At 42.3% G+C, this 72089-nt stretch overlaps 2 protein-coding genes across 7 annotated transcripts; one reads left to right on the top strand and one right to left on the bottom strand.

The window, feature by feature from the left end:
- Positions 1-37328: 37328 nt before the first annotated feature.
- klc4 (kinesin light chain 4) lies at positions 37329-57009 on the bottom strand. Its single transcript, XM_042322270.1, is given in 4 exon segments — positions 37329-37866; positions 39946-40217; positions 48214-48278; positions 56643-57009. Coding segments are annotated over 2 exon segments (513 nt in total). The 5' UTR covers positions 40195-40217; positions 48214-48278; positions 56643-57009; the 3' UTR covers positions 37329-37602.
- Positions 57010-57130: 121 nt separating this feature from the next.
- LOC112244995 (AP-3 complex subunit mu-1) lies at positions 57131-70843 on the top strand. Of its 6 annotated transcripts, none has more exons than XM_024412918.2 (10): positions 57131-57255; positions 58469-58652; positions 60415-60505; positions 60651-60822; positions 64198-64335; positions 64472-64557; positions 65023-65156; positions 65281-65488; positions 65698-65842; positions 70044-70843. In XM_024412918.2, exons 2-10 carry the CDS (start codon positions 58471-58473, stop codon positions 70142-70144), a joined length of 1257 nt encoding a protein of 418 aa, XP_024268686.1. In that variant the 5' UTR covers positions 57131-57255; positions 58469-58470; the 3' UTR covers positions 70145-70843. The 6 variants fall into 6 exon arrangements, with proteins under 6 accessions (XP_024268686.1, XP_024268687.1, XP_024268689.1 ...); XM_024412919.2 differs by having other exon boundaries at positions 57142-57255; positions 58466-58652; XM_024412916.1 differs by lacking the exon at positions 57131-57255 and adding an exon at positions 57411-57480.
- The last annotated feature ends 1246 nt before the right edge of the window (positions 70844-72089 follow it).

The following is a 72089-nucleotide window of genomic DNA, read 5'->3' as shown; positions in this document are numbered from 1 at the left end:
ATCCCAACTCATGACGGTACTACCCTGCATGAATCTGCAGGTAACTAACCAACCAGGTTCAATGTTCCTGAAGGCATTTCTGCCAAAATTCGCATTTTGAATACAAAAATAAAAATACTTCAAATGGCTCTCATGTGAAGTAGTGACCTGCGACATATGCCTAGTTTTCTGAAACGGGTCACATATTACTCCAGTGCTAGCCTCTCTACACTGGCTCCCTGTTAAGGCTAGTGCTGACTTCAAGGTTTTACTGCTAACCTACAAAGCATTACATGGACTTGCTCCTACCTATCTCTTCATTGTGGTCCTGCCGTACACACCTACACGTACACTAAAATCACATCTCTTCAGTAGGTCCTATGATTGACTGTAATTTGGCTCAGGGGTGCGAAGGTGAACGTCAAGGCACTGGCGTGACGTAACGCCCTTGCTGTCTCTGCCTGGCCGGCTCCCCTCTCTCCACTAGGATTTTCTGCCTCTGACCCTATTATGGGGGCTGAGTCACTTGCTCTTGCTCTTCCATGCCGTCCTGAGGGGTGCGTCACGTTGTGCCAGGCTTTTTCACTATACTCGACTTGAGCGGGTTGAGTCACTGATGTGATCTTCCTGTCCGGTCTTGCGCCCCATCAGGCTGGTGGAGGAGATATTTGTTGCTATCCTCAGCCTTATCTAAAGGTAGTAAGTTGGTGTATCGCTCAAGTGGCCAGGGATTTTTTATGTGTGTCTTTCAGATGGTTGGGTTAGAAGCAGAAGTCAATTTCAGTTGGACCTTGTGTGCAAATGACCAATAAAGAGATCTTAATCTTATAATGTTGAGCAGTACCAGACCCTGTGAGTTAGGAGCTAGAGAAAAGCCAGTGCGTGAGAATACAGACCAAATATTTAGAGAAAAACAAAACTGCATCCAATTCCCAACCCCCCTCACTCACACTCACTCTTTTTCACAATAACGCTTCCTGTGGATGTGTCTAATTATGTGTATGGCGTACAGAATGGACAATGAGATGGGCATCAGCAGTGTGTGTGGTGTGTGTGTGTGTGTGCGCGCGCGTCTCCTTTCACTGGCTGTCAGCTCCATGAGATTGATGGTATAAAATGTTTCAGAGCCAGAAGGTCTTGGGTGTGTGTGTGTGTGAGCATGATTTTTTTAAATGTTGAGTTTTTGTAAGAGCCCAGGACATCGGGAGATGACGTCAAATCTGCCCACTATGGCCAACATTTAAAAAGTGTTGTGGTGAACCCGGGTCTATAAAAGAGCAGTCAGCTGCTTAGACCACCGGTACATCCATCCATAAGAACTTTGCAAGGCCAGTCTTAATTAATGGCTAAACTAAACAATGGAGTTGTTTTTCTGAACATAAACAATCAGAATGAATGCCTGAATAAAATTAACCCTATCCCAAACCTTAACCCTAACCAAATGGAATTAATGCCTGACTGTTAACCAATCGGAATTAATGCCTTTCTGTTTTACTTAAAGCTGCAATATGGTGACCAGACCAAATTCACATAGAAATGTGAGTTATAGATCTGTCATTGAAAGCAAGTCTAAGAAGCGGTAGATCTGGTCTATGAGCACAATTTCTATGCTGCCCATAATTAAGTTTAATTTTTGCGTCTTTTACTTTCGGTCAGTTTTGTACACCCACTTCAAACAGCTGAAAATACAATATTTTTGGTTATGGAAAATTTATTTCACAGCTGTTAAGATGGTACAATTATTCTCCACACAATGATTGCTTTTTTTGTCACATAAACTGAAAGGAGGCTTCCTGTTAGAATTTTAGCAACCAGGAAATGGCTTAGCAATTTCTGCATGTTTCATCTTTAACCAAGTCAGAATCAATGCCTAAATCATTGGTCACAATGGGACTCCCCTGTTGAAATAAAGATAAAACCAAATAAGTCAAAACCGGCCACTAGGGGCAACGGTGAGCACTACTATCATGAAGTAGGCTTGGCTTTTGCTAGGGTGTTGTGGTTGGCAGATGGGCGGATGCCGGATTCAAAGGTCATGTGTTCAATCCCAGTGATAGGCACTGCGGTATCAATAAACACCTCAAATGTTGATGTTTGGTGCAATTTCGAAATGTGACGTTTGGAGAAATGTCTATTTTGCAGTGAGACTCTGAAAGCTTGTTGTTCTGTGATCGTGTCCGTCCGTACATGTGTGTGTTGGGGAGGTACTCACATCACTTGGAAGGGGCAGTTGGGTGTGTGCAGGAACTTCAGTTCTCGGATGTTGCGCTGGGGGACGGTGTTAACTGTAGAACGACACCAACACCTCTCCACCAGACTGATGGGTTTAGCTGAGGAGGGGGTTGAACAGAGAATATGAATGTAATGTACAGTAACATGAATATAATATCCTTCAACTACACATTTTGCCATGGCGAGTAGAGAAATTGTTGCAGTTTTAAAGCAAACTTTCTGCAATTCTACACATTTTTGTCACAGGACAGAGAGAAGTTAATTAGTTTTAAAGCTAATTTCTTGCAATTCTACTACCCGTTTTGTCAAGACTTATGCCATGTTAATGATATCTGGGTGAGAACAATTAACCAAATCAAGGGGGGCCTCCTGGAGGTCAGGGCCCCTGGGCACATGCCCAGCATGCTCGTTTAGATAACTGGCTAGACTAACTTACGAATCCCAAAAATTATAGCTGGCATGGCTAATTGAGTGACAGTCAGTGACTGACATAACAAGAGACAAACTGCTAATGCCAAACCAAATTTGAAACTTGCACCTTGCGTATTCTACTATTCTAACACGCAACACGCAACCTCGACTCATTTGAGATGGTTTGGGATGAGTTGGACTGCAGAGTAAAGGAAAAGCAGCCAACAAGTGCTCAGCATATGTGAGAACTCCTTCAAGACTGTTGGAAAAGCATTCCATGTGAAGCTGGTTGAGAGAATTCCAAGAGTGTGCAAAGCTGTCATCAAGGTAAATGGTGGCTACTTTAACAAATCTCAAATATGAAATATATTTTGATTTGTTTAACACTTTTTAATTACTACATGATTCCACATATGTTATTTCATAGTTTTAATGTCTTCAATATTATTCTACAATGTAGAAAATAGTAAAAATAAATAAATACCCTGGAAAAAGTAGGTGTCTCCAAACTTTTGACTGGTACTATATATGATGCATGGAACTCGCAAATGAACACTCATGGGGATCCAAAATCTCATTTGCATCTAATCTAAAATAGCGTTCGTAGGAAGCAGATGACCAACGCCCCATGATCTTCAGTGTGGATGCAGGGACAGATAAAGAAGCTGTTGAAGCAGCGCCGATGCGAAATGAATGGGTTGCATAGCTTTATTACGATAACCACCAAAGCAATGCTATTGACTTTGGCCTGAACACCGACATATATATAATGCAAGGAAGTCGCAGATTAACTCACTTTTGGGCATCCAAAATCTCCTTTGCATGTGTTATTTCATAGTTTTGATGTCTTCAATATTATTCTACAATGTAGAAAATAGTAAAAATAAAGAAAAACCCTGGAATGAGCAGGTGTGTCCAAACTTTTGACTGGTACTGTACATATATATATATATTTGTCAGGGGGTCCCTAGCAGCTGGGGGCCCTAAGCAACTGCTTAAGTCAATGAGAAACATCTACAGTAAGAGATAAGTGGAGAATATGAATACAACCACTCATTGTCTCAGACAACAGGAGAGAATAAGTAGTAAATAGTCAATAAATAGTCAAATAATACTGTCAGAAATGAGCAAGGCAACATGACTGTCAAGTTGAACATGGAGAATGTTAATATTACTTAATATTACCACATTAAGCTCAGTGTTTAGGGTGTTCACTGCTCTAGAATGTAGAGAAAAACGGGGTAATTCAATAGGGATATTATGAAAGTAATGTCAAAACATTGTTTTCTTATGCCCTATGTCATTATAAATCACATTGAATTAATCATTAGATTAGTTCTCTACAATATTATAACCATAATATACATGTACTTGACAGTTGTTGATGAAATAAGAATGTTAATTTGCTTTCCATGGCATTGATTTGCTTGAAGTGTATTCTAGAGCGTGCATTATTTCCCTGTAATGAACAGTACATCAGCATGGTAGCAAATGGCTGTAGTTAATTCTTACATGGTTTGTTTGAGCTGCTTTTTAAAGCTAAAGTCGAATTAAAAACATGATTGGCATTGTTGAATTCGATTTTCATAATAGCAAACTAGGACTGCATTCCAACCACTTAAAAGACACACCCTCTCCCGTCAACCCTCAAATTAAATGGACACTTCTGATGACATCATGACATCTGACGGGTTAAAAAACAAATTATAATATTTAAAAAAATTTAAGCAAATTACAAAACATCTTTTTATATTCTTACATCATACAAAACAGAACCCAGGTATTAACGATGTAAATACTGGAAATAAACAAACAAAAAGATACATAAAATAAAAAAACAATTCTAATGCAATTGTAATCATTCTGAAAAAATCTTATTGTAATGATTTAGGAAAATGTTATTCTTTTTGTTATTCACTAGGGTTAATATCATAGAATTACATGGATATATCTTATGTAAAATTTTGCAGTGCACTTCCTTAACTTTTGTTTGGTATACAGTATTTGTAAGGCCTTGACCATGCATTTTTCCAGACTATGTCAGGAATAAGCATGTTCCAGAAAAACTTTCCTCTCGGTGTAAATTTGGTTTGTGAATGAATAATTTGTCTTATATATTTATTACAACAAGATCTCACGCCTTCCAATCTGAGTTCTGGATAAACTTTGTGATCATTCCCAAAATTAAGATGAGTTTTCATAAGTGTAGTTAGACCACTGGGAATGGCTTTGATCACAGAAATAAACTCTCTGAAAGGTATTGGAAACTCTTTCAATGTTATAAATGGTTCATATGTGAGAATATTACCCTTGTTGTCGAAAATATCAAGAACAAAGTCAATATTCCTCTCATGCCAGCTGGGGTAGAACAATGACTTATTCCTTACAGTTATGTCTGAATTATTCCACAAAAGAGCTTTATGTGGGGAAAAAATGTGCAGGAAACATTTTCCAGTCCATTAAAGCTTGTTAGTGAAACCTAGCCAATTTAGCAGGTAATCTTTTGGGAATATAATTACATTTCGGTAAAAATTGAAGACCTCCCAATTTATTAAACACATTATTTGGAATGAAATACCATATTGAATCTCTATTGATAAAACATTTTTCCAACCAGTTTATCTTAAAAGTGTTATTTATGTCAACAACATCCAACACTTCTAGACCACCTTCAGCTCTTTCATTAGAAAGGACAGATTTTTTTAGTTTGTGAGACTTATTTTTCCAGATGAAGTCAAGAAAGGTCTTATTAATCTCTTTACAAGTAGCTGGATTTACACATAACGATAATGAGGGATACACAAAACGAGACAGAAGTACTCTCCCAAGTATAGAAAGATATCTTTGTAGCCAATTATTAAATATATTTTAGTTCTCTTAATTTTAGGAGAGAAATTCAAATGTTGTCTGACTAAGTGGTTTTTTGATAGATGTATTCCTAAATATTTAACACAGTCCTTTACAGGAATATTTTCTATTTCTTTATCATCAGAGTCAAATAAACATAAGATTTCACATTTAGAAACATTCAGCATTAATCCTGATGCAATAGAAAATGCAGTTATAGCATTAAGGGCATGGGCGACCTGGTCTTTGTCTCTTAAGAAAAGAGTAGTATCATCAGCTAGTTGGGAGATTTTGATTTCTTCGTTAAAAATGGTTAAGCCATACATATTTGCATTATTCAGAATATCTATAGATAGAAGTTCCACAACCAAAATGAATAAAAATGAAATGGCGAAATTGGGCATCCCTGTCGTACACTTCTGATGATACTGAATCTTTTGGAAATATTAAGGTTTAGTAGCACAGAACTATTTATATCTTTGTAAAAACATGCAAAATACTTTAATTAAATTTTCACCAAATCCCAAAAGTTTAAGAGACCTAAAGAGAAAGTCATGTTCAATTGTGTCAAAGGCTTTACAGAAGTACAAAAATAAGTACAACCGCATCTGAGTCAATTGCATCTGAATAATCTATAAGGTCCAAGACTAAACAAATGTTAGAGCTTATGGGATGGCCCTTCATAAATCCTGTTTGAGTCTCATTTATAATGGTATCTATTCCTTTCTTTAATATTTTGGTATAAACCAGAGCAATCAATTTGTAATCAACATTTAATAAAGTAATTAGTCTCCAATTGTCAATGAGAGAAGGGTCTTTATCGGGCTTCGGAATCAATGAAATAAGGTCCTGTTTCATAGTGGAGACCATTTCCCCATTTTTAACGCAATCTTGAATCATATTGAAAATCGAGTCTTCTAGTAACTCCCAAAACTGTCTATAGAATTCAACTGACAGGCCATCAGGGCCAGGTGATTTCCCTTTTTTCAGTGAATTCAGAGGCTCTCTAATTTCTTCAATTGGCACAGGTGAATCGCAAACTGAGTGGAAATCATCCTCAATTACAGGGACATAATTCAGAATGTGGCAAATGTAGCTTTCACAACCTTCTTCCTGAAATTGAGAGCTGTAATGAAACAGCAAGTCTCGAACCCTCGACCTTCGAGCCCGAGGTCCGGCGCGCTATCGACTGTGCCAAAAGCAAAAAAGCATGCAAAAGCATGCTCGTGCGGCAGGGACGTTTTCCGCGCTTAAAAACCCAGGGTCGTTACACTACTCCCTCCTTTCAAAGAGCGCGTCCTCGCGCTAGCTTGCGGCTCTACGTCTTACAGGAACGCGCTCACCGGCCAAGCACACGCACTGTCTTGGATGCGAGGTCCGATCACTTCTGACACCAATGTAATGAAACAGCAGGGGAGCGCTATCGATCTTCTAGCCCAAAGGTCCGGCGCCCTATCGACTGTGCCGCAAAAGCATGCTCGTGCATGATTTCCGCGCTTATAAACCCAGGGTCGTTACACTATTACGATGATAATATATGACGTCTGATGAATTTACACTTACAGTGCAAGGGGATGAGAGAGGAAGGAATTAATTTTAAATGGCCCGCCCTTGGCAGGAAATTTGTCACACGTTCATCCTGCAACGATTGTGTTTTCAGCCACTGGTAGCATGTGGTTTCTTTATTTGCGCTACATTCAATTATAATGTCGAATTAAATTAACTATATAATTATTAATATATGCCTACTGTATGATAGCTAGCAAATTAGTTAGCTAACTAACATTAGCCTGCCTAACCGGAACTTCTGAAAAAGGAACATGTTTTATTTTTACAATTTACAAAAGTTAACCGAACAAAAACAGCATTACTTTAATGATAAGTGTTTGAGCCATCATGTGCGTGAGTAGCACAATTTTAAACTTACATTTGTTTTTATATACACTTGTATGTTGACTTCTCCATATTAATGTTAGTTTTAAGTTTTGGCTGACTTTTCTGAGCGGATGTACCATCATCGCTAATTGAAATATGGGGCGTTTCAGGTCTGAAGTGAACATAATTGTATACTCGCAAACTCCATTAAAAATGAGGGCTGGGGGGCTTACGTTGAAAACTTCTCTTACTTGGCTAATCAATTGGACCAACGACAAATATGGCCGCGGGGATTCCCCCAATGGCATAAGGCAAGGTTAAGTGGTTGAGGGTATGTCTTCTATGAATTTGAACGGGCTAAACTAGTATGTCTGTTTGGTTACCATGGCAACTACTGTAGCTATCTACTAAACTTGCTAGCTACTTCAGTGGATGTTCAACACATTTCTACCAGCAAATGAACACATTTCTAGTGGCAAATGTTTTCAATTATAACCATTGTATAAAGAGAATCAACTCGGGGCTCTATGCGTTCTCTGGAAAATAATGCAACTCCGTGGAAGGTCAGTTCCACGTCGTTCATTATTTTCCATAGAACGCATAGCCCCTTGTTGATTATCCCTTACGTGACCAATGCTAGTTTAGACCGTGCCGCTATTTGTTGGATCTCTTCTATATTTGTGGTTGGGAGATGGTACCATTTGGAGGTATTTCCGCAGGATGGACAAATCCAAATTAACTTAATAACCTCATCATTTTGATCTCCAGATCATTGTCTTTCATTGGCTATATTGGCAATCAATATACGCCGAGAGGGGCCATTTCTGTGGCGATTTAAAGGGAAAGACTCAGAAATACACAATGAAAACAGGAACATATCGTCTTTGCGGAGGTTGGATATTGAAATTCAGTCTGTTGCTTTGTAAATAAAGATATTTAGTCCCTATGTTCGTATTCTGCAGATTTCATTTTGAAAACAGGATTTTTCTATCAAAAACCTGCAGCCAATAGCTTGTCTGTTGACATTCGAAGGGCTCCCAAGTGGCGCAGCTGTCTAATTTGCCTACTTAAATAAAGGTTCAATAAAAAAAACATTTTAAAAGTTAGCAGCGTTCTGCCGTGGAGCAGCGCCACAGAGTTCTATAGAGATCATGTCCGTGATGGACATTCCATTCACTCCAAACATGCTAAATTCTCAGAGTATATCGTCTGAAACTTTTGAACCATTCACTGAGTATACCACACATTAGGAACACCTTCCTAATATTAACAAGCACCCCCACCCCCCCCCCCTTCCCATGGAGGACCGAACCTGCCTTAATTAGAATGAAATGAAGAAATGCACACATAAATAGATAACTAAAACAATGCTTCTTTGCAGTATCTAATTATTCAAACTTTTATTCATTTAAGCTTTCTTGCTCCAATATGATAAGGAGGGGGTGTCAATCAAACGTCTGTGGGTGGTATCTAACTCACCATTGGTTGAACAATGTAATGGCGCGTTGCTTCGATCGCTTTTGCACCCGCTATGTGAAGCTAGCCACAATAACGAATAGCCACGATAGTATAATTTGTGGTTCGCCTTCAAATAAAAGTCCCTCATTGACACTGATACAAATAGTGGAATCATGCTACATTTGGACTAGATAATGGGGGTGTATTGCATGCATTGTACAACCTTGCCAATAGATCTTGGATCCATTAAATATTCACAACTGTGAAGAGTTTACACAAATATTAGCATCGTAGTGCTTATTTTAGGACTTTAACTGTGGGAAATCACCTCACTATTCAGCCTATTTACCTATGGATCCATGAAAAGGGTTATCAGCCTACTCAGTGACACCCAGAGAACACAACTGTGAAGAGTACAAATATTACATTGTAGCTCATATTGCAGGACTTTGACTATGGGAAATCACCTCACCTGTCAGTCTTTTGTGCACATTGGACATTGCAATATGAATGTACAGCCTTACCTATGGATCTTGGGACCATGAAATCGGGTATCAGCCAACTCAATTACGCCCACAGAACACAACTGTTAAGATTACAAAATATTAAGTTCATAACTCTTATTGCAGGACTTTGTTGAGTGCATTTGCTGTTTGTGTCGGTTGTGTTTCAGATTATTTTGTGAGTAATATAAATTAATGGTAAATAATGTATTGTCATGAGTCAATTTTATTGTAAATAAGAATATAATATGTTTCTAATGTAGATGCTACCATAATTATGGATAATCCAGACTGCATCGTGAATAATGACTAGTGAGAATGTGCTGTTGGCTAGAGAGCACATGCCAATTCCAGAGTGGTCACACTCATTATGTAACACAACATTTTTTGTGAGAAAACTATCAGTAGAGTTGAAAATGTGATGGAAACTCATTTAACTAGTGTTTTTTTTCCCTCGGCATATGAGAATTTAAACACAATGTATTTTTATGTGCACTACATCATCATGCACAGCCATTTATCTGCAACAAGTCAATTTGATGGAAACATCTCTGGTGGGAAAATGCACATATTGTTTTTATGCAGATTTTAGAATATTTGGATGAAAATGTGTCACCAATTGGATGGAAACCAAGCAAATGACACTAACAAAAGTGTTGAATTGTTCAGCAACATGTGCAGTAAATTCTAAAATGACTTTTGTGTTGAAAGGTATATAATACACTTATTGTCATCTCCCTGTCACTACATGCTGTGACGTGGGCCTGGAGGCCTGTTGTAAGGCAGGTCCTCACCAGACATCACCGGCAACAACATCGCCCATGGATACAAACCCACCGTCGCTGGACCAGACAGGACTGGCAAAAAGTGCTCTTCACTGACGAGTCGCAGTTTTGTCTCATCAGGGGTGATGGTTGGATTCGCGTTTATCGTTGAAGGAATGAGCGTTATGCTGAGGCCTGTACTCTGGAGCGGGACTGGAGGTGGCGGATCCGTCATGGTCTGGGGCGGTGTGTCACAGCATCATCGGACTGAGCTTGTTGTCATTGCAGGCAATCTCAACACTGTGTGTTACAGGGAAGACTCCTACTCCCTCATGTGGTACCCTTCCTGCAGGCTCATCCAGACATGACCCTCCAGCATGACAATGCCACCAGCCATACTGCTCATTCTGTGCGTGACTTCCTGCAAGACAGGAATATATATGACAGTGTTCTGCCTTGGCCAACAAAGAGCCTGGATCCTCAATCCCATTGAGCACGTCTGGGACCTGTTGGATCGGAGGGTGGGGGCTAGGGCCATTCCCCCCAGAAATGTCTGGAACTTGCAGGTGCCTTGGTAGAAGAGTGGGGTAACATCTCACAGCAAGAACTGGCAAATCTGATGCAGTGCATGAGGAGGAGATGCACTGTAGTACTTAATTCAGCTGGTGGCCACACCAGATTCTGACTTATTTTTGATTTTGATCCCCCTTTGTTCAGGGACACACTCGATTTCTGTTCGCCACATGTCTGTGGTACTTGTTCAGTTTCTCTCAGTTGTTGACTCTTATGTTCATACAAATATTTACACATGTTCAGTTTTCTGGTCTGGGGCGGTGTGTCACAGCATCATCGGACTGAGCTTGTTGTCATTGCAGGCAATCTCAACACTGTGTGTTACAGGGAAGTCATCCTACTCCCTCATGTGGTACCCTTCCTGCAGGGTCATCCTGACATGACCCTCCAGCATGACAATGCCACCAGCCATACTGCTCATTCTGTGTGTGACTTCCTGCAAGAAAAAAAAATATTTACACGTTCCATTTTCTGAAAATAAACGCAATTGACAGCGAGAGGACGTTTTCTTTTTTGCTGAGTTTATTATATGTAGCCACTCAAATTCATATGAACTGCTACGGACACAATCACTGACTTCTATTCACTTTGTCTACTTTCCCCATTCTTCAATCTGCGATATATATTTTAGTTGACACACCTGTGTGATGTATCTGATGTGAATTTCGAAAGTATTCAGACTGCTTGAATTTATTCACCTTTTGTTACTTTAGTCTTATTCTAAAATTGATTAGATATTTTTGTCCCTTATCAATCAACACAGTACCAAATAATGGCAAAATGAAAACAGGTTTTTAAAAATGTTTGCAAATGTATTAAAAAATTAAAAAACGAAATACCTTATATTCATAGATATTCGAACCATTTGCTATGAGACTCGAAATTGAGCTCAGGTGCATCCTGTTTCCATTGATCAACCTTGAGATGTTTCTACATCTTGATTGGAGTCCACCTGTGGTAAATGCAATTGATTGGACATGATTTGGAAAGGCACACACATGTCCAACAGTTGACAGTGCTTGTCATAGCAAAAACAAAGCCATGTGGTCAAAAGAATTGTCAGAGCTCGAAGACAGGATTGTATCGAAGTATAGATCTGGGGAAGGGTACCAAAAATGTCTGTAGAATTGAAGGTCCCCCAGAACACAATGGCCTCCATCATATTTAAATGGAAGAAGTTTGGAACCACCAATACTCTTCCTAAAGCTGGCCAAACTGTGCAACCGAGGGAAAGGGTCTTGGTCAAGGAAATTCCTCTATGGAGATGGAAGAACCTTCCAGAAGAACAACCAGCACTCCACCTGCAGCACTCCACCAATCAGACGTTTATGGTAGAGCGGCCAGGCGTAAGCCACTCCTCAGTAAAAGGCACGACTGTCCACTTGGAGTTTGCCAAAAGGCACCTAAAGGACTGAGAAACAAGATTCTCTGGTCTGATGAAACCAATATTGAATGCTTTGGCCTGAATGCCAAGCGTCACGTCTGGATGAAACCTTGCACCATCTTTACAGTGAAGCATGGTGGTGGCAGCATCATGCTGTGGGTATGTTTTTCAGCAGCAGGGACTGGGAGACTAGTCAGGATCGAGGGAAAGATGAACGGCGCAAACTACAGAGAAATCCTTGATGAAAACCTGCCCCAGAGCGTTCAGGACCTCAGACTGGGGCGAAGGTCTTACCTTCCAACAGGACAAGGACCCTAAACACACAGCCAAGACAACACAGAAGTGGCTTCGGGAGTTTCTGTATGCCCTTGAGAGGCCCAGACTTGAACCTGATTGAACATATCTGGAGATTCCTGAAAATAGCTGTGCAGCGACAGTCACCATCCAACCTGACAGAGCTTGAGAGAATCTGCAGAGAAGAATGGGAGAGAAAGTCCCCAAATACAGGTCGTTGTGTCATACCCAAGAAGACAAGACGGTAATCACTGCCAAAAACACAGTACTGAGTAAAGGGTCTGAATGCTTATGTAAACGTGATATTTAAGTTTGTTAGAAATTTGCTTTGTCATTATGGGGTGTTGTTTTGATGATTAAAAAAAATGTAATCAATTTTAGAATAAGGCTGTAACGTAACAAAATGTGGAAAAAGGCAAGGGATCTGATTACCTTCCGAATGCACTGTACATGAATAAAAATGTATTCACCCTGGACTTGCGTTGCATTTACTTTAGACTTTTTGAATCACAAGCTCCAAGTGTCTTTGTGTTTAAGTTACAACAGAAGTTAGTCAAAGGTAGTGTGAAGACCCAACATTACAAACATGTTATAAAAAGTAGTATTGTAATCTAACAACAATAAAATGAGTTTTACAAAACTCATCCCCAAAATGTATCCTTTGAAAGCCTTGATATTGTAGATAGCTGACAACAGGGTGGCAGGTCTTTTGATGTGCTGCTCTAAAGTTCCATAGCCTAGCAGACTCATCTGGGGATAGGGGGATGGACACATGTTAGTTTTGACAAATGTCTGGGAGCTTTTTACAGAGAGGGGAGAGCAAGAGTTTTGGCGTGAGTACAGTAAATCCAATCCAACCAGTGGCCCTTGATAATATGCTATGTTATCACACAGGCAGAACTACCATAGTGAAGTAGGTTTACATAGTGCATCGAGTATACTAATATGAGTGTAGACTACTTCTCTGTGTTCTGGAGAGATCGCAGTTAATTGTTCAGAAGGCTTTGGAGGTCCTTGGACCATTCTGTCTCAGTAGCACCTGGAGAGAGATGGATAAGGGTGAGTGCTAGAAAGGTGAGTGCTAGAAAGAGAGACAGCCCTCAACCCTGACCTCCCACTGGCCCAGGGCCTCCTCCCTAGTTTCATGCAATATAAAGGAAAACAATATCATGACACACTGACACAGAATGCTCCATGTTCCTGCTGGTAGCAAGCCTCAACCTGGATGCAGAGGAATGTCCTGCTGGTAGGTTTGCATCTATCTCCACCAGGGTCCAATAAATCAGTTGACAACCCTGCCATGATTAACAAACTAACATTTTATCTGTATTTAGGATTCATTCATCAGTTTGCCTACTTGACATTCATGTCTCTAAATGACAACATTAGATCTGATTAAAATTATACATGCCGTTTGTGATAACAGCTATGACAAATAACATGGTGTACATGTGAATTTATAGCTAACGTAAACTCACTCACTTTTGTACATCGCCTTGGTCTGTACAATTGACCTTATTTTAGCGCCCCAAAAACGTAATACTTCCAGATCAACTGTAATGTCAATTACCACCGTAAAGCACAATTTCTCCCCTTTCCAACAAAATCAATTACATGACCCCCATCCTGCCCATTTCTGCATAATTCAAGAAGACAATGAGCCCCGTCGGGTCTTTTTAAAAATGGCGGGTGGGGAAGCGAAACGAATGCGTGATAGTGAGAAGGAGAGATGTGTGGGAAAATTGTTTTTTTTTCACTCGATCTGTCCAACTTATCACCTTAATTGCCTCTAAAATGTAAATAAAACACTATAAAGAGTTTATATAATGTGTCATTACATACCTATTTGAAGGTTTGTGTCGAATTTGAATCGTGTTTTTAGGGCGGTGCTAAAGTGATCTTAGAAGTAGACAGTGGCTTTGAGAATGATGATCGCACTCACACTGCATTGGTCTTGGTATAAATGTTCTGACTCTGTATTTTTGAGTAGGGAGAGACTCCATATCAAAAAACTAAAGAACAGATAGACTCTTCACTTTTTCACCATTCACCACACGATTCATCCAGCGTGCATCAATCACTCCAGGAATATTTTTCATCTCTTCAAAATCAACTTCCCTCGAAACGCCAGATATAAGGGGTGCTTTGTTCCGAAGAGACACATGACACTTATCAAATTGGGTGAGACGCAACGTACGTTCCTTCTGATCAGCAGAAGCACCAAAAATCTAAACAAGCCTGATCCTGAAACCCTTGACTTCACCCAGCACTCTCTCCACCAGTTTGGATATCTCAAACGGTTTCTTCAAGATTGGTAATCTGCTCAGCTGCTCCTCATTAACAAACCCTAACTCCCTCTAGATACAAAGGGACATTCTCATCACTGTACACAAATTTGCTCCGTCATCCATTCTTTTGGACAACATTCCAATTCTCCTTGATTCTACCGCCATTGGATTCAGAATCCACTTCAGCCACCTTTTTTTGCCTCCACACGAGTAGGCCACCACTCCCATCTCTTGATCTTCTTCTATGTTTAAAACGATATGGCTGTAGTCCGGTGCCTTGTTGTCAAAAGCAGCCCACTCGTAACACAGCCACCTAGTGCAGGCAGGCAGTCAATGGCTCAGTGTTCCAAAACTGTTGATCTGTTTCTACATCAAGCAAGGACAATGTTCCATTTGTTGTTTTTGTGTGTTTTTATTGTGCACAGCAACATACAGATTTTATCTGCTATCCCCCCCCCAAAAAAGGGATATATCATATTGAGACATAGCTATACGCTACACATTATTGTTTGGCGGGATGGAGAGGGGGTGCTAATGTGAAACATGGCCTTTAAACTTTGAACACCATTCTGTAATACTGAACGCAGCCCAGGCAAATGCAATCGAGTAACGTGCCGTAGCATTGATCAACCAATGGTGTGTTAGATTCCATCCACATACATTTGCTTGACACCCCCTCTTTCAAAGACACTAAAATATTTTGTCTTCCCCATTTACCCTCTGAATGGTACATAAACTCAATCCATAATCTCAATTGTCTCAAGGCTTAAAAAATGCATCTACACTGATTGAAGTGGATTTTAAGAGGTGACATCTGGATTCACCTGGTCTGTCTGTATCATGGAAAGAGCAGGTGCTGTTAATTTGTTGTATTCTCAGTGTATATGGTAGAGACATGGGGTTTGGACCATTGTTTTTCTGACTCTTATTGAATTGACATTTGACATAAATTAAAAAATAATTTTGTGGGTGATCACCTTATGCAGCCCTGGCAAATGACAGCCTTCAGACATTTTTTGAAAAGGGTTTAGTAGGCTATATCCTGTCCCTAAATCTCACACATATTTTCCGTGAAATTGTGCAAAACGCAGCATTTGCAGCATTTCGTGCATGTTGGTTGTTTGAGGCGCATTGTGTCTTCTCGTTTCATTTGTATCTTTGCCATGAATGAGATCTCACAAAAATGCACAATATTATGCATTCTTGCACGATTTTACTCGAAATCGGTGAGATCACGTTGCCTGTCCAGATACAATCTCTGGTTATTTGCATATTTGCAGCCTGTTTAATAGATTATCTTTATTAAAAGAGACGCAACGAATTTTATAGAGCAGCTCCGGGGAAAGATAGCCAAATACAATTAAATAATGTTTTATGTAGTTCTGCTATTGCACAATTTAAAAACGTTTCAAGTTTCAGTTTCAACCCTCTTCATCGGCAAATTCTCACTATAGCCCCGGTGCTTAACGGTCATCAGGTGAGGTGATAACAACCTGGATAACCCTCTCCGTCCACAAAAGAAGTACCCTGAGGTCATTGTAATGACGCGACACCTGAACCAGCCGCATTACCAAGAGAAAGAGGCCGCAGTAGAGAGCCATCTACCCGGCTGAGTGATGTCGCCAGCACCGCTATCGCACTGGCTTTGTGTTGGAGGCTAATTTGAGGGTAATTAAATGGTAACAAAAGGGAGGACAATTACACATATTAATCAGCAATTCGACTGAGGTCTGCTGCGCTACAGACAGCCTATATGCACACACTGCTCTAGTGCCCTGGTGGGGTTGCTTTACGCACGATGGGTAGGCTATACATGCGCTATGCCACTTGTTATTGCTGCTCATGGGGAATATAGCTGGAAATATATGATATTCCGAGGGGAAATTCAAAGAGCCATTCATCGAAGGGTTTAGTTGAAAATACAATTATGTGCATAGGCTATAGCAAAGTGAACATAGGAACTAGACTTTCAATAATCAAATAAAGCATGTTGGTTGTTGGTGATCCCACTCTTTCAATTATTCAAAACAGAAGTAATACATTCTATAAAATAGTTTACACTATATTTAATTGCACCGCGATCAGACAATTGTTTAGGCTAGGGCCAATACAAATCAAACAGCCTAGATTATTTTAATTACGAGTGACTAATGTATATCTGATAGTGGCATAAACAGTAGAATGACAAAAATGATCAGGTGCATCTCACTAGAACAACCTTTTAACATGCAGCGCCTCGGGCAAACACCGAACCACCCCACGGGGGCATAAAACATATCCAGACAATTACATGAATGCTTTATGTTAATAACGAATAACAAATAATAGCTAAACTGATGCACCGTAGCCTACCTTGTGAGAAAGGAGCGTATGTCGCCACAGCGAGCACAGCCATAACCGCCAAGTATTTCAAATCCATGATTAACGATACCGGTCCGATAATCTGTTCAATGTAGAGTCCAGATCGCACTGTGAAAGTGTGTGTCGGAGTGTTGAAGTTATGCACGGTGCATACAAGGCACGCTGCAGAGGAGGAAAGGGAAAGTGGGAGTGTCTGAGGATGAACAAATTACCCCTCCCCCACACACGCGCGAACGCACACACGCACGCGGACTCATACACCCACGTTCTCAAAAGATGGAAGTGTGTGTGTGTGGATTTCATTTATGACTCCCTGGCAAGGCGAGTTTCCTCTATCAGAAATCTCTGGACCTGAATCAAAGTGTTACGAAAATCTTTGCAAACTTCCCATGCTTTACCTCAAATAAAATGTTATTGGTCACATACACGTGATTAGCAGATGTTATTGTGGATGTAGCGAAAAGCTTGTGCTTCTAGCTCTGACCGTGCATGGGGAATATAACTGGAAGTATATAAAAATATAAACAAAAATAAGACTCACAGTTGAATTCGGAAGTTTACATACACTTAGGTTGGAGTCATTTAAAACGCTCCACAAATTTCTTGTGAACAATCTATAGTTTTGGCAAGTCAGTTAGGACATCTACTATGTGTATGACACAAGCAATCTTTCCAACAATTGTTTACAGACAGATTATTTCACTTATAATTCACTGTATCACAATTCCAGTGGGTCAGAAGTTTACATACACTAAATTGACTGTGCCTTTCAAAAGCTTGGAAAATTCCAGAAAATGATGTCATGGCTTTAGAAGCTTCTGATAGGCTAATTGACATCATTTGAATCAATTGGAGGTGTACCTGTGGATGTATTTCAAGGCCTACCTTCAAACTCAGTGCCTATTTGCTTGACATCATGGGAAAATCAAAAGAAATAAGCCAAAATTGTAGACCTCCACAAGTCTGGTTCATCCTTGGGAGCAATTTCCAAACGCCTGAAGGTACCACGTTCATCTGTACAAACAATAGTACGCAAATATAAACACCACGGGACCACGCAGCCGTCATACCACTCAGGAAGGAGACGCGTTCTGTCTCCTAGAGATGAACGTACTTTGGTGCGAAAAGTGCAAATCAATCCCAGAACAACAGAAAAGGACCTTGTGAAGATGCTGGAGGAAACCGGTACAAAGTATCTATATCCATAGTAAAACAAGTCCTATATCGACATAACCTGAAAGGTCGCTCAGCAAGGAAGAAGCCACTGCTCCAAAAATATGAAATAAATCATTCCCTCTACTATTATTCTGACATGTTACATTCTTAAAATAAAGATCCTAACTGACCTAAAACAGGGAATGTTTACCAGGATTAAATGTCAGGAATTGTGAAAAACTGAGTTTAAATGTATTTTGGCTAAGGTGTATGTAAACTTCCGACTTCAACTGTAAATATTAAAAAGAAGTAACAAAGATAAATAGAAACAAATTGTAGTATATAAATACAAATAAAAAAAGAGAATCAAATTATTACCCTATTGCTAACAAAAACATACAAATAAAACTCATTTGCACAACTCCTATATCACACAAATAAGAATAACACACTTATAAAGAAGATAACCTGATTTATTACACTATTGCACTTCAAACAAGAAACACACAAACTAAATTGCACAACTTTTTTCATTACTAATTGCATTAGTACTGTACAAAGTTAAAGGTGCGCTATCTGATAGATTCCCCTGCTCCCCCACCTCAGCCTTCCAGTGGGTAGACCTGAGGTAAAAACCTACCCCCGCTCCCTCCCCATCTCGTACTTGTGGGAGACCTTCCCAGGCAGTAGCCTGGTTAGCTCACAAACTAGAATCAGGGCGCCCACTCTACTCTGTCCCATATGGTGACATGTTATCATTGGCGTGACGTGCAAATGAGCGATAGAAAATAGATTGCACATATGTCACCATTCGGAATATTATTATTTTTATTTTTAAAATGTTTTGTGTGTGGCACCCCCACCCTGGGCGGCTGCCCATGCCGCCTATGCCTAAATCTGCCACTATACCCAATACACATAAACCTAAGTAGGAATGAATTAAGACTATATACATATGGACGAGCGATGTCAGAACGGAATGGACTAAGATACAGTAGAATAGTATAGAAAAACAATGTATACATATGATATGAGTAATGCCAGATATGTAAACATTATTAAAGTGACTAGTGATTCCTAGTCTATGCCTATAGGCAGCAGCTTCTAATGTGCTACTGATGGCTGTTTAACAGTCTATTGGCCTTGATATAGAGGCTGTTTTTCAGTCTCTCTGTCCCAGCTTTGATGCACCTGTACTGACCTCTCCTTCTGGATCATAGTGGGGTGAACAAGCAGTGGCTCTGGTGGTTGACCTCCTTGATCTTTTTGGCCTTCCTTTGACATCGGGTCCTGTAAGTGTCCTGGAGGGCAGGTAGTTTTCCCCCGGAGAGCTTTGCAGTTGAGGGCGGTGCAATTGTCGTACCAGTCGGTGATACAGCCCGACAGGATGCTTTCAATTGTGCATCTGTAAAATTTGTGAGGGTTTTAGGTGACAAGCCAAATTTCTTCAGCCTCCTGAGGTTGAAGAGGCTCTGTTTGCGCCTTCTTCACCACACTGTCTTTGTGGGTGGTCCATTTCAGTTTGTCAGTGAAGTGTACGCCAAGGAACTTGAAGATTTCCACCTTCTCCACTGCGGTCCTGTCGATGTAGATAGTGGTGTGCACCCTCTGCTGTTTCCTGAAGTCACGATCATCTCATTTGTTTTGTTGACCTTGAGTGTGAGATTGTTTTCCAGGCACCACACTCCCAGAGTCGGTGCCATTATGGTGGCATAATGGCACATTTTGTATATTTGGCTTTGGGGAATGGAATTGCCAGTGTTTAATGGGGCTGTGTATTTGATACAGTATGATACAGAGAAGAAAGCACATTACTCATAAATTAGCTATGCATTCTGCTCTGTTTTACAGTATATGGTCTTCATGCTGCATTCAGAGAAATGTCAGGATACATTTAACACATGTTTATATTAAGTTCTGGTGTGTTAATTTTTGCCATTAGCCTGCAACACCCCAAATTAACTATCTAACAGCCAAAACATCGAATTTACATTTGAGTAAAAACACACCAAGCTACAGACTTACTTTATATTACAACACGTATGCTAATGAATATAGGAGAAACAGTAACCACAGGAAGAACATATGGTCCTGTTAGAAAGGAATGATCTGTGCTATTCTCAATTTAAGTGAATCTCTAAACAATTGTCTTTAGCTCAGGCTGGAACTTTCCAGTTTGGGTTGGGGGGAGAATGTGTGTCCAGTGTTGTGTTTGGAGGGGGTTAATAGTGAGTTTAACAGGATGCAGATGTGAAGTCCACTTCCAGACATTTGGCTCTAGCCCATCAGCGCAAATGTGTGTGTGTGTGTGTGTGTAGAGGTTTGTGGGCAGTGAAATTAATTGAACCAGGGAGGCCGATGAGCACTGTTTACACTGAGATCTGAATACAGAGAGAGGAATATCACACAGACACATGTTGACTTATCTCACACAGATGGATACTGGGCGAGAGAGGGAGAGAGAGTGTGTTTAATGTGGGCTGTCTGTGAGTTTTTGGTGGAGAAGAAAAGTAAAGAGCTGAGCAAGAGGGACTGTGATACGCGTGTGAAAGCTGAGTGGGTGCAGTGTGTGAGTGAGGTGTATAGTGTGCAATGACACATTAAAAATGCCGTGTGTGCAGTCATTGTGATGTCTGTGAGGTCTTTGTGCCTTGACCGCTTTTTGCTTTTCATGTTTGACTAATGATGAAACAGTCATTGAAGGAGCAATAGAGAGCTTCTAACTACACCTGAACACTTCTGTGATGTGTCAGATAGGGGCCAGCCATTATCTGTATTGAGTCCATGGGCTGTTGTTGTGTCTCTTTGGGGTGATGGTGGTGTTTTAACATATAACGACTAGTGTCTGTAAGTGACCTAACAGCCCTGAATCAACAAGCTCTTACAGTCTCACTGCAGAGTTAGACGTTTTTGCACTTTTCTCGAAACATCACATTTCAAAGTGTTTTTGACACCCTGGGTTGCTCCTTCTACCACTGGGATTGAACACATGACCTTCGGAGCTGGAGTCATGGGATTATGTTATGCCAATCCACCACCCCTGTTCACAGTGCCCTAGCGAAAATCCAAGCCTACTTGATGCTAATAGCGCTCACTGTTGCCCCTTGTGGCCGGTTTCCAAGGCATTTCATGGAAGTCCTCATGACATGGACATCTGGCTGCTCTGAATATATGAACATGTCTTGTCTAAGCAAACACACACAATCTAAGCTAACACTTGCCACTCAAACCAATGCAGCTGGTTCTAAACTCTAAAACATAGACACATTAATTAAATTATGAAGAGAATACATTTCAACATCTCTCTCTCTCTCTCTCTCTCTCTCTCTTTCTCAAAGAGAGTGCTGAAAGCTTGAATAGTCTAAAGGTACAATGAAGCCATTTTTATCTCAATATTAAATATTTGATGGGTAATAAAGTACTACTGTGATTGTTTTCAATTCAAATGGTCAAAAAGAAACAAAAATAGCTTCTTAACAAAAAGCAATTTCACAAGCAATAATTTTGCTGTGTGGTTTGAGTGGTTTGATTGGGCAGGGGAAAACCAGCTGTTATTGGAAGAGTTTTAAAAAATGTAACTAGGCAAATTCACATTTACAATGAAGGCCTACCCCGGCAAAACCCAACTCGGGCGATGCTGGGCCAATTGTGCGCCGCTCAATGGGACTCCCAATCACGGCCAGTTGTGATACAGCCTGGAATTGAACCAGGGTCTGTAGTGATGCCTTTAGCACTGAGATGCAGTGCCTTAGGCTCCAGAGTGACGCAGCGGTCTATCTTTTTGGTCTGTAAACTAATTTAGCACCTGGTGATGTCACCAGGCAGGCCAAAACTCCACCCCACCATGACTTGCTGATATTTCAGGTGGTCTTTTCAAACAGGTCTTACACTAGAAGAACATTATCATAATTTTCACAATTTCGCAGTATTATTCCAACCTCATAGTGTGGAAATACATATAAAACACAGGATAATCTAGGGTTTGACTGCGCTGGACCTTTAAAATAACGTTCCAGGTTTTCCATATTGTTTAAAAGCAGCTTTTCTATGTTTGAATAGTGTAATCAATGATTTTCTGAATGCCTATTCCCTATAACGTTTTTACTGAATCGTAGACTTAGTTGTGAAAGTCGTCATAAAACTTGATGAAACACACAGAGTGTTTGGTTCAACCGGTGGTGTGGGCACATGCCAGTCATTAAAAATATTCATGACAAGTGAAACAGCTGACTGGCTTTTTATAGGGGACAGAATGAGGTCGGACCATCAAATAATTGGCATATACATTACTCTTACAGAATTTCCATGTCGGTGAGGATATTGGAAATGTAATCGAAGCTTATTGGATGATAACTTGTTTTTAACTAGGACAGAATAATTCATTATTGACATTTTCCGACATAACATAGGAACAGCAGATCCCATTATTGTATAGGACACTTTTAAATGTGCCTTTACAGGCCATGCAATTCACGACTCATCTTTAAATATAGAGGCACAGAATAAGTTATGGAAAAAACTAAAATAAATGGAAACTTATCCAATATGATCAGGTCTAATGGGGCGGCAGGGTAGCCTAGTGGTTAGAGCGTTGGATTAGTAACCGAAAGGTTGCAAGTTAAAATCCCTGAGCTGACAAGGTATAAATCTGTCATTCTGCCCCTGAACAGGCAGTTAACCCACTGTTCCTAGGCTATCATTTAAAATAAGAATTAGTTCTTAACTGACTTGCCTAGTTAAATAAAGGTAAAACATTAATTATAAAATACACTGAACTGGATTGAATATGGGGGGAAATGCAGCAAATTATTTTTTTAATCTTCAACATAGAAATGCTACCAAAAATAATTTACTGAAACTTGTTACAAATGACATTCCCCCATGATTCACCCAAAAATATTTTGAAAGAGAAAGCACAGTACTTTAAGTGTATGTTTTCATTTCAGTCTCCTCCATCTCCACTAACCAAAGTTAATTGTATGAATTTTTTCCAATTAATAATCTAAACTTAACAGCTAAGCAGACTCATGTGAAGGCCAAATTACAGAGGGGGGACTTCTTGATGCAATTAAAGCCTTTAAAAGCCTCTAACTCTAGGGTTAGATGGCATACCAGTTGAGGTACAGTACCTTGCAAAAGTATTCATCTCCCTGGGCGTTTTTCCTATTTTGTTGCATTACAACCTGTAATTTAAATTAATTTTTATTTGGATTTCATGTAATGGACAAACACAAAATAGTCAAAATTGGTGAAGTGAAATAAAAAAAACTTGTTTCAAACAATAAAAAACAGAAAAGTGGTGCGTGCATATGTATTCACCCCCCTTTCTATGAAGCCCCTAAATAAGATCTGGTGCAACCAATTACCTTCAGAAGTCACATAATTAGTTAAATAAAGTCCTCCTGTGTGCAATCTAAGTGTCACATGATCTCAGTATATATACACCTGTTCTGAAAGGCATGCAATACAACTAAACAAGGGCCACCACCAAGCAAGCGGCACCATGATGTCCAAGGACCTCTCCAAACAGGCCAGGGACAAAGTTGTGGAGAAGTACAGATCAGAGTTGGGTTATAAAAAATATCAGAAACTTTGAACATCCCACGGAGCACCATTAAATCTTTTATACATTTTTTAAAGAATATGGCATCACAACAAATCTGCCAAGAGAGGGCCGCCCACCAAACTCACAGAACAGGCAAGGAGGGCATTAATCAGAGAGGCAACTGCAAATCTCCACGTCGGAGATTGGAGTATCTGTCCATAGGACCACTTTAAGCCGTACACTCCACAGAGCTGGGCTTTACAGAAGAGTGTCCAGAAAAAATAAGCAAACATGATTAGTGTTTGCCAAAAGGCCTGTGGGAGACTCACCAAAAATATGGAAGGAGGTAATCTGGTCAGATGAGACTAAAATGGAGCTTTTTGGCCATCAAGGTAAATGCTATATCTGGCGCAAACCCAACACCTCCCATCACCATGAGAACACCATCCCCACAGTAAAGCATGGTGGTGGCAGTATCATGCTGTGTGGATGTTTTCCATCGGCAGGGACTGGGAAACGGATCAAAATTGAAGTAATGATGGATGGCGCTAAATACAGGGAAATTCTTGAGGGAAATCTGTTTCAGTCTTCCAGAAATGTGAGACTGGGACAGAGGTTCACCTTCAAGCAGGACAATGATCCTAAGCATACTGCTAAAGCAACACTCAAGTGGTTTAATGGGAATCATTTAAATGTCTTGGAATGGCCTAGTCAAAGCCCAGACCTCAGTCCAATTGAGAATCTGTAGTATGACTTAAATATTGCTGTACACCAGCAGAACCCATTCAACTTGAAGAAGTTGGAGCAGTTTTGCCTTGAAGAAGGTGCAAAAATCCCAGTGGCTAGATGTGCCAAGCTTATGTGCCCCAAGAGACTAGCAGCTGTAATTGCTGTGAAAGGTGGCTCTACAAAGTATTGACTTTATTTTGCATCTTCAAAGTGGTGGGCATGTTGTGTAAGTCAAGAGATACAACCCCCCCCAAAATCCATTTTAATTCCAGATTGTAAGGCAACAAAATAGGAAAAATTCCAAGGGTGGTGAATACTTTCGCAAGCCACTGTATTCCAAACCTTTTTTGATATACTCAGAGGACCGTTATTAGCATGTTTTAACCACTCCTATAAAATTGTAGATAATTAGATACTCAACAAGTATACAGGTTTTCTACATGGATGATACATTGGAGATAATATAAGACAAACACTGTAAACAATAGAACACTATTACAAATCTGGGATTTAATAGCTGACATTGAAAAGGCTTTTGATAAAGTACGACTGGAATTCATATACAGTGTGGCAAAAAAGTATTTAGTCAGCCACCAATTGTGCAAGTTCTCCCACTTAAAAATATGAGAGAGGCCTGTAATTTTCATCATAGGTACACTTCAACTATGACAGACAAAATGAGATTTTTTCCCCCAGAAAATCACATTGTAGGACTTTTAATGAATTTATTAGCAAAATATGGTGGAAAATAAGCATTTGGTCAATAACAAAAGTTTATCTCAATACTTTGTTATATACCCTTTGTTGGCAATGACAGAGGTCAAACGTTTTCTGTAAGTCTTCACAAGGTTTTCACACACTGTTGCTGGTATTTTGGCCGATTCCTCTATGCAGATCTCCTCTAGAGCAGTGATGTTTTGGGGCTGTTGCTGGGCAACACAGACTTTCAACTCCCTCTAAAGATTTTCTATGGGGTTGAGATCTGGAGACTGGCTAGGCCACTCCAGGACCTTGAAATGCTTCTTACGAAGCCACTCCTTCATTGCCCGGGCGGTGTGTTTGGGATCATTGTCATGCTGAAAGACCCAGCCACGTTTCATCTTCAATGCCCTTGCTGATGGAAGGAGGTTTTCACTCAAAATCTCACGATACATGGCCCCATTCATTCTTTCCTTTACACGGATCAGTAGTCCTGGTCCCTTTGCAGAAAAACAGCCCCAAAGCATGATGTTTCCACCCCCTTGCTTCCCAGTAGGTATGGTGTTCTTTGGACGCAACTCAGCATTCTTTGTCCTCCAAATACGACGAGTTGAATTTTTACCAAAAAGTTATATTTTGGTTTCATCTGACCACATGACATTCTTCCAATCTCCTTCTGGATCATCCAAATGCTCTCTAGCAAACTTCAGACGGGCCTGGACATGTACTGGCTTAAGCAGGGGGACACGTCTGGCACTGCAGGATTTGAGTCCCTGGCGACGTAGTGTGTTACTGATGGTAGGCTTTGTTACTTTGGTCCCAGCTCTCTGCAGGTCATTCAGCAGGTCCCCCCGTGTGGTTCTGGGATTTTTGCTCTCCGTCCTTGTGATCATTTTGACCCCACGGGGTGAGATCTTACGTGGAGCCCCAGATCGAGGGAGATTATCAGTGTCTTCCATTTCCTAATATTTGCTCCCACAGTTGATTTCTTCAAACCAAGCTGCTTACCTATTGCAGATTCAGTCTTCCCAGCCTGGTGCAGGTACCTCTCACCTACCTCTACCTCAACCTCTCTCCCTCCTACCTCTACCTCTCTCTCTCTCCTACCTCTACCTCTCTCTCTCTACTACCTCTACCTCTCTCTACCTCTATCCTACCTCTACCTCTCTCCTACCTCTCCCTCTCCTACCTCTCCCTCTCTTACCTCTCCCTCTCCTACCTCTACCTCTACCTCTCCTACCTCTACCTCTCCTACCTCTCCCTCTCTCTCTCCTACCTCTACCTCTCACCTACCTCTCTCTCTCACCTACCTCTACCTCTCTCTCTCTCCTACCTCTACCTCTCTCTCTCCTCTACCTCTCTCTCTCCTACCTCTACCTCTCTCTCCTACCTCTACACCTCTCTCTCCTCTCTACCTCTCCTACCTCTACCTCTACACCTCTCCTACCTCTACCTCTCTCCTACCTCTACCTCTCCTAACTCCACCTCTCTCCCTCCTAACTCGACCTAACTCTACCTCTCTCCCACCTAACTCTACCTCTCTCCCTCCTAACTCTACCTCTCTCTCTCTTAACTCTACCTCTCTCTCTCCTACCTCTCTCTCTCTCTCTCCTACCTCTCTCTCTCCTACCTCTACCTCTCTCTCTCTCCTACCTCTACCTCTCTCTCTCCTACCTCTACCTCTCTCTCTCCTACCTCTCTCTCTCTCCTACCTCTACCTCTCTCCTACCTCGACCTCTCTCCTACCTCGACCTCTCTCTCTTTCCTACCTCTACCTCTCTCGCTCCTACCTCTACCTCTCCTAGCTCTACCTCTCTCTCCTACCTCTACCTCTCTCTCCTACCTCTACCTCTCTCCTACCTCTACCTCTCTCCTACCTCTACCTCTCTCCTACCTCTCCCTCTCTTACCTCTACCTCTCCTACCTCTACCTCTACCTCTCCTACCTCTACCTCTCCTACCTCTCCCTCTCCTACCTCTCCTCTCTCTCTCCTACCTCTACCTCTCACCTACCTCTACCTCTCACCTACCTCTACCTCTCTCTCTCTCCTACCTCTACCTCTCTCTCTCTCCTACCTCTACCTCTCTCTCTCCTACCTCTACCTCTCTCTCCTACCTCTACCTCTCTCTCCTACCTCTACACCTCTCCTACCTCTACACCTCTCCTACCTCTACACCTCTCCTACCTCTACACCTCTCCTACCTCTACCTCTCTCCTACCTCTACCTCTCCTAACTCCACCTCTCTCCCTCCTAACTCTACCTAACTCTACCTCTCTCCCTCCTAACTCTACCTCTCTCCCTCCTAACTCTACCTAACTCTACCTCTCTCTCTCCTAACTCTACCTCTCTCTCTCCTAACTCTACCTCTCTCCCTCCTAACTCTACCTCTCTCTCTCCTAACTCTACCTCTCTCCCTCCTAACTCTACCTCTCTCTCTCTTAACTCTACCTCTCTCTCCCTAACTCTACCTCTCTCTCTCTCTCTACCTCTCTCTCTCCTACCTCTACCTCTCTCTCTCCTCTACCTCTCCTCTCTCTCCTACCTCTACCTCTCTCTCCTACCTCTACCTCTACCTCTCTCTCTCCTACTCTCTCTACCTAACCTACCTCTACCTCTCTCCTACCTCGACCTCTCTCCTACTCTCGACCTCTCTCTCTTTCCTACCTCTACCTCTCTCGCTCCTACCTCTACCTCTCCTAGCTCTACCTCTCTCTCTCCTACCTCTACCTCTCTCTCCTACCTCTACCTCTCTCCTACCTCTACCTCTCTCCTACCTCTACCTCTCTCCTACCTCTACCTCTCTCCTACCTCTCCCTCTCTTACCTCTCCCTCTCCTACCTCTACCTCTACCTCTCCTACCTCTACCTCTCCTACCTCTCCCTCTCCTACCTCTCCCTCTCTCTCTCCTACCTCTACCTCTCACCTACCTCTACCTCTCACCTACCTCTACCTCTCTCTCTCCTACCTCTACCTCTCTCTCTCTACCTCTACCTCTCTCTCCTACCTCTACCTCTCTCTCCTACCTCTACACCTCCCTACCTCTACACCTCTCCTACCTCTACACCTCTCCTACCTCTACACCTCTCCTACCTCACCTCTCCTACCTCTACCTCTCCTAACTCCACCTCTCTCCCTCCTAACTCTACCTAACTCTACCTCTCTCCCTCCTAACTCTACCTCTCTCCCTCCTAACTCTACCTAACTCTACCTCTCTCTCTCTCCTAACTCTACCTCTCTCTCTCCTAACTCTACCTCTCTCCCTCCTAACTCTACCTCTCTCTCTCTTAACTCTACCTCTCTCTCTCCTACCTCTACCTCTCACCTACCTCTACCTCTCACCTACCTCTACCTCCTCTCTCCCTACCTCTACCTCTCTCTCTCTCCTACCTCTACCTCTCTCTCTCCTACCTCTACTCTACCTCTCTCTCCTACCTCTACCTCTCTCTCTCCTACCTCTACCTCTCTCTCCTACCTCTACCTCTCTCTCCTACCTCTACACCTCTCCTACCTCTACACCTCTCCTACCTCTACACCTCTCCTACCTCTACCTCTCTAACTCCCTCTCTCCCTCCTAACTCTACCTAACTCTACCTCTCTCCCTCCTAACTCTACCTCTCTCCCTCTAACTCTACCTAACTCTACTCTCTCTCTCCTAACTCTACCTCTCTCCCTCCTAACTCTACCTCTCTCTCTCTTAACTCTACCTCTCTCCTCCCTACCTCCTCTCTCTCTCCTACCTCTACCTCTCTCTCTCTCCTACCTCTACCTCTCTCTCCTACCTCTACCTCTCTCTCTCCCTACCTCTACCTCTCTCTCTCCTACCTCGACCTCTCTCCTACCTCGACCTCTCTCCTACCTCGACCTCTCTCCTACCTCTACCTCTCTCTCCTCCTACCTCTACCTCTCTCTCTCTCCTACCTCTACCTCTCTCTCTCCTACCTCTACCTCTCCTAGCTCTACCTCTCTCTCCTACCTCTACCTCTCTCTCTCCTACCCCTCTCTCTCTCCTACCTCTACCTCTCTCCTACCTCTACCTCTCTCTCCTACCTCTACCTCTCTCCTACCTCTACCTCTCTCTCCTACCTCTACCTCTCCTCCTGACTTTCTCCTACCCCTACCCCTCTCTCTCCTACCTCGCTCTCTCTCCTACCTCTACTACCTCTACCTCTCCTACCTCTCTCCTCCTAACTCCACCTCTCTCCCTCCTAACTCTACCTAACTCTACCTCTCTCTCTCCTAACTCTACCTCTCTCTCTCTCCTAACTCTACCTCTCTCCCTCCTAACTCTACCTCTCTCCCTCCTAACTCTACCTCTCTCTCTCCTAACTCTACCTCTCTCTCTCCTAACTCTACCTCTCTCTCTCCTAACTCTACCTCTCTCTCTCCTCTCTCTCCTAACTCTACCTCTCTCCCTCTCCTCTCTCTCTCCTCTCCCTAACTCTACCTCTCTCCTCCTCCTCCTGACTCTACCTCTCTCCCTCCTAACTCTACCTCTCTCTCTACCTCGCTCTCTCTCCTACCTCGCTCTCTCTCCTACCTCTCCTACCTCTCTCCCTCCTAACTCTACCTCTGTCCCTCCTAACTCTACCTCTCTCCCTCCTAACTCTACCTCTCTCCCTCCTAACTCGCTCTCTCTCCCTCCTAACTCGCTCTCTCTCCTACCTCGCTCTCTCTCCTACCTCTCCTACCTCTCTCCCTCCTAACTCTACGTCTGTCCCTCCTAACTCTACCTCTCTCTCTCCTAACTCTACCTCTCTCTCTCCTAACTCTACCTCTCTCTCTCCTGACTCTACCTCTCTCTCTCCTGACTCTACCTCTCTCCCTCCTGACTCTACCTCTCTCCCTCCTAACTCGCTCTCTCTCCTACCTCGCTCTCTCTCCTACCTCGCTCTCTCTCCTACCTCTCCTACCTCTCTCCCTCCTAACTCTACGTCTGTCCCTCCTAACTCTACCTCTCTCCCTCCTAACTCTACCTCTCTCCCTCCTAACTCTACCTCTCTCCCTCCTAACTCTCCCTCTCTCTCTCCTAACTCTACCTCTCTCTCTCCTAACTCTACCTCTCTCTCTCCTAACTCTACCTCTCTCCCTCCTAACTCCACCTCTCTCCCTCCTAACTCTACCTCTCTCCCTCCTAACTCTACCTCTCTCCCTCCTAACTCTCCCTCTCTCTCTCCTAACTCTACCTCTCTCTCTCCTAACTCTACCTCTCTCTCTCCTAACTCTACCTCTCTCCCTCCTAACTCCACCTCTCTCCCTCCTAACTCTACCTCTCTCTCTCCTAACTCTACCTCTCTCCCTCCTAACTCCACCTCTCTCCCTCCTAACTCTACCTCTCTCTCTCCTAACTCTACCTCTCTCTCTCCTCTCTCTCCTAACTCTACCTCTCTCCCTCCTGACTACCTTTCTCCCTCATAACTCGCTCTCTCTCCTACCTCGCTCTCTCTCCTACCTCGCTCTCTCTCCTACCTCTACTACCTCTACCGCTCCTACCTCTCTCCCTCCTGACTCTACCTCTCTCCCTCCTGACTCGCTCTCTCTCCTACCTCGCTCTCTCTCCTACCTCTCCTACCTCTCTCCCTCCTAACTCTACCTCTGTCCCTCCTAACTCTACCTCTCTCCCTCCTAACTCTACCTCTCTCCCTCCTAACTCTACCTCTCTCCTTCCTAACTCTACCTCTCTCCCTCCGAACTCTACCTCTCTCTCTCCTAACTCTACCTCTCTCCTCCTAACTCTTCCTCTCTCTCTCCTAACTCTACCTCTCTCCCTCCTAACTCTACCTCTCTCCCTCCTAACTCTACCTCTCTCCTCCTAACTCTACCTCTCTCCCTCCTAACTCTACCTCTCTCCCTCCTAACTCTACCTCTCTCCCTCCTAACTCTACCTCCTCTCTCTCCTAACTCTACCTCTCTCTCTCCTAACTCTTCCTCTCTCTCTCCTAACTCTTCCTCCCTCTCTCTACCTCTAACTCTACCTCTCTCTCTCCTAACTCTACCTCTCTCTCTCCTAACTCTACCTCTCTCTCTCCTAACTCTTCCTCTCTCTCTCTAACTCTACCTCTCTCCCTCCTAACTCTACCTCTCTTCCTCCTAACTCTACCTCTCTCCCTCCTAACTCTACCTCTCTCCCTCCTAACTCTACCTCTCTCCCTCCTAACTCTACCTCTCTCCTCCTAACTCTACCTCTCTATCCTAACTCTACCTCTCTCTCTCCTAACTCTACCTCTCTCCTCCCTAACTCTACCTCTCTCTCTCCTAACTCTACCTCTCTCTCTCCTAACTCTACCTCTCTCTCCCTAACTCTACCTCTCTCTCCTAACTCTACCTCTCTCCCTCCTAACTCCACCTCTCTCCCTCCTAACTCTACCTCTCTCCCTCCTAACTCTACCTCTCTCCCTCCTAACTCTACCTCTCTCCTAACTCTACCTCTCTCCCTCCTAACTCTACCTCTCTCTCTCCTAACTCTACCTCTCTCTCTCCTAACTCTACCTCTCTCTCTCCTAACTCTTCCTCTCTCCCTCCTAACTCTACCTCTCTCTCTCCTAACTCTACCTCTCTCTCTCCTAACTCTACCTCTCTCCCTCCTGACTCTACCTTTCTCCCTCATAACTCGCTCTCTCTCCTACCTCGCTCTCTCTCCTACCTCTACTACCTCTACCGCTCCTACCTCTCTCCCTCCTGACTCTACCTCTCTCCCTCCTAACTCGCTCTCTCTCCTACCTCGCTCTCTCTCCTACCTCTCTCCCTCCTAACTCTACCTCTGTCCCTCCTAACTCTACCTCTCTCCCTCCTAACTCTACCTCTCTCCCTCCTAACTCTACCTCTCTCCTAACTCTACCTCTCTCCCTCCTAACTCTACCTCTCTCTCCTAACTCTACCTCTCTCTCTCTAACTCTACCTCTCTCTCTCTAACTCTTCCTCTCTCCCTCCTAACTCTACCTCTCTCCCTCCTAACTCTACCTCTCTCCCTCCTAACTCTACCTCTCTCCCTCCTAACTCTACCTCTCTCCCTCCTAACTCTACCTCTCTCCCTCCTAACTCTACCTCTCTCCCTCCTAACTCTACCTCTCTCTCTCCTAACTCTTCCTCTCTCTCTTCTAACTCTACCTCTCTCTCTCCTAACTCTACCTCTCTCTCTCCTAACTCTTCCTCTCTCTCTTCTAACTCTACCTCTCTCTCTCCTAACTCTACCTCTCTCTCTCCTAACTCTACCTCTCTCCCTCCTAACTCTACCTAACTCTACCTCTCTCTCTCCTAACTCTACCTCTCTGTCTCCTAACTCTACCTCTCTCTCTCCTAACTCTACCTCTCTCCCTCCTGACTCTACCTTTCTCCCTCATAACTCGCTCTCTCCTACCTCGCTCTCTCTCCTACCTCTACTACCTCTACCGCTCCTACCTCTCTCCCTCCTAACTCTCCCTCTCTCTCTCCTAACTCTACCTCTCACTCTCCTAACTCTACCTCTCACTCTCCTAACTCTACCTCTCTCCCTCCTAACTCTACCTCTCTCCCTCCTAACTCTACCTCTCTCCTACCTCTACTACCTCTACCTCTCTCCCTCCTTCCTCGCACTCTCCTACCTCGCACTGTCCTACCTCGCACTCTCCTACCTCGCATTCTCCTACCTCGCACTCTCCTACCTCGCACTCTCCTACCTCGCACTCTCCTACCTCGCACTCTCCTACCTCGCACTCTCTCCTACCTCGCACTCTCTCCTACCTCTACCTTACCTCTACCTCTCTCTCTCCTAACTCTACCTCTCTCTCTCAACCTCTCTCTCTCCTACCCCTCTCTCTCTCCTACCTCTAACTCAATCTCTTTCCTATCTCTCGCTCATTCTCCTACCTCTCTCCTACCTCGACCTCTCCTTCCTCTACCTCTCTCTTCTACCTCGACCTCTCTTTCTCCTACCTCGACCTCTCTCTCTCCTACCTCTCTCCTAACTACCTCCTACCTACCTCACTCCTACCTACCTCACTCCTACCTCCCTCTCCTCTCTCTCTTCCCTCCCGCTCCTCTCTCCTCCCTCCCGCTCGATCTCTCTCCTACCTCTCTCGCTCGCTCTCTCTCTCCTCTCTCGCTCGCTCTCTCTCTCTCCTCTCTCGCTCGCTCTCTCTCTCCTACCTGTCTCGCTCACTCTCTCTCACCGAAGTCAAGGGGCAGCAGGTAACCTAGTAGTTAGAGCATTGGACTAGTAACCGAAAGGTTGCTGGATTGAATCCCCGAGCTGACAAGGTGAAAATCTATTATTCTACTCCTGAGCAAGGCACTGTTCCCCAGGCGCCGACGACTTAGATGTTGATTAAAGAGGGGTTGGTTAAATGCAGAAGACATTTCAGTTGAAGGTATTCAGTTGTACAACTGACTAGGTATCCCCCAATGCACCCAGAGGAGGACGGAAGCTAGCTGTTTGGCCCTACCCTACAGAGTGCTACAGTAGACCTTCTTTGCAAAATAGTGTATTTTTAAAGATTATTTGGTCACATGATTATATTTAGTATAGTTTTATTGAAACAGGTTAACTTTTAAAATGTTTTACCATTTTAAATTATGAAATACATTGAGGATGGTCCTCCCCTTCCTCCTCTGAAGAGCCTCCACCGGTGAACACACATTTCGTATTCGCATTACTAAACAATTCCAACCCTAATGACTATATTGTATTTTTATTGGGCATTTGGGAATCTACTACTTAATAGCTACGTAAAAGTGTCATGCTTCCGACTGGCAGCTTTAATGTCACCGGTCAGGAGAAGGTAGAGCAGGCTGTGTGAGGAAAACGGCACGTGAACGGCAGGAGCACGGCTGCCGCTTGATAAAGCAGAATATCGAGGGCGCCCTTTGAATGGGGCAAAAAAGCTCTGTAAAGAAAAAGCTTTTTAATGTAGAACTGGTGCAAGCTGAGGATGCAGCGTTGTCTTTCCCCCTTCAGGGCCGATTCACCCATTAAAATCTGATGCATCTTTTACACCTTACGCTGTATGGGTTGGTTGAGCCCAGTGATGTAGTGGTAAAAAAAATAAAAGTGAGTAAAGTACACTGAACAAAAATATAAAAACAACATGTAAAGTGTTGGTCCCAAGTTTCATGAGTTGAAGTAAAAGATCACAGAAATTTTCCAGATGCACAAAAGGCAGGTTTGAATATACATTTGCTCTGCATTTTAGCTATTGATGTGATGTTTGGCGGTGCCTAATTAGTCAGTTCTGTACCTGCTTGGCTGAGTGGCAGTGTGGGTGGAATGAGCGGGCTCACCTGGCAACCAGAGCGTGAAACACGTGAGGAATTAAAACTCAGCAGTCTGACTGGAAATTAAATCGTAAGACCAATACATTATTTATACTAATATTTTTCAGAGTAACATATTTGATCATTTTCTGTTCCTCGCATTTCAAATTCAAGTACTTTTTATTGTACCAACTTGAGAAAATGTCTTATTTTCAAATTATTCCAGTACATCAGAGTGCCAAATTCAAGTACTTCAAGCACCTCATTCCAACCCTGTCTGAGGAACGTAGTAATGATGTCAGTGGTATCAGTCTTACTACCTTGGCCTTGCTACTCTTCATCGTTGGGGAAGAGATAATCCAGAGAGTCCTTGGGGGGCTCGCCATCCTTCTCCTCCTGTTGATAGACCTCATCACATCACCCATCATTTACCAAATCAACACAAAAACAGGATGTCAGTTGTGAAGCGTGTGTGAGCAGCTGTTGGGGGCAGTTTCATTAAATCGGCCATGTTGGAGAATTCAAAGCTTTGAGAATGCATAACTCTTCAACATATACTGAAACGTTACAATGAATGTGGCAGATATTATGAAAAACAGAGCAATTTTTATTCTAATCGTCTCAAGATGGGTGGACAAAAACCTAAACCATTGTTATTTTTCAGTTACGTTTTCAACTAATAACAAGAACACTTGGGGATAATGTAACACCCATATACAGTTGAAGTCGGAAGTTTACATACACCTTAACCAAATACATTTAAACTCAGTTTCACAATTTCTCACATTTAATCCTGGTAAAAATTCCCTGTCTTAGGTCAGTTAGGATCACCACTTTATTTTAAGAATGTGAAATGTCAGAATAATTAGAGAGAATGACTTACTTCAGCAAAAATTGTAATTGTTTAGGGTCAAACATTTTGGGTAGCCTTCAACAAGCTTCCCACAACAAGTTGGGTGAATTTTGGCCCATTCCTACTGACAGAGCTGGTATAACCGAGTCAGGTTTGTTGGCCTCCTTGCTTACACTTGCTTTTTCAGTTCTGCCCACAAATTTTCTATGGGATTGAGGTAAAGACTTTGTGATGGCCACTCAAATACATTGACATTGTTGTCCTTCAGCAATTTTGCCACAACTTCAGAAGTATGCTTGGGGTCATTGTCCATTTAGAAGACCCATTTGAGACCCAAGCTTTAACTTCTTGACTAACGTCTTGAGATGTTGCTTCAATATATCCACATAATTTTCCTACCTTATGATGACATCTATATGTGAAGTGCACCAGTCCCTCCTGCAGCAAAGCACCCCACAACATGATGCTGCCACCCCGTGCTTCACGGTTGGGATGGTGTTCTTCAGCTTGCAAGCCTCCCCCTTTATCCTCCAAACATAACAATGGTCATTATGACCAAACAGTTCCATTGCTGTTTCATCAGACCAGAGGACATTTCTCCAAAAAGTACAATCTTTGTCCCAATGTGCAGTTGCAAACCGTAGTCTGGCTTTTTTTATGGCAGTTTTGGAGCAGTGGCTTCTTCCTTGCTGAGTGGCCTTTCAGGTTATGTTGATATAGGACTCGTTTTACTGTGGATATCGATACCTTTGTACCCGTTTCCTCCAGCATCTTCACAAGGTCTTTTGCTGTTGATCTGGGATTGATTTGCACTTTTCGCACCAAAGTTCGTTCATCTCTAGGAGACAGAACGCATCTCCTTCCTGAGCGGTCTGACGGCTGCATGGTCCCATGGTGTTTATACTTGCGTGCTATTGTTTGTACAGATGAACGTGGTACCTTCAGGCATTTGGAAATTGCTCCCAAGGATGAACCAGACTTGTGGAGGTCTGCAATTTTTTTTCTGAGGTCTTGGCTTTCTTTTGATTTTCCCATGATGTCAAGCAAAGAGGCACTGAGTTTGAAGGTAAGCCTTGACATACATCCACAGGTACACTCCAATTGACTCGAATTATGTCAATTAGCCTATCAGAAGCCTCTAAAGCCATGACATAATTTTCTGGAATTGTCCAAGCTGTTTAAAGGCATAGTCAACTTATTGTATGTAAACTTCTGACGCACTGGAATTGTGATTCAGTGAATTATAAGTGAGAATCATTCTGTAAACAATTGTTGGAAATATTACTTATGTCATACTCAAAGTAGATGTCCTAACCGACTTGCCAAAACTATAGTTTGTTAAGAAGAAATGTGTGGAGTGGTTGAAAAACAAGTTTTAATGACTCCAACCTAAGTGTATGTAAACTTCCAACTTCAACTCTATATTAAAAATATATATTTGCCAGGTAACCTCTTCATAGACCTTAAAATGGAAAAGATGATAGCCGGGCGAAGGCTGTGGTCCCAGAAAGGTATAATCTGGAAAGGTTCCTGCCGAGTTAAGCAGCAGCCTTGCGTGGGCTTTTACAGCTTCAGTGAGTGACTCAGGAGAAAGTCAATGATTAATTTAATGTGATGAAATGTTCAGAATCTTGCAGATATACATTACGGCCTATTCTATAGATTTAAATATATATCGGTTCTGGAAAATGCACTTCTATCTGGACGTTTTAACAGAATGCATAAATGCAGGGTTGTTTTCATTTGGCATCGAATGGAAGAAAACGGACTGAAACGGGGAGGGACTACAGCTCATTTTCCCTTGCAAAGCGTTTTAAAATGCTTTAAAAATGTTCTGTGACCTAATGAACGTGACCCAGGGGGATTCATTCCAACCACTGGATCAATGAGGCCCTGACCAGTCCCTTTCCAGGGGACTGACGTGACAGCTGAGTTAATCTCACTAATTTCAGATTTCCTCTCTGGTCAGTACGCTGCTCTTCAGAGAAAAGCTATTGCATACAGAATCAGATTTAAAAAAGTTGCGTGTGTTCTATTATTCATGATAATCTAATTTGAAACTGATCTGATGTTATAGATAAAATGCAGACAAAAGTCACAAGAAAATCACAGAGACCAAATCAATGAGTGACCCATTTGGCCCTAAAGCATTGCTTTACTGTAGGCAGGGTGAGAAAAATTACATTTTAAAGCACCCCGTTACAGTGGAGATCTGCGATATAGGCATTTAGAAAAGCAGTACATGCTTGCTTAAACAAAAAATACCCAATCTTTATGGTGAAAAGATTCATAAGCAGATTGAGGGGAGAAAACAGAAAAGCTAGTTCACCATAACCTGTGATGAAATGTGATAAAGGTTACACTTCAAACCCCCAATAGCGTGGGTGTATGTGTGTGTATATATGTGTAAACGTTTGTACGTGCATCTACGCATTTCTTAGACACTTACGATTAGACACGATGTGAGAGGATTTCTCGTCGTACTTCTTGAGCTGGTTCATGAACTCCAGGTGCTTCTTCTCCTCCTCCAGCTGAGCCACGCTTCAATCGCACTTCTGCAGTTTCTGATGGGTGTTGGCCAGCTCGTCCCTGAGCCACTGGTTCTCCTGGCATAGCCGACGCACCTGGGTTCGCAACTTCTGCTTCTCAGACTCCACTGCGTTCAGATGGTTGGACAGAACCATCATCACCTGAGAAGAGGGAATTATATTTTAAAATCAAACCACTGCCCAATAGTAGCTGTCCATGGTTATCTTTAGTCCTAGTTCTTCCTGGTTCTTCAGATGGAGAAGTAGCATAAGAGGAGTAAGAGAACAAGGGAATGGCAGAGAGGTAGGTGGTAAGGGAGAGAGAGAGCCTTGTGAAACAGAGACACTAAGACAACTAGCTGTGGTTAGGGTGAATTGTCGGGATTGTTTTCCTAAGCTTGATCTAATTTAAAATAAGAAAGTTGCTGTAAAATATAAATACCCTCAGAAGTGGAAGACTCATATTAGCAACTAGTTTTCAGAGAACCTTGTCCAAGATCTGTTATACAGTGTTGCCAACAGTCATTGTCACACCAAACAAAGTTCGCAAGACAGCACTAAACAGATCTGGAACCAAGCTACTCAGACACTCCCACAGGCTTTACGTACAGTGCCTTGCGAAAGTATTCGGCCCCATTTAACTTTGCGACCTTTTGCCACATTTCAGGCATCAAACATAAAGATATAAAACTGTATTTTTTTATGAAGAATCAACAACAAGTGGGACACAATCATGAAGAGGAACGACATTTATTGGATATTTCAAACTTTTTTAACAAATCAAAAACTGAAAAATTGGGCGTGCAAAATGATTCAGCCCCTTTACTTTCAGTGCAGCAAACTCTCTCCAGAAGTTCAGTGAGGATCTCTGAATGATCCAATGTTGACCTAAATGACTAATGATGATAAATACAATCCACCTGTGTGTAATCAAGTCTCCGTATAAATGCACCTGCACTGTGATAGTCTCAGAGGTCCGTTAAAAGCGCAGAGAGCATCATGAAGAACAAGGAACACACCAGGCAGGTCCGAGATACTGTTGTGAAGAAGTTTAAAGCCGGATTTGGATACAAAAAGATTTCCCAAGCTTTAAACATCCCAAGGAGCACTGTGCAAGCGATAATATTGAAATGGAAGGAGTATCAGACCACTGCAAATCTACCAAGACCTGGCCGTCCCTCTAAGCTTTCAGCTCATACAAGGAGAAGACTGATCAGAGATGCAGCCAAGAGGCCCATGATCACTCTGGATGAACTGCAGAGATATACAGCTGAGGTGGGAGACTCTGTCCATAGGACAACAATCAGTCGTATATTGCACAAATCTGGCCTTTATGGAAGAGTGGCAAGAAGAAAGCCATTTCTTAAAGATATCCATAAAAAGTGTCGTTTAAAGTTTGCCCCAAGCCACCTGGGAGACACACCAAACATGTGGAAGAAGGTGCTCTGGTCAGATGAAACCAAAATTGAACTTTTTGGCAACAATGCAAAACGTTATGTTTGGCGTAAACGCAACACAGCTCATCACCCTGAACACACCATCCCCACTGTCAAACATGGTGGTGGCAGCATCATGGTTTGGGCCTGCTTTTCTTCAGCAGGGACAGGGAAGATGGTTAAAATTGATGGGAAGATGGATGGAGCCAAATACAGGACCATTCTGGAAGAAAACCTGATGGAGTCTGCAAAAGACCTGAGACTGGGACGGAGATTTGTCTTCCAACAAGACAATGATCCAAAACATAAAGCAAAATCTACAATGGAATGGTTCAAAAATAAACATATCCAGGTGTTAGAATGGCCAAGTCAAAGTCCAGACCTGAATCCAATCGAGAATCTGTGGAAAGAACTGAAAACTGCTGTTCACAAATGCTCTCCATCCAACCTCACTGAGCTCGAGCTGTTTTGCAAGGAGGAATGGGAAAAAATTTCAGTCTCTCGATGTGCAAAACTGATAGAGACATACCCCAAGCGACTTACAGCTGTAATCGCAGCAAAAGGTGGCGCTACAAAGTATTAACTTAAGGGGGCTGAATAATTTTGCACGCCCAATTTTTCAGTTTTTGATTTGTTAAAAAAGTTTGAAATAGCCAATAAATGTCGTTCCACTTCATGATTGTGTCCCACTTGTTGTTGATTCTTCACAAAAAAATACCGTTTTATATCTTTATGTTTGAAGCCTGAAATGTGGCAAAAGGTTGCAAAGTTCAAGGGGGCCGAATACTTTCGCAAGGCACTGTACCTGTGCTTCTCCCAGGCCCAGCTCAGTCATCTCCACAGACTTGCGCAGCAGGCTGGACTTCGCTTGCACCAGGTTGGCCTCCTCATCTTTCTTCAGGCACTTGATGGTCTCCAGCAGGCTATGCAGGAATGAGTTGTGCTCATTCTTCAGCGCCTCCAGGCCCTGGATCACCAGCTTGGTGTTGGAGATGATCTCTTCCTGGGACAGCTTCTCCAGCTTCTCTTCCCTCGGGTACACCATCATGGACATTGTCAAGTCTACCTTAGGCAGACCTGAGGGGAAAGGAAGGTGGAAACAGAGGAGGACAAGGGTGGGTTAATGTCTTGGAACAGAGATGTAAAGATAGGGTTGCAAAGATCCCAGGTAGAGGCCCAATCAATGTCATATGAAATGACATTTCAATGAAAAACTATTCATCCTAGAGGGGCAAGTATTGCATGGAATATTAGAAGACATGGAACAATATTTCTAACAAAACAGTCGTGGCCAAAAGCTTTGAGAATGACACAAATATACATTTTTACAAAGTCTGCTGACTCAGTTTGTATGATGGCAATTTGCATATACTCCAGAATGTTATGAATTGCAATTAATTGCAAAGTCCCTCTTTGCCATGCAAATGAACTGAATCCCCCCAAAAAACATTTCCACCGCATTTCAGCCCTGCCACAAAAGGACCAGCTGACATCATGTCAGTGATTCTCTCGTTAACACAGGTGTGCGCGTGTAGACGAGGACAAGGCTGGAGATCACCCTGTTATGCTGATTGAGTTTGAATAACAGACTGGAAGCTTCAAAAGGAGGGTGGTGCTTGGAATCATTGTTCTTCCTCTGTCAACCATGGTTACCTGGAAGGAAACATGTGCCATCATCATTGCTTTGCACAAAAAGGGCTTCACAGGCAAGGATATTGCTGCCAATAAGATTGGCCGAAATCTTAAATCTAACCTAAATCAACCATTTATCGGATCATCAAGAACTTCAAGGAGAGCGGTTCAATTGTTGTGAAGAAGGCTTCAGGGTGCCCAAGAAAGTCCAGCAAGCGCCAGGACCATCTCCTAAAGTTGGGGCACCACCAGTACAGAGTTTGCTCAGGAATGGCAGCAGGCAGGTGTGAGTGCATCTGCATGCACAGTGAGGCGAAGACTTTTGGAGGATGACCTGGTGTCAAGAAGGGTAGCAAAGAAGCCACTTTCCTCCAGGAAAAACATCAGGGAAAGACTGATATTCTGCAAAAGGTACAGGGATTGGACTGCTGAGGACTGTGGAAAAGTCATTTTCTCTGATGAATCCCCTTCCCGATTGTTTGGGGCATCCGGAAAAAAACCTTGTCCGGAGAAGACAAGGTGAGTGCTACCATCAGTCCTGTGTTATGCCAACAGTAAAGCATCCTGAGATCATTCGTGTGTGGGGTTGTTTCTCAGCCAAGGGAGTGGGCTCACTCACAATTTTGCCTAAGAACACTGCCATGAATAAAGGATGGTACCAACACATCCTCAGAGAGCAACTTCTCCCAACCATCCAGGAACAGTTTGGTGATGAACATGATGGAGCATGATGGAGCACCTTGCCATAAGGCAAAAGTGATAACTAAGTGGCTCGGGGAACAAAACATCAATATTTTGGGTCCATGGCCAGGAAACTCCCCAGTCCTTAATCCCATTGAGAACTTGTGGTCAATCCACAAGAGGCGGGTGGAGAAACAAAAACCTACAATTTCTGATGAACTACAAGCATTGATTATGCAAGAATGGGCTGCCATCAGTCAGGATGTGGCCCAGAAGTTAATTGACAGCATGCCAGAGCGGATTGCAGAGGTCTCTGCAAAATCACCGGACGTTTTGGAAGCAAAACATTACTGAACATAACGTGCCAAGGTAAACTGAGATTTTTGTATATAAATATGAACTTTATCGAACAAAACATACATGTATTGTGTAACATGAAGTCCTATGAGTGTCATCTGATGAAGATCATCAAAGGTTAGTGATTGCTTTTTGTGATTCCTCTCTTTGGCTGAGAAAATGGCTAGGTTTTTCTGTGACTAGGTGCTGACCTAACATAATCGTTTGGTGTGCTTTCGTCGTAAAGCCTTTTTGAAATTGGACACTGTGGTGGGATTAACAACAAGTTTAACTTTGAAATGGTGTAAAATACTTGTATGTTTGAGGAATTTTAATTATGAGATTTCTGTTTGAATTTGGCGCCCTGTACTTTCACTGGCTGTTGCCATATTGAGCCGGTTAGCGGGATTTCAGCCATAATAAGTTTTAAGAAGAACAAAATTGAAATAAACTATCGCGTCTATAAAATTGTTGCAAAGGCTTGTGTGTAGCCTACTGGTTAAATTTGTGTCTTTTCTCACGAATTAAGCTGCACAAAAATGCATGAAATGCATTATGTAAATATGCACAAATTGAATGTGAGACTGTGTTGCCTGGTTACACTAGTGACCATATTCCCCGCACATCCCACAAAGGCGGAGGTGTTGCTCACATCTACAATAGCAAATTTCAATTTACAATTTTTATTTTAACCTCTTGAACCTCTAGGGGCAGTATGTCATTATTGGATAAAAAAAACGTGCCCGTTTTAAGCGCAATATTTTGTCATGAAAAGATGCTCGACTATGCATATAATTGGTAGCTTTGGAAAGAAAACACTCTAAGGTTTCCAGAACTGCTAAGATATTATCTGTGGGTGCCATAGAACTCATGTTAAAGTTCGACGTTTAGATGACTGAATTTTCGGGTTTTTTTGGTAGCCAAACGTGACGCACCAAACGGAGCGATTTCTCCTAAACAAATATTATTTTTGGAAAAACTGAACATTTGCTATCTAACAGAGTCTCCTCATTGAAAACATCTGAAGTTCTTCAAAGGTAAATTATTTTATTTGAATGCTTTTCTGGTTTTTGTGGAAATGTTTCCTGCTGAATTGCTAACTAAATGCTATGCTAGCAATGAATAGCTATGAATACTGTTACACAAATGCTTGTTTTCCTATGGTTGAGAAGCATATTTTGAAAATCTGAGATGACAGTGTTGTTAACAAAAGGCTAAGCTTGAGAGCTAGCATATTCATTTCATTTCATTTGCGATTTACATGAATAGTTAATGTTGTGTTATGCTAATGAGCTGCGGGGATAATTACTCTCCTGGATACAGGTTTTTTTTCGTAGCTAAAAATGACGCACCAAACGGAGGGATTTCTCCTAAACAAATAATCTTTCAGGAAAAACTGAGCATTTGCTATCTAACTGAGAGTCTCCTCATTGAAAACATCTGAAGTTCTTCAAAGGTAATGATTTTATTTGAATGATTTTCTGGTTTTTGTAAAAATGTTGCCTGCTAATGCTAACGCTAAATGCTACGCTAGCTGCGCTAGCTGTTACACAAATGCTTATTTTGCAATGGTTGAGAAGCATATTTTGAAAATCTGAGATGACAGTGTTGTTAACAAAAGGCTAAGCTTGAGAGCTAGCATATTCAATTCATTTCATTTGCGATTTTCATGAATAGTTAACGTTGCATTATGGTAATGAGGTTGAGGCTGTATTCACGATCCCGGATCCAGGATGGCTCGACGCAACAGGTTAAAAAACTGCATTTTCATTTGAGCTTCTGGTCATAATCTATGCAGCCTACTCAATCACTTTTTATAGCTACTGTTTACAGATCTCCTGGGCCGTATACAGCGTTCCTCACCGAGCTCCCTGAATTCCTATCGGACCTTGTAGTCATGGTAGACAATATTCAAATTTTTGGTGACTAATATTCACATAGAAAAGTCCACAGACCCACTCCAAAAGTATTTCGGAGCCATCATCGACTCAGTGGGTTTTGTACAACATGTCTCAAGACCTACTCACAGTCACACTCGGGAGCTAGTTTTGTCCCGTGGAATAAATATTGTGGATCGTAATGGTTTTTCCTCATAATCCTGGACAATCGGACAATGAATTTGCTCATCAAAAGCCGTGCTATAAATTCCTGGACAACCTAAAGATCCCCTTCCAGACTGTCCAACTACCCAAGGACGTCAGAGTAAAAAAATCGGTTAACCACCCAAATGTAACTTTGCATAATACCCTAGAAGCAGTCGCACCCCTAAAAACAAAAAACATTTGTCATAAGAAACTACCTACCTGGTATACAGAAAACACCCAAGCTCTGAAGCAAGCTTCCAGAAAATTGGAACGGAAATGGCGCTCCACCAAACTGGAAGTCTTCCGACTATCTTGGAAAGACAGTACCGTACAATATCGAAGAGCCCTCACTGCTGCTCGATCATCCTATTTTTCCAACTTAATTGAGAACAATCCAACATTTATTTTTGATACGGTCGCAAAGCTAACTAAAAAAACATTCCCTAAGTGAGGATGGCTTTCACTTCAGCAGTGATAAAAAGATAATGATCATTAGAAAGCAAATTAAGGAGTCCTCTTTGAATCTGCACAACACTGCAGGGACCTAGGATCAAGGGAGAAACAAGTTTTTTAAATCCTATATCTCTTGACACGTTCATGAAAATAGTAATGGCCTCTAAACCTTCAAGCTACATATTGGACCCTATTCCAACTAAACTATGTTGAACATAATAAATGGCTCCCTATGCACCAGATGTGTACCAAAAATCACAAAAAGAGTTGCATTAATAAAGCCTCTTGAAAAAGCAAAACCTTGACCCAGAAAATATTTTTAAAACTATATTGAATCTCCCATTCCTCTCAAATTTTAGAAAAAGCTGTTGCGCAGCAACTCACTGCCTTGCTGAAGACAATATATTTGAAATGCTTCAGTCTGGTTTTAGACCCCATCATAGCACAGAGACTGCACTCGTGAAGGCGGTAAATTACCTTTTAATGGCGTCAGACCAAGGCTCTGCATCTGTCCTCATGCTCCTTGACCTTAGTGCTGCTTTTGACACCATCGATCATGACATTCTTTTGGAGAGATTAGAAACCCAAATTGATCTACACCAGGGCTGCCCAACCCTCTTCCTGGAGATCTACTGTCCTGTAGGTTTTCAGTCCAACCCTAATTTAGCATATTTGATTCAGCTAGTTAAGGTCTTGTTGAGCAACTAATTAGTCAAATCAGGGCTGGACTGAACCCACAGAATGGTAGATCTCCAGGAAAAGGGTTGGGCAGGTCTGGTCTACACGGAGAAGTTCTGGCCTTTAGATCTTATCTGTCGGAAAGACATCAGTTTGTCCTCTGACAAAACAACTGTAAGTTTCAGTGTTCCTCAAGGTTCCGTTTTCACTATATATAAACTCAGCAAAAAAAGAAACATCCTCTTACTGTCAACTGCATTTATTTTCAGCAAACTTAACATGAGTAAATATTTGTATGAACATAAAATTAAACAACTGAGACAAACTGAACGTTCCACAGACATGTGACAAACATAAATGGAATAATGTGTTACTGAATAGGGGGGGGTGTCAAAATCAAAAGTAACGGTCAGTATCTGGTGTGGCCACCAGCTGCATTAAGTACTGCAGTGAATCTCCTCCTCATGGACTGCACCAGATTTGCCAGTTCTTGCTGTGAGATGTTCCCGGACATTTCTAGGGGGAATGGCCCTAGCCCTCACCCTCCGATCCCACAGGTCCCAGACTTGCTCAATGGGATTGAGATCCGGGCTCTTCACTGGCTATGACAGAACACTGTCACGCATTCCTGTCTTGCAGGAAATCACGCACAGAACAAGCAGTATGGCTGGTGGCATTGTCATGCTGGAGGGTCATGTCAGGATGAGCCTGCAGGAAGGGTACCACATGAGGAAGGAGGATGTCTTCGCTGTAACGCACAGCATTGAGATTGCAGGCAATGACAACAAGCTCAGTCTAATGAAGCTGTGACACACGGCCCCAGACCATGACGGACCCTCCACCTCAAATCCGTCCCACTCCAGAGTACAGGCCTCGGTGAAACGCTCATTCCTTCGACAATAAACGCAAATCCGACCCCTGGTGAGACACAACTGCGACTTGTCAGTGAAGAGCACTTTTTGCCAGTCCTGTCTGGTCCAGCGACGGTGAGTTTGTGCCCATCACGTTGTTTCCGGTGATGTCTGGTGAGGACCTGCCTTACAACAGGCCTACAAGCCCTCAGTCCAGCCTCTATCAGCCTATTGCGGACAGTCTGAGCACTGATGGAGGGATTGTGCATTCCTGGTGTGACTCGTGCAGTTGTTGCCATCATGTGCCTGTACCGCAGGTGTGATGGTCGGATGTACCGATCCTGTGCAGGTGTTGTTATATGTGGTCTGCCACTGCGAGGACAATCAGACGTCCATCCTGTCTCCCTGTAGCGCTGTCTTCGGCATCTCACAGTACAGATATTACAATTTATTGCCCTGGCCACATCTGCAGTCCTCATGCCTCCTTGCAGCATGCCTAAGGCCCTTTCACACAGATGAGCAGGGACCCTGGGCATCTTTCTTCTGGTGTTTTTCAGAGTCAGTAGAAAGGCCTCTTTAGTGTCCTAAGTTTTTATAACAGTGACCTTAATTGCCTACCGTATGAAAGCTGTTAGTGTCTTAACGACTGTTCCACAGGTGCATGTTCATTAATTGTTTATGGTTCTTTTTGGTCCTACCGTACGTACACACGGTCACAAGATACAAACCTCCTTATTGTCCCTAGAATTTACAAGCAAACAGCTGGAGGCAGGGCTATCTCCTGTAGAGCTCAATTTTTAAGGAAGGGTCTGCCTATCCATGTGAGAGACGCAGACTCGGTCTCAACCTTTTAGTCTTTTTTTCACTGACTTGATCTTCCTGTCCGGGTTGGCGCCCCCCTCGTGTTCGTGCAGTGGGGGAGATCTTCGATCTTGGTTTGAAGATATCCCTGTAGTGGTGTGAGGGTGTGCTTTGGCAAAGTGGGTGAGGTTATATCCTGCCTGGTTGGCACTGTCCAGGGGTATCGTCGGATGGGGCCAGTGTCTCCCGACCCCTCCTGTCTCAGCCTCCAGTATTTATGCTGCAATAGTTTGTGTCGGGGGCTAGGGGGTCTGTTTGGAGTATTTCTCCTGTTTTATACAGTGTCCTGTGTGAATTTAAGTATGCTGCCACTAATTCTCCCTACCCCTGGAGGACCTGGGACCATGCCTCAGGACTACCTGGCCTGATAACTCCTTGCGGTCCCCAGTCCACCTGGCCGTGCTGCTGCTCCAGTTTCAACTGTTCTGCCTGCAGCTATGGAACCCTGACCTGTTCACCGGACGTGCAACCTTGTCCCGGACCTGCTGTTTTCGACTCTCTCTTATTATTATTAGACCCTGCTGATCATCTATGAACATATTGGCCATGTACTGTTATAACCTGTTATCACCCGGCACAGTCAGAAGAGGACTGGCCACCCGTCATAGCATGGTTCCTCTCTAGGTTTCTTTTTAGGTTCCTGCCTTTCTAGGCAGTTTTTCCTAGCCACCGTGCTTCCACATCTGCATTGCCTGCTTTTTGGAGTTTTAGGCTGGGTTTCTGTATAGCACTTTGTGACATCGGCTGATGTAAAAAGGGGCTTTATAAATACATTTGATTATTGTTCAGCAGTCTTATGGATTGGGGGTAGAAGCTGTTAATAAGGAGCCTTTTGGACCTAGACTTGGCGCTCCAGTAACACTTGCCATGCGGTAGCTGAGAGAACTATGAATTTGGGTGACTGGAGTCTTTGAAAAAATGTTGGGACTTCATCTCACACAGCCTAGTATAGAGGTCCTGGATGGCAGGAAGTTTGGCCCCACTGATGTACTGGGCTGTACGCCCTACCCTCAGTAGCGCGTTACAGTCGGATGCCGAGCAGTTGCCATACCAGGCGGTGATGCAACCGGTCAGGATGCTCTCGACTTGAGACTTAAACCTTGACTTGAGAGTTACAGCACGAATAATAGTGACTTGGTAACATCCCCTTCATTTCAAATTGACAGTGTGATAGGCAGGCTTAAAGGGTGCCCATTTCAACCAAAGACCTTGGTCTTTCTTTCAAAATGTTGAAGAGCGTCTCAGAGAAATAAACAAAATGTTTCAGAGAAATCAAGTTATGATATCATGTGCAATTTCATTAAATGCTTGCGGCAAAACAACCAATAACACTGTGACCTCTGGTTCTTTTCCTGTGTTTGGTCTACGCTGCATTCTCACCTCCATGGTATGAATGGAATCAGACACTTTGAGAAAACCACGGTGCACATAGTGTTCATACCTGTCCAAACGAACTAGACGTGAAAGCCACCTAAGCCCCTCCCCCTAGTGACTCACTTCTCCAGGAAGTCCTTGTCCACCACAGTCCAGAAGGGGGTTCCCAGCCGAACACAGATTTAAGGCTGCAAAACACACAATATAAATCACAACATTAGTTTTGTATTTTTACAAACCATCAGAAAATATATGCACATTGAGGAATAACATACATAGGCTATGCTTTCCATTGACCGTTCACAAGTGTACCATTCACACTAGAGGTCGACCGATTATGATTTTTCAACGCAGATATTGGAGGACCAAAAAAGGCCAATACCGATTAATCGGCCAATTTAAACATTTTTTAAAATTGTAATAATGACAATTACAACAATACTGAATGAACACTTATTTTAACTTAATATAATACATCTAAATCAATTTAGCCTCAAATAAATAATGAAACATGTTCAATTTGGTTTAAATAATGCAAAAACAAAGCATTGAAGAAGAAAGTGCAATATGTGCCATGTAAAAAAGCTAACGTTTAAGTTCCTTGCTCAGAAAATGAGAACATATGAAAGCTGGTAGTTCCTTTTAACATGAGTCTTCAATATTCCCAGGTAAGAAGTTTTAGGTTGTAGTTATTATAGGACTATTTCTCTCTATACCTTTGACTATTGGATGTTCTTATAGGCACTTTAGTATTGCCAATGTAACAGTATAGCTTCCGTCCCTCTCCTCGCCCATACCTGGGCTCGAACCAGGGGCACTTCGACAACAGCCACCCTCGAAACATCGTTACACATCGCTCCACAAAAGCCTTGCAGAGTAAGGGGAACAAGTACTCCAAGTCTCAGAGCGAGTGACATTTGAAACATAGCGTGCACCCCACTAACTAGCTAGCCATTTCACTTCGGTTACACCAGCCTACTCTCGGGAGTTGATAGGCTTGAAGTCATAAACAGCTCAATGCTTGAAGCACAGAGAAGAGCTGCTGGCAAACGCACGAAAGTGCTGTTTGAATGAATGCTGCCTGCTGCTGCCTACCATAGAGCAGTCTGACTGAGCAATCAAATATCAAATCATAGACTTAATTATAACATAACACAGAAATGCAAGCCTTTTGTTCATTAATATGGTCGAATCTGGAAACGATAATTTCGAAAACAAAACGTTTATTCTTTCAGTGAAATACGGAACCTTTCCATATTTTATCTACCGGATGGCATCCCTAAGCCTAAATATTGCTGTTACATTGTACAACCTTCAATGTTATGTCATGATTAATTACGGTCTTTGATAGGAATAAATGTACTTCACACAGTTCGCAATGAGCCAGGCGGCCCAAGCTGCTTGCACGGAATGCAAGAGAAGTGACACAATATTCCTAGTTATAAGAAATGAATGTTAGCAGGCAATATTAAATAAATATGCAGGTGTAAAAATATATACTTGTGTATTGATTTTAAAGAAAGGCATTGATGTTTATGGTTAGGTACACATTGGTGCGACGACAGTGCTTTTTTCGCAAATGCGCTTGTTAAATCATCACCCATTTGGCGAAATAGACTGTGATTCGATGAGAAATTAACAGGCACCGTATCGATTATATGCAACGCAGGACATGCTAGATATACTAGTAATATCATCAACCATCTGTAGTTAACTAGTGATTATGTTAAGATTGATTGTTTTTTTATAAGATAAGTTTAATGCTAGCTGGCTTCTTGCTGCCCTCGCGTAACATGTAGTCAGCCTGCCACGCAGGCTCCTCGTGGAGTGCAATGTAAGGCAGGTGGTTAGTAACCGGAAGGTTACCGGAAGGCAAAAACAAATCCCCAAGCTGACAAGGTAAAAAATCTGTCGTTCTGCCCCTGAACAAGGCAGTTAACTCACAGATTACCGGTTGTTATGAAAACTTGAAATCAGCCCTAATTAAATCGGCCATTCCGATTAATCGGTCGACCTCTAATTCACACGGCCCTAGGATAATAAGTAGGCTTAGGCTCAAACGGTCTCACGCTCTACCTATCTAACATTAATAGGTGAGAATATGGACTGTGATGTGTGAGCATATTTAATAGAAGTCCGAAATTCATTCATGCATCATCACATGACATGTTTCACAAAAAGGCAACATCAGGAGGACAGCAGAGTGTTTCTTCCAGGGATGAGTTTAACACAGCTTGATTTTGTAACAGTTGTAGAGTCTTTAGAAGCCTCTTGAACCTAGACTTGGAGCTCGGGTACCGCTTGCCGTGCGGTAGCAGAGAGAACAGTCTATGACTAGGGTGGCTGGAGACTTTGACCATTTTTAGGGCCTTCCTCTGACACCACCTGGTATAGAGGTCCTCAATGGCAGGAAGTTTGGCAGCATACACTACCCTCTGTAGTGTCTTGCGGTTGGAGGCCGAGCAGTTGCCATGGCAAGCAATGCTCTCGATTGTACAGCTGTTGAACCGTTTGAGGATCTGAGGACCCATGCCAAATCTTTTCAGTCTCCTGGAGGGGGAATAGGCTTTGTCATGCCCTCCTCACCACTGCCTTGGTGTGCTTGGACCATGTTAGTTTGTTGGTGACGTGGACGCCAAGGAACTCGTCTCTCAACCTGCTCCACTACAGCCCCGTCGATGAGAATGGGGGCGTGCTCGGTCCTCCTTTTCCTGTAATCCACAATCATCTCCTGGGGGCAGCATGTGAGGAAGTCTGGGATCCAGTTTCAGAGGGAGGTGTTTAGTCCCAGGGTCCTTAGCTTAGTGATGAGCTTGGAGGGCACTACAGTGTTGAACGCTGAGCTGTAGTCAATGAATAGCATTCTCACATAGGTGTTCCATTTGTCCAGATGTGAAAGGGCAGTGTGGAGTGCAATTGAGATTGCATCATCTGTGGGGCTGTTGGGGCGGTATGCAAATTGAGTGGGTCTAGAGTTTCACAGATGTGAGTGCTATGGGTCAGTAGTCATTTAGGCAGGTTACCTTAGTATTCTTGGGCACAGGGACTATGGTGGTCTGCTTGAAACATGTTGGTAAGACAGACAGACAGACAGACAGACAGACAGACAGACAGACAGACAGACAGACAGACAGACAGACAGACAGACAGACGTCAAAAATGTCAGTGAAGACAAATGCCAGTTGGTCAGCGCATGCTTGCAGTACACGTCCTGGTAATCCTTCTGGCCCTGGGATGTTGACCTGTTTAAAGGGCTTACTTAGATTGGCTACGGAGAGCGTCCGGACGACTGTGATGAACAGTTAATGCTCTCATGCATGTTTCAGTGTTACTTGCCTCGACGCGAGCATAGAAGTAATTTAGCTTGTCTGGTAAGCTCATGTCACTGGGCAGCTCTCAGCTGTATTTCCCTTTGTAGTCTAATAGTTTGCAGCTGGTGCTGGTGTAGAACGATTCGATCTTAGTCCTGTATTGACGCTTTGCTTGTTTGATGGTTGTTTGAGGGCATAGCAGGATTTCTTTTAAGCTTCCGGGTTAGAGTCTCGCTCCATGTAAGCTCAGTGATGATGTTTCCTGTAATCCACTGCTTCTGGTTGAGGTATTACGTACGGTCACTCTGGGGACGACACCATCTATGCACTTATTGATGAAGCCAGTGACTGATGTGGTGTACTCCTCAATGCCATTGGAAGAATCCTGAAACATATTCCAGTCTGTACTAGCAAAACAGTCCTGTAGTTTAGCATCGGCTTCATCTGACCAATTTTTTTTAAATTAACCGAGTCACTGGTGCTTCCTGCTTTTAATTTTATCTTCTAAGCAGTAATCAGGAGGATGTAATTATGGTCTCTGTGTGGAATGGAGGTGGTCCAGAGTTTTTTCCCTCTGATTGCACATTTAACATGCTCGTAGAAATGAGGTAGGACTGATTTAAGTTTCCCTGCATTAAAGTCCCCGGCCACTAGGAGTGCCGCCTCTGAATGAGTGTTTTCCTGTTTGCTTATGACCGTATACAGCTCATTGAGTGCCGTCTTAGTGCCAGCATCGGTTTGTGGTGGCAAATAGACAGCTACGAAGAATATAGATGGGTCCTCTCTTGGTAGAGTGTGGTAGCGTCAGTTTGTTTTGCTCCTGTATTGAACACAGATCATCCCGTCTTCGATTTGATCTAATATATACATTTAGAAATACCTAAAGTTGTATTACAAAAGCAGTTTGAAATGTTTTGGCAAAGTATTACAGGTAACTTTTGAGATATTTCGTAGCGACGTTGCGTAAGTTGGAAGCAGTGTTTTTCTGGATCAAACGCGCAAAAATAAATGGACATTTTGGATATATATCGACGGAATTAATCGAACAAAAGGACCATTTGTGATGTTTATGGGACATATAGGAGTGCCAGCAAAAGAAGCTCGTCAAAGGTAAGGCATGATTTATATTTTATTTCTGCGTTTTGTGTCGCGCCTGCAGAGTTTAAATATGCTACTCTCATTGTTGTTGTGATATCATCAGATAATAGCATCTTATGCTTTCTCGAAAAGCCTTTTTGAAATCTGACATGTTGGCTGGATTCACAACGAGTGTAGCTTTAATTTGCTATCTTGCATGTGTAATTTAATGAAAGTTAGTTTTTTATAGAAATGTATTTGAATTTGGCGCTCCGCATTTTCCCTGGCTATTGGCCATGTGGGACGCAAGCGTCCCGCCTACCCCAGAGAGGTTAACTTGGGTCAAACGTTTCAGGTAGCCTTTCACAAGCTTCCCACATTAAGATGGGTGAATTTTAGCCCATTCCTCCTGACAGAGCTGGTGTAACTGAGTCAGGTTTGTAGGCCTCCTTGCTCGCACACGCTTTTTCAGTTCTACCCACAAATGTTCTATAGGATTGAGGTAAAGACTTTGTGATGGCCACTCCAATACCTTGACTTTGTTGTCCTTAAGACATTTTGCCACAACTTCGGAAGTATGCTTGGGGTCATTGTCCAGAAGACCCATTTGCGACCAAGATTTAATTAACTTCCTGACTGATGTCTTGATGTTGCTTCAATATATCCACATAATTTTCCTACCTCACGAAGCCATCGATTTTGTGAAGAGCACCAGTCCCTCCTGCAGCAAAGCACCCCCACAACATGATGCTGCCACCCTCGTGCTTCACCGTTGGGATGGTGTTCTTCGACTTGCAAGCCTACCCCTTTTTTCTCCAAACATAACAATGGTCATTATGGCCAAACAGTTCTATATTTGTTTCATCAGACCAGAGGACATTTCTGCAAAAAGTACGATCTTTGTCCCCATGTGCAGTTGCAAACCGTAGTCTGGCTTTTTTATGGTGGTTTTCCCATGAGGTCAAGCAAAGAGGCACTGAGTTTGAAGGTAGGCCATGAAATACATCCACAGGTACAGCTCCAATTAACTCATTGTCAATTAGCCATCAGAAGCTTCTAAAGCCATGACATCATTTTCTAGAATTTTCCAAGCTGTTTAAAGGCACAGTCAACGTAGTGTATGTAAACTTCTGACCCACTGGAATTGTTAGGGGGATTTTCACATCTACAGTAGCTGGGCTATTAAACTACCATTTTGTAAATAAAATGATATATGAAGAGTCTATTGTCCTGCTAATAGCCCATCAGGGAAACATTGTTTGCATGATGGGCTACACCTGCTACAGTCCACTTGTGAAAAAAAATAAATCTAAATGCCTCCAGCTGTCTATCACTACTGTAAATAAAAACACAGCATCTAGCATCGATTTTTTTTTAAAGAAGCTTGTTACATTCTTCATTGCAACCACAATGTCACAAATAATTGAACACACACACACACGAGCAGATTAACATGGTAAAAACATTCAAAGCATTTTTCGTTTAGGGCAAATCTGGTCTGTGAGAATCTAAGGGGCTTTAACATAATTAAATGCAGGGTTAATAATAGTTGGATAACAGATCAGCTCTCGTGAACTCATTAAAAGGCGGCCTCTATCTTCAATATAATCACTAATTCAAAAGGTTAAACCCATAGGTTTTAGGCCTGCAGCAGGTTATGGGAAAATGCGTTTCAATTCATAAACCATCGGTATACTGAAAATCTCTTACCAACTATTTTGGGAAGGCCATTCTTGAACATGGGGTGAGACATTCTTATTGATTCGTAAATAAAGCCAGTTTGTTATTTAGAATGATTAACTTCTGTTTTTAGTGGGAGAGAAACCAAAAGCCCACTGTGCCTATTTTTCAAAAATCGTCAGTCCACATGTCAAGTGAAATTCCCCCATTGTATTTAGTTCTCTCCAGAACCACCGACAGATTTTTTTGTTGCCTGACGCATGATTCTAGTGCCAGAGAACAGACTCTCAGACTGAAAATTCCTTCATTAATTGCAACAGTTTAGACTACCGATAGATCAGCGTTCTAACTCCCCATTGTGTTAGTGGTAGCATTCTGTCATTACTCCACACTAACGGTTGCGACATAAACTCATAAACTTCCTTTTAAAGGAAGAACCACTAATGTTTTAATTGACTGATTTCCTTATATGAACCATAACTCAATCTTTAACATTGTTGCGTTTATTTTTGTATTTTCGGTGATACGGTAATAAAGTTTTATATCTTCCTAAGTCGGAGGGTGGTTTTAACCATCCAAACTTAATTGTATTAACTCGCTAACCAAGGCTTTTACTTGTGACATATGGTTAAATGCACTAAAGAGGAACAATGGCTACACAATGAAGATGCGCATGCTCATCCCCCAGAATCTCTTCACTCGTCTATTTTCAAAGGATAAAGCTAACTAGAGGTCGACCGATTAATCTGAATGGCCGATTTCAAGTTTTCATAACATTCGGAAATCTGTAATTTTGGACCCCAATTTGGCCATTTAAAAAAACATTTTTTTACACCTTTATTTAATCTTTATTTAACTTCCTAGGCAAGTCATTTAAGAACACATTCTTATTTTCAATGACGGCCTAGGAACAGTGAGTTAACTGCCTTGTTCAGGGGCAGAGCGACAGATTTTCACCTTGTCAGCTCAGGTGATTCAATCTTGCAACCTTACGGTTAACTAGTCCAAAGCTCTTAACCACCTGCCTCACGAGGAGCCTGCCTGTTGCGTGAATGCAGTAAGAAGCCAAGGTAAAGTTGCTAGCTAGCATTAAACTTAATCAATCATAATCACTAGTTATAACTACACATGGTTGATGATATTACTAGTTTATCTAGCGTGTCCTGCATTGCATATAATCGATCCAGTGCGCATTCGCGAAAAAGGACTGTCCTTGCTCCAACGTGTACCTAACCATAAACACCCATGCCTTTCTTAAAATCAATACACATAAGTATATATTTTTTAAACCTGCATATTTAGCTAAAAGAAATCCAGGTTAGCAGGCAATATTAACCAGGTGAAATTGTGTCACACATAGCTACATAAAGACATATGGGCTGCACTAGCTGGGTCATTCCTACTAAGTGGTGCCTTTTCTGTCCCCAGGTGTTAATCATAAACTTCCACAAGAAATAGAAGCCATAAAAGTCATAAAATATTCAAAGCATTTTGTAGTCCTAGTTAAATTCCCTCTCATCAATAAAATGTTTTCACAATTTTTGTATTGATTATTGATTTAAGATTTTCTGTGTGTCCCTGATATCACTTTCCATCTTGCTAGTTTGTTGTAATTCTCCATTTAAGAAAACAACCCACTTCCTACAATGACACCACACTCAGAAAGTGACAATTTCTTTGGTGGAAAAAACTATGGTGCAAAGCTAAATAAATTGAAACACTCAAAGTTGTATAAATGTTTAATGTTATTAGTCTGTATGTCCCCCTCAAATGTCCACCCTATTGGCCTAAATTACAGAGAAAAAAATCCAAATTCCAAGAAATTGCCAAGAAATTGAAGATCTCGTACAAAGCTGTGTACTACTCCCTTCACAGAGCAACACAAACTGGCCCTAACCAGAATATAAAGAGGAATGGGAGGCCCCAGTGCACAACTATGCAAGAGGACAAGTACATTGGAGTGTCTAGTTTGAATGAGAAACAGACGCCTCACAAGTCCTCAACTGGCAGCTTCATTAAATAGTATCTGCAAAATACCAGTCTCAAAGTCAACAGTTGGGATGCTGGCCTTCTTGTGGTTCATTTAACAAAACCTATGGGGAAATGTAGTTTTTTTGTAGGGTGTTTCGATAAATGCAGAAAATAAGGTCTGTGGTAAACAAACACAGGCTTAAGAGATTTTAGCTATACGTTTTGTTCTAACATCACCTTTTGTGAATTTTGAAGTATTTATGTAATAAAAAAACACAAAGGCTAAATAATTCATAATGATTTCCGTGTGTAGCAGTGTGCACACATTTCCGAACTGAATAAGTTAGATACATTCAGAGTTCACCGACTAGCCCCTCGCTTCGAGGTTTTGGCAAACAGACATATACAGTAGCTGCATGCTAGCGAAACTCTTGAAGCCAGACTAGTGTGACTAGCCAGACTAGCCATGCCCAGCAGAGCTGCATTCAACTAGCTACTATAGCTATTAGCTACCTGGGTTTTCCTCTTTCCTCTTTCTCCTCTTTTTTTCCCTCTTTCCTCTTTGGAGCTTTCTCTGAAGTTTTTTTAATTTTCTGATGCGTTATCCTTTTTCTCCTCGAACGGTCGGAGTTTCTTTGCACTAGGTTCGCCTGACACCATGAATGATTACGCCGAGACCTCCTTGAGTAAAGATGAGAATATCAAAATGAATCTAGACAGGGGAAACGGCTTTAAAATAATCACTGACAATACAACGGCTACCACATCCACAAAGTCAAACTTCATGACACGTGTTTTTATTTTTGGACTTAATTTAAGGTTAGGTTTACAATCACACTTTAAAAAGATACGTTTTAGAAATAGGCGGGGTTTCTGACTTTGTGGCTATGGTAACTAGTGAGTCGCTAAAGCGTGATGAGCCAATCCGGATAACGCTGTGCCAATTATGGGACTTCCGATCACGGCCGGTTGTGACATTACACAACCCTGGTCTGTTGTGACGCCTCTTAGCGCTGCAGTGCCTTAGACTGCTGCGGAGTCGGAGATTTCCGAGATTCCAGTTGTTTTGAACGCGATATTAGCTGCCTGCAGACGATTGTGCCTGACTAGAAATACAGGAACTTTGGTAAGAAGTTGATGTTGTGCTTTTCGGTCAGTGCATGTTTACACACAGATATTCACAAATGTCGAGGTTGAATGTTCAAAGGTTTTATGTAATGTTTAAAGGTTGTATATTGTGCTGATAAGAGTAGAAATGTGCATATTAAATCAGGCTTCTGTGTATAGTGGCCAGACTACTCTGACAGTGCAACACAGTTTTATTCCTGCCACTAGCACTGGAACAAAGCAGGTAACGATACTTTTTGATACACTTTAACTAATTTAACCGCTATATCAACCGATTTAACAAGACTCATCTTGCTGAATGTCACAAGCTAGAATAAGATTGCTGGCTACAATGTTGCAGACAGTTCGATCACTGTGCTCGAGGCTGCAAGGCTAGGCTAACTTCGTTGAGTCCATATCGGTGCAGACAGAGTTTATGAGCTACTTAATAACCAGATTGAACTATTTAGCCAGTGGACTACTAGGCTTTGATTTTAACATCTGACAGTGGATGATATTTATCATGATGGATCAACTTTATGCTGTACAGCCCTTCTAGACATCTGGAGTTTGTCTCTGCATCTTGGATGCAACGTGGCACATACCAAACTAAAGTGAAAGACAGTGATTTCATTGTGCATTGTACACAACCCTGGCCTGTCTATCCCACTGATCTGATCCATGGGGTAGATAATATATCTCTAGCCATGTAATGTAGGACACGTGTTACACCTTTGGCTTAGGGCTGTGGACCCGTGAGCACACAAACAAACCTTTATATTTATTTATTTTTAGCCCTTCCAATTGGTAGTTAGTATTGTCTCATTGCTGCAACTCCCGTATGGACTCGGGAGACGTGAAGGTCGGGAGATGTGCGTACTCCAAAACACAATCAAACCAAGCCGCACTGCTTCTTGACACAATGCCCACTTTACCCTGAAGCCAGCCGCACCAATGTGTCGGAGGAAACAAGTACCCTGCTCCAGTGTCAGCGTGCACTGCACCCGGCCTGCCACAGGAGTCGCTAGTGCGCGATGGGACAAGGACATCCCTGCCGGACAAAACCTCCCCTAACCCGGACAACGCTGTGCCAATTGTGCGCCGCCCCATGGGTCTCCCGGTCACGACAGAGCCTGGACTCGAACCCAGAATCTCTTTAGACCACTGCGCCACTCGGTAGGCCACACACAAACAAACCTACCCGTGTAACACCTGTCCCTCTCTACCAGCAGAGATGATCAACAGCCTGTTCTTGATCAACCCTTCGGGGGAGATGTTCCTGGAGAAGCACTGGAAAAGTGTGGTCAGTCGGTCGGTGTGTGACTACTTCCTGGAAGCCAAAGAGAAGGCTCTGGAACCTGAGGACGTTCCACCTGTCATACACACCCCTCATCACTACCTCATCAGCATCTACAGGTCATGCATGCAGTGTATTAGGAATGTATTCAGACCCCTTGATTTTTGTCCACATTTTGTTACATTACAGGCTTATGAAAAAAATTGATTCAATAGTTTTTTCCCCTTAATCAATCTACACACAATACCCCATAATGAACTAGTGAAAAACGTTTTTTTCGATATTTTTGCAAATGTATGAAACAGAAATCACATTTACATAAGTATTCAGACCCTTTACTCAGTACTTTGTTAATGCACCTTTGTCAGCAATTACAGCCTCAAGTCTTCTATGGTAGGATGCTAAAAGCTTGAAACACCTGTCTTTGGGGAGTTTCTCCCATTCTTCTCTACAGATCTTCTCATGCTCTGTCAGGTTGATGGGGAGCGTCGCTACACAGATATTTTCAGGTCTCTCCAGAAATGTTCAATCCGGTTCAAGTCCGGGTTCTTGCAGTGCCACTCAAGGACATTCAGAGATGTGACCCAAAGCCACTCCTGCGTTGCCTTGGCTGTGTGCTTAGGGTCCTGTTGGAAGGTGAATCTTCTCCCCAGTCTGATAACCTGCTCCAGAGCGCTCAGGACTTCATCAAGGATCTCACTGTACATCTTTCCCTCGATCCTGACTAGTTTCCCAGTCCCTGCCGCTGAAAAACATCCCCACGGTATGCTTCATCGTAGGGATGGTGCCAGGTTTCCTCTAGATGTGACGCTTGGCAATTCAGGCCAAAGAGTTCAATCTTGGTTTTATCAGACTCGAGAATCTTGTTCCTCATGGTCTGAGAAGTCCTTTAGGTGCCTTTTGGCAAACTCCAAGCGGGCTGTTATGTGCCTTTTTCTGAGGAGTGGCTTCCGTCTGGCCTGATTGGTGGAGTGCTGCAGAGATGGTTGTTCTTCTGTGGAGATGGGAGCCCTGGAGTTCTGTCAGTGACAATCAGGTTCTTGGTCACCTCCCTGACCAAGACCCTTCTCCCCCGAATGCTCAGTTTGTCCAGGCAACCAACTCTAAGAAGAGACTTGGTGGTTCCAAACGTCTTCCATTTAAGAATGACGAGGCCACTGTGTTCTTGGCAACCTTCAATGCTGCAGAAATGTTTTCTACCCTTCCCCAGATCTGTGCCTTGACACAATCCTGTCTTGGAGCTCTATGACAATTCCTTCAACCTCATGGCTTGATTTTTGCTCTGACATGCATTGTCAATTGTGGGATCTTATATAGACAGGTGTGTGCCTTTCCAAATCATGTCCAATCAATTGAATTTACCACAGGTGGACTCCAAGTTGTAGACACATCTCAAGGATGATCAATGGAAACAGGATGCACCAGAGTTCAATTTTGAGTCTCATATCTAAGGGTCTGAATATTTGCGTATATAAGGTCATTTCTAAAAACCTGTTTTCGCTTTGTCATTGTGGGGTATTGTGTGTAGATTTGAGGGGAAACAAATCATTTAATCAATTTTAGAAAAAGGCTAACACAATGTGGGAAAAGTCAAGGGGTCTGAATACTTTCTGAATGCACTGTATGTATGCATAGAAAGACACACACACACACACACACACACTTCAACAGCTACAGGACGCACACTCACACCTCATCTACAAGTTATTTTATTGGAATTTATATCACTATTTAAGAAACCGTCATATATCCAAAGCCAATGTAAAAACCTGCTCACTCAAGACAGACAGTTTTAAGGTCTGTCTTTATTTGTGTGTTTTTTTATAACATTTGTTTTGTATACAATGTATGAACGTTGCTTCACACATTTTATTATTACAGGGACAAGCTGTTCTTCCTCTCTGTCATCCAGACTGAGGTTCCTCCGCTGTTTGTCATTGAGTTCCTGCACCGCGTCGCAGAGATGATCCAGGTCTGACACAACTCTAAGCCTGACAGATTGCCAGAATTAGTTCAACCTGACTAGTTCAACCTGGATTAGTTAACTATTTTATAACCAGTAATGTTTAAGTGTGTGTGTGTGTGTGTGTGTGTGTGTGTTCGTTTTTTTTCTGCAGGACTACTTTGGGGAGTGTTCGGAGACAGTAGTCAAGGACCACATGGTGATGGTGTATGAGCTGTTGGAGGAGATGCTTGACAACGGGTTTCCCCTGGCAACCGAATCTAACGTCCTCAAAGAGATGATCAGACCACCCACCATCCTCCGATCTGTTGTCAACACACTGACAGGTCGGAAGTTTACATACACTTAGGTTGGAGTCATTAAAACTCGTTTTTCAACAACTCCACAAATTTCTTGTTAACGAACTATAGTTTTGACAAGTCGGTTAGCAACTTTTTTCAGTGGGCATTGCGTATACTCACTTCTTAATCCCTACTGATATCAAAGTAGTGTAGTGGAGGTATATGACTGATCAATTATGTAGTACAATAGAGAAATAATGCACAAAGTAGACTACACAATTTTTAACATTTTACCTTTATTTAACTAGGCAAGTCAGTTAAGAACAAATTCTTATTTTCAATGACGGCCTACCCTGGCCAAACCCTTCCCTAATCCGGACGACGCTGGACCAATTGTGCGCAACCCTATGGGACTCCTGATCACGGCCGGTTGTGATACAGCCTGGGATCGAACCAGGGTCTGTAGTGACGCCTCTAGTACTGAGATGCAGTGCCTAAGACCGATACGCTGGCCTATTAGCCACATTATGACTGACTTGTGATCATTGACAGACAAAGTACTGTCAGTTCCACTTTAAACTCTAGGTCCCCGTTACTTTGTGTGCTAAATGTGAAATGTTTTTTGCAATGTGAAGTAAGAGTAATAGATTTATCTTGGGAAATGCTTAACGGTTGTGTTTTTGTATTGTTATGATTGGAACCTACTGGCTTTTTATGTCCCAGTGTATGGACTGCTTATCCTTTAACATAATGCAGTGTGTAACTGCTGTCTTTTCCCTCAGCCCTGTGCAGTGGTGTAGTGGTGCCTGGAGAAGTGGGTATAAGCTAATTTTGTCAAAAGGTTCCCAAACGGCCCACCCCGCGAAGGAAATGCACCGGTCTGAAAAATCCTATTTTTCAATTTAAAAAAAATGTTTTCCTATATATTTTTCAGATTTTCACTCAAAATTACGTATTTTTTTAATAGAAATAACTAAAGTTTGATCCAAGTCCACAACAATGCTTAAACCACATCAATCTGATTGTGTGGGCCTGTCAGGACCTGGCTCCCCAGTGGGTGGGTCTTTGTCCACCCAGGAGCATCCATGTCTATGCCCCTGATGCAAATGGCGCATGACGACAATTGCAGCAACACAAATAACGCTTCGGACTAAACTGTTTCAATATCTGGTTTGCATAACCATTGTTGCCTAAGTTAGCAAATGCTAACTTAGGATCTCAGTACTAGAGGCGTCACTACAGACCCTGGTTCGATCCCAGGCTGTATCACAACCGGCCGTGATCAGGAGTCCCATAGGGTTGCGCACAATTGGTCCAGCGTTGTCCGGATTAGGGAAGGGTTTGGCCAGGGTAGGCCGTCATTGTAAATAAGAATTTGTTCTTAACTGACTTGTCGAGTTAAAGGTTAAATCAAATCAAAAATACAATTATTTAGCAAGCTAAAAACCCTGAGTCTATCGTTAGCTAGGTAGGATAATTTCATGTCATGCCATTGGAGGAGTGGGTGACTGACTGACTTTTCTCCTCATATTGTCTTTTGGTGGTTATACACAGCTACAGATGCAGGTTTCATTTCGTCAAGTTCTTGCAGGCTAACCAACTGTTATCCAGTTAGCGTATCTCTTGCATTTGCAAATTCACTCTGGTTATCTACTCCGATTTCAGAGCACTCCATCTGAATGTGGCAGAGCGCAGAACAACTGATACATTTACAAATGCTCAACAACCGCTGAATATGACTGGTGTCAGTAAACGTAGGCAACAAAAAGTAATAGTTAGTCAATGCTTTAGATAACAACATGTAAACAGCCTAACCAGTTCTGCTTCTGCGAGTAAAATGGTCAGAGTGAGGTGTTTTCTCATTTCTGTTTGGAAGTAGCAATCTAGCCAACTTTTGTCAGTTAGCTTGGGTACTTGGTAGTGACAAGCATGCATTGGCAGGCAAGTTTGCAGAAGGACGAGGAGACTACAATTCCCCATTGTTTATCAGTGCAATTTTTACGGCCATCTAGCTGAAAAAGTTATTTGGCAGTAAAAATTGCACTGATAAACCTCAATCAATCTAATTTAATTATAAAGCCTTTCTTACATCAGCTGCTGTCACAAAGTGCTGTACAGAAACCCAGCCTAAACCCCAAACAGCAAGCAATGCAGGTGTAGAAGCATGGTGGCTAGGAAAAACTCCCTAGAAAGGCCAGAACCTAGAAAGAAACCTAGAGAGGAACCAGGCTATGAGGAGTGGCCAGTCCTCTTCTGGCTGTGCCAGGTGGAGATTATAACAGAACATGGCCAATGGTTCACAAAGAAGGGCACCTACCTATTGGGTAAAAACAAAAAGCAGACATTGAGTTTCCCTTTGAGCATGGCTGTTATTAATTATACTTTGGATGGTGTATCAATACACCCAGTCACTACAAAGATACAGGCGCCCTTCCTAACTCAGTTGCCGGAGAAGAAGGAAATCGCTCAGGGATTTCACCATAAGGTCAATGGTGATTTTAAAAGAGTTTAATGGCTGGGATGGGAGATAACTGAGGATGGATTAAAAACATTGTAGTTACTCTACAATATTAACATAAATGACAGAGTGAAATGGATGAAGCCTGTACAGATTACAAATATTCCAAAACATGCATCCTGTTTGCAAAACAGGGCACTTAAGTACATATTGCAAAAAAAGAGGCAAGGAAATGCACTTTTTTATCCTGAATACAAAGTGTGATGTTTGGGGCAAATCCAACACTTCACTGAGTACCACTCTTCATATTTTCAAGCATGGTGGTGGCTTGTCATCGGCAAGGACTAAGGAGTTTTTTTAGGATAAAAAGAAATGGAAAAGAGCTTAGCACAGGCAAAATTATAGAGGAAACTTGGTTTAGTCTGCTTATCAAGGCAACATTGAATGTTCCTGAGTAAACTTAGTTACAGTTTTGACTTAAATCGGCTTCTAAATTTATGGCAAGACTTGAAAATGACTGTTTTGCAATGATCAACATCCAACTTGACAGTGCTTGAATCATTTTTTAAATAATGGGCAAATATCATACAATCCAGCTGTGCAAAAGCTCTTACAGCTATAATCGCTGCTAAACGTGACTCTAACATGTATTGACTCAGGGGGCTGAATACTTATCTAATGAAGAAATATTAGTGTTTTATTTTCCATTAAATTGTTTTAAATATTCTTCCACTTTGACATTAGAGTATTTTGTGTAGGTCGTTGACAAAAAATTACAAATCCATTTTAATCCCACTTTGTAACACAACAAAATGTGGAAAAAGTCAAGGGGTGTGAACTTTCTAAAAGCACTGTAGGTCGAGATAAAGTGACTAGGCAACAGGATAGATAATAAACTGTAGCAGCAGCGTATGTTATGAGTTAGTTTAAAAAGTGTGTGTGTGTGTGTGTGTGTGTTCCAGGGACCAGTAACGTTGGAGACACGTTGCTAACTGGTCAGCTGTCGACCATCCCGTGGAGGCGGGCCGGAGTGAGGTACACCAATAATGAAGCTTACTTTGACGTGGTGGAGGAGATTGACGCTATCCTGGACCAATCAGGTAGGAGCAGTACTGACTTGTCCACCGGCACCATGGTGCAGATATCCCGGAAGTCAGATCCAGAGGTTAAAGGTCAGGCATCAGGAGTTTGTGTGTGTCTGTGTCGTCTGTAAGCTGTGTTATGATTGGTTAACAGGTACAACAGTGTTTGCAGAGATCCAGGGCGTGGTCGAGGCGTGTGTCAAGCTGTCTGGTATGCCCGACCTCACACTCTCCTTCATGGTGGGCCCCCACACACACACTATATCAGGGTTGGGGTCCATTCGAATTGAAGGTAGTCATTTCAGGAAGTGATTTAACTTTTTAATAAAAAAATGGAAATAATAAATAACTTTTGAAAGTTACTTCTTGAATTGATTTCCTTCAATTCAAATTGACCACACACATACACACACGGGTGGCAGGTAGCCTAGCGGTTAAGAGCGCTGGGCCAGTAACCAAAAGGTTGCTGGTTCGAATCACCGAGCCAGGAAAGTGGAAAAATATTGCCGCTCTGCCCTTGAGCAATGCAGTAAACTCCCAACAACAACTGCTCCCCGGGTGCTGTGGACATTGATTAAGGCAGCCTGACACATTTCTGCTGAATGCATTCAGTTGTGCAACTAACTAGGCATTTCCCTTCCCACACACAGAGAGAGAGCCCCAGTGTATTTATTGGTCTATTCATACTGCATTTTATCGTTGCAGAATCCTCGTCTCCTTGACGATGTGAGTTTCCACCCATGTGTTCGCTATAAACTCTGGGAATCTGAGCGCGTCCTCTCCTTCATTCCCCCCGATGGGAACTTCACCCTAATGACCTATCACGTCAATGCACAGAAGTAAGGCTTTAAACTCTGACCCCTAATCCTAACACTACCATGTCTATTATTTTCAGTCTGGTAGCCATCCCAGTTTAATAATAGTATTGGTAATATTCTATTTATTCTGTTATATTCTATGCAGTCTTGTAGCCATCCCAGTGTATGTGAAGCAGAGCATCAGTTTCTTTGAGTGTGGTTCTGATGGCCGTCTGGACGTGACCGTTGGACCGAAGCAGACCATGGGGAAGACGGTCGAAGGGGTGATGGTCACGGTCCACTTGCCCAAAACTATCCTCAGCATCAATCTGACTGCCACACAGGGCAGTTACACATATGACAATGGTACAAAGGTAACTACACACCTACTACCCTGTTACCTTGTAACCTCTAACCCCTGAGCCTAACCACTACACACCTATTTCCAAGTTAGACCAGGTAAACAGCAAATCAGCAGACATTACTATTAACAAACTTCTCCATCTCACAAGTACCCCTGAACCTAACCCCCCTTCTCTCTCTTTCTTTCTCTCTCTCTCTCCCCGCGCTCTCTTCTCTCTAGTTGTTGGTGTGGGACATTGGAAAGTTGAACCCACAGAAGCTTCCTAACTTGCGAGGTAGTCTGAGTCTGCAGGCTGGAGCCCCCAAACCAGAGGAGAACCCCAGTCTGAACATCGACCTGAAGATACAGCAACTTGCAATATCAGGTACCCCTGACCTGTAACTTTTGTCCCTTTCAGCCTCTCCCAATTGTTGGGTTATTCCAAATCGGTTCCTACTACCTATCCCCCTTGTAGATCTGGAGGAATTGGATAAGTAGAAGTCTTATGGTAATTGTTTAGTCTTGCCTCCTTATTGACTGTTGAAATGGGACCATATTGCTTCCCATTGATCCAATTTTCATAGATCTATGAGTGGCTCAGTAATAGGTGCTAGGGGTACATTTGGAATTAAGCTAATCTTTCTCTGTGTCTTGGCAGTAAAGTTTATGGTGTTGGGGCTAGTAACATGCTCTGTAAAAGGTTGTATTGCCATAGTAATACTGCATGCTAAATATCAATGTATACTCAGTTTATTAGGTACACCACCCCGTTCACGAAAATGGTTCACTCCTACAGACAGTGAGCCTTGGCTGTGGCTTGCTATATAAATAAAGCAGTCAGACAGGCATCAAGGCATTCAGTTACTGTTCAATTGGACGTTTAGAATGGGCAAAACGAGTGACCTAAGCGACTTTGAGCGTGGTATGATCGTCGGTGCCAGGCATGGCAGTTATATATAGTATCTCAGAAACGGCCGACCCCTTGGACTTTTCATGCACGACAGTGTCTAGGGTTTACCGAGAATGGTAAGACAAAATAAAAACATCCAGGCAGTGGCAGTCCTGTGGGCGAAAACAGCTCGTTGATGAGAGGTCAAAGGATAAATGCAAGCTAACATGCAAGTCACAAATAAGCTAATAACGGTGTAGTACAAATTCTGAGAACGGCATCTCAGAATGCACAACTCGTCAGTCCTTGTCACAGATGGGCAGATAAGCAGATAACCACACCGGGTTCCACTCCTATCAGCTAAAAACAAGAAGAAGCAGCTGCAGTGGGCACTTGATCACCAACACTGGACAATTGAATAGTGGAAAAACATTGCCTCCTCTGACGAATCCCAGCTCCTGATGAGTCATGCTGATGGCAGTCCGGATTTGGTGTAAGTATCATAAGTCCATGGCCACATCCTGCCTTGTTACAGGCTGGTGGTGTAATGGTGTGGGGAATATTTTCCTGGCACATGTTAGGTCCTCTTGTTACCAATTGCGCAGCACTTCCGTTCCCCGTAAAATTCAGGTTGTTCTGGAGACATAGGGGCATCCTACACTGTACTACACTGAAAAATATATATAAATGCAACATGCAACAATTTCAAAGATTTTATTGTTACAATGGTTCATCTTTTAAAAGTTGCAGTGCAGCTTGCATGGTGCCACAGAATTTTATGGCACGTTTTTTAAGTGTGAACCACTGGTACCATTAATGCTCATTAGTGCTAGTTTTTCCCCGTTGGCGAATTGAACCCCTGTCTCCCGCGTGCCCGCAATCTCTAGTACAGGCCTTATTGAAGGCTACCAAATGCTTCTCAAAGATGCCCTCTGGGGGTCAAACTAGAACTAACTAGCATTGTAAATAAGAATTTGTACCTTAACTGATTCCATATGTGTTATTTCATAGTTGTGATGTCTTCACTTCTACATTGTAGAATAATAGTAAAAAAATAAAGAAAACCCCTGGATTGAGTAGGTTTGTCCAAACTTTTGACTGGTACCTGCTTAATTCATTTGATTTAATATTATGGTGGTTCTATTCCAAGGAAAACGAAAAACCCTCTGGGTTTCCGTTAGGAGGGGGATGGGAAATATTACTGGTCTATTTCTATTTATTTAATATTACTGGTCTATTTAGCTAAAGAATGTAGTGTCCTGCGGGTGCGCAGGATACCGGGGTTCAATTCCCCGACGAGGCGGAAGGAGTAGGCTGTTCTTGTAAATAACAATTTGTTCTTAACTGACTTGCCTAGTTAAATAAATCTTCTATAAGACCTACACCACTTTTAACATCACATTACTCAATACTAGTGAGACTCTTGTCGCCTACAGTATATCTAAAAAATATGATGTGACTCTCCGCCAATAATTACATATAAAGAGGATTGGAGGATATTTCTGTAATTCAGTGATATTTATTCCCGTAGTAATTCGTTATGGATCCATAACTAAATAAGCATCAGCATTTTGAAAGAGTATTTTTATTATTTTATGAATGAAAGCATAAAGATGCCATTTATTAGTTACATTGTTTTAGTTTGAACCTGCAGACTGGCACTAAGAACAGAACAGCGGGAACGTTTCACTAGTGCGCGCCATTATTAGTGCAATGCCCCTTAAAGTGTTGGCAGGGTGGGTGTCCATCCCCTTCCTCCTCCCTTCCCCATGGGCTAGGTCGGTCTTCTGTGCGCGGCTCTGCGGCCCATCCCCTGCCCCTGTGCCTTGAATCTCGCGCGCTTTCAGTGGATACAGCTGGAAAACTGCAATGCAGTCCCATTGTGCGCCACTCGGGAGCTGTGACCAATATATATTGTCCTGCTAATAACGGGGTTAATAATATATATGTGAGAATATCCAACGGGCTTTTATATAATTCTAAATTAATAATAATAGTCACTTTGTTTAAAAATAACAATATTTTGGAGATTTCGTTTTCAAATAACATAAAATGAGCGAGGAAAAAGGACATTCTTGAACATGGAGTGAGTGAGACATTGTTACTAATTTGTAAATCAAGCCAGTTTGTTATTTAGGAAGATTTATTTCTGTTTTTAGAGGGAGAAAAATCAAAAACCTACAGTCATCTCATGGGTCTCTCAGTTGAGCCCACCACAGGTATTGAAGCAGCATCTGTGCAGTGTCTTAGACCATTGCGCCACTCAAGAACTGTACAATGTGACCGGTTGGGAGTGGCATACAGTACTTCAGTAAGAGCAAAATAATCCTAAACAATAAAAGAATAAAAACCTTTGTGTAACAACAGTTTTAGGAAGTAATACTGAAGTTGTGCACAATTATCAGTTTCTATTTAGGTTTGTCGCCCATTCATTGTCAGTTAGAGACACAGTAGGGCCCAAAAGCATAATCAGTTCTCTTAACTCCCCATTGCGCTGGTCTGGAGCAATAAAGTGGTGAAGCAGGGTACCGTACTAAACCACAAATTACCTCTAAGTCCCGCGGCGTAAGCTCACACTGTACAGTTCATATAAGTAAAGTAGGCCCCAATCTATGGATTTCACATGACTGGGACTACAGATATGCATCTGTTGGTCACAGATACCTTTTAAAAAAAGGGGTGTGCATCAGAAAACCAGTCAGTATCAAGTGTGACCACCATTTTCCTCATGCAGCGTGACACGTCTCATTTGCATAGAGTTGATCAGGCTGTTGATTGTTGCCTGTGGAATGTTCACTTCTCTTCAATGGCTGTGCGAAGTTTCTGGATATTGGCGGGAACTGGAACACGCTGTCGTACACGTCGATCCAGAACATCCCAAACATGCTCAATAGGTGACATGCCTGGTGAGTATGCAGGGCATGGAAGAACTAGGACATTTTCAGCTTCCAGGAATTGTGTAAGATCCTTGCTACATGGGGATGTGCATTATCATGCTGAATCAAGGTAATGGCAGCGGATGTTTGGCACGACAATGAGCCTCAGGATCTCGCCATGGTATCTCTTGCATTTTATCGATGCCAATTGGAATGCACATTGTGTTTGTTTTCCGTAGCTTATGCCTGCCCATACCATAACACCACCGCCATCATGGGGCACTCTGTTCACATCTTCACGGTACAGTTGAAACCGGGATTAATTTGTGAAGAGCACACTTTTGCTTCTTGATATGCCACACCTGTCAGGTGGATGGATATTCTTGGCAAAGGAGAAATGCTCACTAACAGGGATTTGTACAAATTTGTGCATAAAATTTGAGAGAAGCTTTTTGTGCATTTGAAAAATTTCTATGATCCGTTATTTCAGCTCATGAAACATGGGACCAACACTTTACATACATTTTTGTTCAGTATAAATGGGTGTACCTAATAAACCTCAGACTCAATGGAGAATATGTGTGTCGATAAATGTTACAGTATAGGCATTTTGATAAATGTGTAAATATATGGTAACTAAAGTTTATGGTAAATCCATGATATAGTTAACCCAAAAACAATCTTTTAGTATTTTGTTTATTTGTCCACTGTTAATACATTCCCCAAAAATAGTGCATGTTAGCGGTCAAAATGTCAAGATAAAGAAAATTCAGTACAGAGCAAAACAAATGGTGATGTGTTTATTGCTAACTGTGTTTTAGGACTGAAGGTGAACAGGCTGGATATGTTTGGTGAGAAGTACAAGCCTTTTAAAGGGGTTAAATACATCACCAAGGCTGGGAAGTTCCAGGTGCGGACTTGAAGAGTGAAACCTAAAGGTCATAGGACAACTAGCCAACGTGCCTAATGCTCTGGGTCAAAGGTCAACTCTTAGACACGCTGGCTGTCAACTATTATGCTCTCTATTTGTAGTTCAGAGCCATGATCGGTCCATTATGACAAATGTCTGAAACTTGTAAAAAGGTTCACGTCACAGCAGACTGTTGTGGCTCTGCAACAGCAAACTGAATTGAGCTTTTTACATGCCCAGTGTCAACCCTTCTACCTTATGCCTTTTTATACCCCTATACTCCTTCTATATTAGGGACAGAGCCTGTATTAAATAACTTTGTTTATTTAAATGTTTATTATTTGGATGGAATGAAGTTGTTGGTCTGCGAAGGGAATTGTTTTGGACAATCAACCTATTATTTCTCCTGTATCTGGAATTAAATAACCTCTATGGAATCTCACTGTGTTCCGGCACAGCCCACCTCTCGCTCTCTCTCTCTTGCTCACTCATCTCCCCTCTTTCTTTCTATCTTCTATTTCTCTGCTTTAGCAGGTAAAGATATAATATCTAGTTTTATATAAAGCATATTTTTTGACCATTTTTATGACTAATAACCCTCTAATGCTGAGTAACTGCAACCAAGAGTGTAATCTCATTTGGTCATACATGGTGTTAATTAATATACAGGCTAACAATTACTGCAAGTATTAATAAATATACATAAAGTCACTACTGCATTTTATTTGCCGTTCTCACCAGGGCCTTTTGGTTGTCCTAATGTTATTTTGCCTACAACCTTCCCACAACCTTCTGGGAATGGTGCAGGGTAGTTGCTTGGCTTTGGAACATTGTCAGCACAGTTAAAGAACTTGACAAAAAAGCATTATTTTCTTTGTATTTCATTACTTTAACACAACGTTTCCTAAAAGTTCAAACATGGTTACATTTCATTTCAATTTTGGTAATGTTCTAGGAACATTCTCCAACTTGTTTGACATTGGGAATGTTCTCAAAGTTCAGAGAACATTAAGAATCAATGTTCTTCTGTGGAAATTTCAGTACTTCAGCATAATGTTTTCTGCAGGTTTCCTCATGGTTCTATTTAAAGTCATGTTCTCAGAACATTAAGAAAACTTGCCATAAAAACTAAAAGTAAATATTTTGTAACGTTCTAATAATGTTATTTAAAAACATTAATTCTCATCGTCAACAAAACTCTCTATCCTCTATCTTGTTAAGTGTGTTCAGGTGTGTTGGCCTGAACTTGTTTTCTTTGAAATGGGTTCTGTTTGAATAGACTAAAATGAACAGCTTTGTATGAGTTAAAAACCATGGCATGCTAGCTCCTTCCTGGTGGTGCAGTGGACGAAATGCACGGATGAAGTCAAGAAGATCATAGGTTAGAATGTCACTGACGGGACGGCATGCCACAATAAAACATTTATGTTTGCATGATTTAATGCTTAAATTAGTTTCCATGAGCCGGGTGCTTGGATTTCAGAACAGTCAGAACAGTTATCCCAAATGTAAGCTAGCAGTGTAATTAAAAGTCTTAGTGAAAGTTTGGGGTCACATCATTTTAGAATGTTCTCAAACTTATTTTATTACCAAATTATTTTATTATTCAAATAATGTTTTTAAAACCTCCCTGCAAACTAAAATGTACATTCACAGAACAGGCAAAATGTTCACTTGGACCAATTGGATACCAAATGCTTACGTTCCCACGTAAGTTCCAAGGAATGAAATGTGCTATCTGGAATTTGTCATGCCTGATACACAATAGACATTTTCCCATAGAGAGTTAGAGTAATGTGGTTAATGTGGATGCTACCATGATTATGCATAATAATGAATTAATCGTGAATACTGATGAGTGAGAAAGTTAGAGGCACAATGATCATCATGGCATTTTTCAGGATTAATTTAGAAGTGTTCAGAAACATCTTATCTACACTGAACAAAAAATATAAAG

Source organism: Oncorhynchus tshawytscha, linkage group LG01 (genome assembly GCF_018296145.1).
Source record: "Oncorhynchus tshawytscha isolate Ot180627B linkage group LG01, Otsh_v2.0, whole genome shotgun sequence".
Lineage (NCBI taxonomy): Eukaryota > Metazoa > Chordata > Actinopteri > Salmoniformes > Salmonidae > Oncorhynchus > Oncorhynchus tshawytscha.
This window is presented reverse-complemented; position numbering and strand designations above follow the sequence as displayed.

Bases quoted from the DNA above. Each gene is read 5' to 3' on its own strand.
- LOC112244995 (XM_024412918.2), top strand. From the start codon at position 58,471: ATGATCAACAGCCTGTTCTTGATCAACCCTTCGGGGGAGATGTTCCTG. The intron at 64,558-65,022 runs GTGGGCCCCCAC...TTATCGTTGCAG, and splicing joins ACCTCACACTCTCCTTCATG to AATCCTCGTCTCCTTGACGA. The intron at 65,843-70,043 runs GTACCCCTGACC...ACTGTGTTTTAG, and splicing joins ACAGCAACTTGCAATATCAG to GACTGAAGGTGAACAGGCTG.